General features: G+C 41.3%; 1 protein-coding gene and 1 long non-coding RNA gene across 2 annotated transcripts; both read right to left on the bottom strand.

Annotated features, from left to right (window-relative positions):
• Window positions 1-31,361: 31,361 nt before the first annotated feature.
• Window positions 31,362-34,132, bottom strand: LOC311097995 (uncharacterized protein). The gene is made up of 3 exons (XM_084137995.1): window positions 34,001-34,132; window positions 33,522-33,641; window positions 31,362-32,450 (listed from the first exon to the last, which is right to left on the bottom strand). The coding sequence occupies exons 2-3, from the start codon at window positions 33,577-33,579 to the stop codon at window positions 31,522-31,524; spliced, it is 987 nt and encodes a 328-aa protein (XP_083994121.1). The 5' UTR covers window positions 33,580-33,641; window positions 34,001-34,132; the 3' UTR covers window positions 31,362-31,521.
• Window positions 34,133-45,714: 11,582 nt separating this feature from the next.
• Window positions 45,715-47,828, bottom strand: LOC311098144. The gene is made up of 3 exons (XR_014609386.1): window positions 47,706-47,828; window positions 46,911-47,048; window positions 45,715-46,750 (listed from the first exon to the last, which is right to left on the bottom strand). It is a non-coding gene; the product is annotated as an uncharacterized lncRNA (long non-coding RNA).
• Window positions 47,829-72,089: the final 24,261 nt, after the last annotated feature.

The raw sequence follows: 72,089 nt of genomic DNA, 5'->3' as shown, positions 1-72,089 counted from the left end.
TGAGGGCGCTTCGCGCCCTCCACACCCTTCTAACCGTCAGAATGGGTGTGGCCAGCGTGTATATAACCAGCGCTCACAGGCTAAATATCTGATTTTCTTGTCTTCAGCGAAGCTCTTCGCATCGCTGGATCTTGAGAGCCGCCGCCGTTGAAACCAGCGACCAGCAAGCTTAGGACAGCGCCTGAAGAAGCCGGCCGTCTTCGCCGCCTTCAGCCATCCGTGCCTGCTACGCTATCCGGCGACATATCCTTTACATTATTACTGTTACTGTGTGTGTTCGCTCCGCGACACACTTTCTCTGTATTCTAAAGAGCACGAGGCGTTTTTGTAAACCCCCCCCGCTCAGCAATGGAGACCGCCACCTCTTCTGCGCTCTCTGCCTGGGCCGCGGGCACGCCGCCACCGCACTCTCTACGGGCGGCTGCCCCGAGTGCGAAGAGCTTTCAATGTCGACCCTGCGGGCTCGACTTGAAGCTTTCGACCAAGCTGTCGCTCCGCCTGTCCATGCCGGGCCGCGCAATAAGAAGCGCCGCTCGCAGAGACCACCGGAGACTGTTGTGACTGAGGAGCTCGCCGGAACCTCTCCCTCGAGCTCTCTCTCGCCCTCTCCCTCCCGGCCGCTCAACCGCCGGCTCTCGCCCGCGCCGCCGCCGCGTCAGGAGATGAGGCGAATGTGATAGATACCCGTACTCTCCCTCTGTTCGAGCCGTGCAACTGCGCCGCTCTCAAGGGATGGCAGAAGCGGACGGTCTCGGAGCGAGTTTCCTCTTCCTCTGTTCGAGCCGCGCAAACTGCGCCGCTCACAAGGGATGGCAGGAGCGGACGGTCTTGGAGCTCTCTTTACGTTACAAGAAAGCTACTCCGTCCTCGCGCGTCACTCACCGGTGAAAGGGGAACAGAGTGTTTTCGTCCCGCCGTGGCCGGACTATAACCTCCATTTCTCACACATTTCTCAGTCCCCTCTTAAGTTCAGGCGACTGGAATTGTTACTATCGCAGTATACGAGCCTGTTATAAATACACGCACGCCTGCAAGCAAACGCCGTCACAAGACATTATGACGCTAACCGAAAGCCAATGTATTCTCCCCTGTGGCTCAGTGGCGGAATCTTAGACTTTCACGCTTGAGACCCGAGTTCGATCCCGGCTCTCGCGGCAGTTAAAATTTATGCTGTTCGCTTCTCCGAGCTCGCGGCCAGTTTTTCTTATATACAGAAAGCAAGCCCGCTCTCTCCCTTGTTGGGCCGCGCAGATTGCGCCGTTCACAAGGGATGACAAAGCGGACGGTCACGAGCAACGTTCAGCGCGCGCGCCTCACTCACCGGCGAAAAGAGAAGAGAGTGTGTTAGTCCCGCTGCGGCCGGACAACCGCCAATTCTCACACATTTCTCAGTCCCCTCTTAAGTTCAGGCGGCTGGAAATATTACTATTGCAGTAAACGAGCCTGTTTTAAATACACGCACGCCTGCAAACAAACGCCGACGCGACACATGAGGTCGCTTTTTATATGCTCGCGCTAACCAAAAGCTAATGTGTTTTCCCCTGTGGCTCAGTGGCTAAATCATACGCTTTCGCGCGGGAGATCCGTGTTCGATCCCGGCTCTCGGGGCAGATAAAAATTTATACTGCTTGCTTCTCCAAGCTCGCGGCCAGTTTTTCTTACTTACAGAAAGCGAACCCGCCTCTCGCACCACACCTACTCATGGTGCTCGAGTATTTATGAGCATCTAAACACGAGAGAAGAAAAGACGGTTAAGTCCCGCAGCGCTGCGGCTGGACCACCGTCGAAGCTTCACGCTCTGTCAGTCCCCGTTGCCACGGCTACTGCAGCTGTTTACCTCGCAGTCAACGAGCCGGTATATCTACCCGCCCGCCTGCGCGCAACCACCGTTCTCACGGCAACCCAGAGACATTTCAAAAGAGCATAATGTCTGGTTGCACGGCTGACGCCGTATGTGTTTCAAGTGCAGTGAATGTGCCCACGTTTCTGTGCTCACCCCTGTACACAAGCACTATACATCCCGTGTCTCTCACAGAGCCCACTCTCATAAAGCAGGCAAAAGCCGCTTTAGTGTTAAAAGTAGGTCACGTGTCCACTTCTCCGTGCCCACACCTACTCTGCCCGCTCTGTCACACGGCCTCGCACGACCGGTCATGTTTTGAATGTCCTGTGCCCGCCCTCGAGCGCACACATACTAACGAACATTTTCACCCCCGACGCCGCCATCGCGCGTCGCGCCTCACACTATATGTTCCCCGTCCAAAGCCACCGGGACACTGTGTGTAAAAGGCCAGCTATCGCTGCGTGCGATCCGCCGTATCTAAGCACCAAGAGCGCGCGCCGCGCCCGCCCCTGAATGTAAGTCCTGTGCCCGCCCTCGAGCGCTCACACATACTAACGAACATTTTCGCCCCGACGCCGCCATCGCGCGTCGCGCCTCACACTATATGTTCCCCGTCCAAAGCCACCGGGACACTGTGTGTAAAACGGCCAGCTATCGCTGCGTGCGACCCGCCGTATCTAAGCACCAAGAGCGCGCGCGCCGCGCCCGCCCCTCCGTTTCGAGCTCTCGAGCCCGCGATGCGCGGCGATCGGAGCCTGGAGGCCATTCTGCCCCTGGCTGCACACGCAAAAGCGTGGGAAGCTATTCCAGGCGCATCAGAATGGGTGCTAAGCACAGTAAAAATGGGCTATACTCTGCAGTTCGCTCGCCGCCCTCCGCGCTTTCAGGCGCGTACCGAGATGAGAGTGAATGGAGAAGTAGCACATCTACTTCGAGCAGAAATAGCACACTTCTGTGCAAAGGGGCTATAGAACCGGTTCACCCTTCTATGAGCGAGTCAGGCTTTTTACAGCCGTTATTTCCTCGTTTCCAAGAAGGACGGAGCTCTCAGACCGATTTTGGATCTGAGATATTTGAACAAAGCTCTTATGAGAAGACCGTTCAAAATGCTCACAACCAGGCAGATCCTCGCGCAGATTCGCCCGAGGGACTGGTTCATCTCTCTCGATCTGAAAGACGCGTACATTCAGATCCAGATAATACCCCGTCACAGGCCATTCTTGAGATTCGCCTTCGACGGTCAGGTATATCAATACACCGTCCTGCCGTTTGGCCTGTCTTTAGCACCCCGTACATTCACGAAGTGCATGGACACGGCTCTCGCTCCCCTGAGAGGGCAGGGAGTGCGAATTCTAAACTATCTGGATGATTGGCTGATTTTAGCACAGTCAGAGACCGAACTCATCCGCCACAGAACAGTGCTTCTCAGCCATCTAGAAAGCCTGGGGCTTACGGTCAACTGGACCAAGAGCTCGCTAGTGCCCAGTCAATCAACCTCTTTTCTGGGTTTGGATCTGGACACTGTAGCAATGACGGCCCGCCTGTCGACACAGCGCGCGCGTTGCATTCGACGCCTGGCCGCATCCTTCCGGCCGGGCAGCACCGCACCTCTCAAAACATTTCAGAGGTTGCTGGGTTGTATGGCCTAAGCTGCAGCAGTGCTTCAGCTGGGTCTCTTACGAATGCGCCCGCTACAACGCTGGCTGAATGCCCGAGTGCCTCACAGAGCATGGGCTTCCGGCGGCATCCGAATCAGAGTGACTCAGAGCTGCGTTTCAGCACTGAAGCCCTGGTTAGCGGGCCGACTGGTACCAGCGGGGAGTGACAATGGGAGCTATCTCACACCGCAAAGTTATCTTGACGGACGCTTCCACCTCAGGTTGGGGCGCTCTTTTCGAGGGCAAACCGCTTTTTGGCCTGTGGTCAGACCAGGAAAAATGCCTCCACATAAACTGCTTGGAGATGATAGCGGTCGAGAACGCGCTCAAGCGCTTCCTCCCATTCATACAGGATCACCATGTGCTAGTCCGCTCGGACAACATGTCCGTGGTATCCTATGTGAACCGACAGGGCGGTGTCAGATCCAGGAATCTGTGCAAGCTGACAGAACGCCTTCTCGTGTGGGCTTACCGCTCGCTGCGAGCCGTGCACGTGCCGGGCCACCTGTATGTCGGTCCAGACAGACTGTCCAGGGACAACATTCCCCCGGGAGAATGGTCCCTGCACCCCCAGACAGTCCAGTTTCTCTGGCGCCTATTCGGCAGAGCGGAGATCGACCTCTTTGCGTCGAAAGACAACGCTCACTGCCCGAAATATTACTCGAAAAGCGAGGACGCGCTGTCCCAGACATGGTCCAGCCTCCCGCTGTATGCTTTTCCTCCGATCTCCCTGTTGCCACAGGTCATTTCGAGGATCAGAGAAACGCACCACTCAGTGCTTCTGATAGCCCCGCGCTGGGAGAACCAAACTTACCCCGAGCTAGTGAGGCTGTCGCACTCATCCCCATGGCCGATCCCGGTGAGAAAGGATCTCCTCTCCCAAGCCGGTGGATCGATCTGGCATCCCCATCCAGAGCGTTCGTCTCTGCATGCATGGGTGATCAACGGATACCCGTTGACCTGTCAGAAGGGGTCGTGAACACGATCACACAGTCTAGAGCCCCCTCTACGAGACGGCTCTACGCGTCTAAATGGTCGGTGTTTTCCAAATGGTGCGCTACTAAAGCTTGGATCCACGTGCATGCGGGGTCCCACGGGTGCTCTCCTTCCTACAAGAGCTGTTGGAAAAGAGTAGGCCCCCTTCCACGCTCAAAGTATATGTGGCGGCAAATTGCAGCGTTCGTGGAGACGACGCGCGGCCGGGCAATAGGAAGGAATGAGCTCATTATCCGCTTCCTCAGAGGAGCTAGACGGATGAACCCCCCGCGGCCCCCTTCGGTTCCTTTTTGGGATCTGTCCTTGGTCCTGGGGGCCCTGAAGGCTTTTCCCTTTGAACCGCTCGAATTCGTGGATTTAAAGTACCTGTCGCTTAAAACCGTTTTTCTGATAGCTCTGTCTTCAGTTAAACGTGTGGGGGATTTGCACGCGCTATCTGTTAGCCCTGCATGTCTTGAGTTCGGACCGAACGACTCGAAAGTCATTCTCAGACCGAGACACGGTTACATCCCCAAAGCGATTGGAACCCCTTTTAGGGCACAAGTCATTTCCCTTTCAGCTCTGCCAGCATCCGACAATGGGGACAGTTATAACCTCCTATGCCCTGTCCGGGCGCTGAGAGTTTACATCACGCGCTCCGCCGCTTTCAGGCGTTCAGAGCAGCTCTTTGTTTCCTTCGGCGGACGCACCAAGGGTCTCGCCGCCTCGAAACAGAGCCTGTCCAGGTGGATAGTGGACGCGATTGCAGCAGCTTATGCCTCCAAACACCTGCAGTGCCCTCTGGGTATCAGAGCCCACTCTACTAGAGGCATGGCCTCGTCGTGGGCCTGGTCCAGCGGAATTTCTATCCACGATATTTGTATGGCGGCGGGCTGGGCCTCCCCATCAACATTCGTGAGGTTTTATAACCTGGAAGTTCCCGCCTTACAGGCAAAATTATTGTCAGTATAAGTGACATGTATGCTCTGCCCAGTCTCTCATGTGCAGACTACGTTCACATGCTAACGATACTTCTGGTATATACTTAGGGTGAAGTGTTTTTATACTCAGACCGGCTGGGCCGCTCTGTTTCTCATTCCCCTCTACGCGCTGTTTTACCGGTGCTGGCCCGCGCTGCTGGCCGCCCGTATTCCACTATGTAGCGCGGGGGTTTATTCTCTTCATGAAAGACCGACTATGTCGCTCTTTTCTTACCCTAATGAGTGCTTATGTACTGTGTGGCCTCGCTCTGCCGGCCCTACTGTTTTGCACTATTATATGCTTATAGACCGGCCGCGCCGCTCTATTTTATAGACTGAGTGAAGTGCTTTGTGCTGTGCTGGCCCGTCTCTCCGACCGGCCACATATTCCAGCTGTATGTTTTCCCCGGTCTCCCTGGGATTCATGGGCTGGATGCTCGGCGCACACGGCGTTGACAAAGGGTTCCCGATGCGTAAGCAACTTACGCAATACGAGAGAACCTCTCGTAAGAGAACGTACTCGGTTACTAATGTAACCTCGGTTCTCTCTAGAAGAGGGAACGAGTATTGCGTAACCTGCCGTGTCGCGCCACGAGCTTTTGCGCTTCAGACTGCGAAAACCAGATATTTAGCCTGTGAGCGCTGGTTATATACACGCTGGCCACACCCATTCTGACGGTTAGAAGGGTGTGGAGGGCGCGAAGCGCCCTCATTGGAGGCCGCGTATCAGAGCGCTCACTGATAGGCTTAAGCAGTTGCCGCCGAGCAGCCAATGAGCACGCTTATACAGCCTGCCTAGGTCTGCCGGCTGCCGCACTGCGTTGACAATGAATACAAAATTAAGGATAATTTTTGGCTTCAGATCTCGAAGAAAGAAGACTTTCCGATGCGTAAGCAACTTACGCAATACTCGTTCCCTCTTCTAGAGAGAACCGAGGTTACATTAGTAACCGAGTACGTTCTCTCTGATGCAAGGTCCAGTCTATTGGCACTTAAGGAAAGCTGTATGCTGAATTATTTTTTCAGTTTCTCATAAAAAATTAAGACTAACCTATGTTTAAGTTTTTTAAGTTTAAACATTTACATATTTCGGGAGTTAAACTTGATCTCCATTTCTTGTTTTTACCCTTGATGCCAACCATACTGTAGACATTGTTGAAACTTTTTTTAAAAATGTCCCTAGCGACGTTTCAATGTTTCAATAGTTAATAAATAAAATAAAACCAAAAAAAAATGGTAAATATTTTTTATTAACTTCTGTGTGAGTTCACCATCACATAAAACCACAGGTGCAAGATGTACAAAGTGCAAATGTTAAGAGTAGATTAAGTGGGATGCAAGTGACAGGGCCCATTTTCCTCTCATAACACAGTGTAAAACAATGTGCATTATGATTTTGGAAATACAATTTGATTGCACCTTTTCTCATTTGTTGTGTGTTGTTTCCACCATTAGAGTTTGTAAAAAGGTTTTAATTTATTAACACTCAAACGCTATTCTTTGAATTAATGTAATTAAATCATGGAAATGATTTCCATGTGATTAAATGGCTTTCGTTCAGCATTAAGCACTTTTGTTAGGCTAACTTAAATAAATTAGTTGATCCAAAACATTGCAAATTAGTTGGGCTGACACTATTAAATTAAGCTGTGCCCAACCATAGTAAATAAGTTGAATCAACCTTAATAAATTAAGTTGACCCAACGTAAGTACATTAAATTGGAATAACATAATTGCATAATGCTGAAATAAAGCAAGTTAATCATGTGGAAATCATTTCCATGATTTTTTTATGTTCATTCAAAGAGTTATTTTTTTGAGTGTGTGTCTAAAGTGCTGGAAAATAGAGAGTCCACGTTTGTGCACAACAGGTTCCAGTTACACAAAATTAAGTATTATGGTGCATACAACCAAAAATGTGATGTCCACGTATGTGGACGCCAGGTCGTAGGAAAGAATTCAACTGGTAGCCCGTCTATTCCAGGTACTTTACCACCTTCCATACTTTGAAGTGCCTTTTCTAATTCTTCTAAAGTGACAGCTTTACTAAGTTCAACATTTACTACTTCAGAAACTTGAGGCAGATTTTCAAAAAAGCTCACATCCATTTCATCAAGTGTTAATTCACTGTCATATAATTTTCCATGAAAACTAACTGCCCTGTTTCTGATTTCAGAAGGATCTGACGACAAATATCCAGTCTCAGAACGTAAAGTGTGTATAAGCCTTTCTTGCCCATTTTTCTTTTCTAAATTAAAGGAGAATTTAGAAGGTGCATCCATCAACTGTATATTCTGAAATCTTGACCTGACAGGAGCTCCTTGTGCAGTTATATCTAACAGGTCAATAAAAAAAAATATTTTTCTCTTTAAAACTCTTGATAATAGTCAAATCTCCAGTGACATCAGCAATTTCTTGCAATTCTTTTAATTATTTTTCTAACATTTAAGATATAATGTTGACACAGCTGTCTAACTTGTGTTTTTTGCAAAATCCCACCACTGCTATACAGATTGAAAGGAATATTTTTTAGATCTAAAATCAATCCAAAACTCTTTAAAAACAGATTGTTATTTAAGTGCCAATAAGCACTTTTTGGCTTAATAGAACCCACTGTCACATCACATTTTAGACTATGGTCAGAAAAACCAACTGGGATAATAGAACATCCCCTAAAAAGATTAAGTTGATGTCTGTGTCCATAGAATCTTTCCAACCTCGCTAGAGATACCAGATTATCTTGAACGTGTCCAAGTATACTGCCTCTGAGTAAAATTATTTTTTTTCCACACATCAGCAATCTCATTAGACTTCATCAATTCAATGAGTCTCTTTCCTGATGGCATATGAGGCTCTACATGATTTCTGTCTGATAAGTGTCTGATCAGTACAATTAAAATCCCCTCCTAAAATTAAAACATCCTCTGTGTTACAATTTGCTAATACATGACTCAAAGTATCTAAAAAACATTCTTTCGATTGTTCTGGTAGGAACATATACAGAAATAAATACAAAAAAACAACAACAAAAAAACCTATTCTCAAACTGGGCTCTGACTTTTAGCAGTCTACCTTTTAAAATCTTTTCCACTTGATATGAACAAGGGATAAACTCTTGGAAAATAAAATAGCAACGCCTCCACTGGTGGAACTCAAATGACTTAAAATAGACAATCCATCAAACTCTCTAGCCCAATCACTGGCATTTATCTCATCACTATGAGTCTCTTGAGCAAATAAAAAAAAAAAAATTCGTTTAACTGTTTCAAAAAGATGAAACCACTTTTTCCCTTCTCTTGCCCCATTTATATTCAGAGAAGCAATACATATTTATCCACTTTTTTTTATCACTCCCAGAATTTATTTCACATGGCTTATCATGTGCATCATTGCCTAGGTATCTTAATTGATTTACCCTTCTATTCAGTTCCACATATGTAAACTGTTTCTCAACTCTGACCAGATGTTTAATGCACGGAGCCAAATCATAGGACACAACACCTTCAAAAAGATCATGTCCAATGCATGGAGGCAAGCCAGGCTGGCACACATGGTAATGTGATAAATCATTGAACAGTGAGTCAAATTTGACCGTTTTTTTAAGGTGCAAATCTTCTGCTTGGATATTACCTTTATATGAATGCACAGTCCTGCTTGGCCCCTTGGCCAGTGTGTCTGCCACAAATGTTGGTCGATCAATTTCACAAAATCTACAAAAGAAGGAACTGGTGCTGAAATTTTCAACAAAACCTCCTATAGCATGTGAGCCAAGATTATCTCCAGCAATGGCACACACAATTGCTTTCCTAATCTCACCACTGGGCATTGAGTGGCATCCACTCACCTCAAGGTCTTTAAGATCCTTTACCAACTGCCCCATCACCAAATCATCAAATCAAAACTTGAAATCTTGCTCTCTGCAAAGAAGAACAAGTTACATATGGTCAGTGTTTGACCGATTATAAGGCAAAATGCCTCCTAAAGTAAGATAGACTGCCAGCACTTTGTGTTTTTTCTTTCCTGAACCTAATGGATTAACTACTTCAAATGAATCCTGATAGAGAATCAAGCCCAAGGACATGGGATCTGACTTAAACAAAGCATTTTCTGCAACTACTTTTCCATCCCAAATGTCCTTAAAAATATTGCTGTTGTGAACTTGCAAATGGGTGTTGCTGTGTTGCTCCTGCATGGACTCGCTCTTGAGAAGACTAGCAAGTGTTTTTTTTTATTGGAATGTATTGGGCAAAACATTCATTTCCTGCTTCATTGTTCCCTAAACAAATGGGAACTGGCTCAATGTAGTTGAAGCTCTCTTTAAACACGGTTTTCCTCCTCTGATCTGTTTTCAATATCCGAGTGTTGCAAGTGTGGAGAAGATCATCCACTTTAATCTCATCTACCACTCTTTCTATGTCCATCTCAGGGACTCCAAGTAGAATCAGTTTTTCTTTTAGTTTATTCAGCAAATTTGACAGGCTCATGCCACGTATCTCCTGGAATCCTTCAATGACCGCTTGAATAACAGACGCAGGAAGCAACAACTTTGCCTGCAACTTAAGGTAAAATAGGGCCAGATTTTTTAGAAACATCTCATCATCTACATGTTCTGGGCAAATCTCATCTACAGTCATTTGATTTGAGTTAGCAGCCTCACACCTGTCCTCAGAATGGACCATAGACTCCAGAGAGCTTCCTTGGCTTGCACCTGTTACCTGTTAGACTGTGCGCTGTCTTTCCTTTATGACATCTTGATAAATGTGATGTGAACGTTGACAAGACAGTATATGTCTTTTTGCACTGTTTAAATGGACAAGTTACTGCTGTGCCCTCTTTCAAATGGGTTTTTAGATGTGAAAAAAAAGGGAAAAAAACAGTCAAATCCTCACAATGCACAGAACAGCATTCAATGTGACAAGTCAAATCAGTAACGTTACTGCAGAGTTGTGCCACAGCTACAGGTTGTCTCTCATTATGATACCGGTATGAGTGTGATTTAAATGCATTAAAGCTTTTGAACACCAAACTGCAGTTAGCTATTCCACACTTAAAAGTTGCATTTGGCAAATACAGTGCTATGCATAAGTTTAGACACCCATGCTAAAGCTGACTAAAAAGAGGAATAAAAAAATCATCTTTTGGAAATTGAACTTAATGCCTTAATTAAAAAAAATAGGAAAAATCCAACCTTTAAGGACACCAATTTTCTTTGTGAATGAATAATGTATCATAAATAAATAAATGTTCTTCCTTAAAATACAGGGTGCATAAGTCTGGACACCCCTATGTTAAATTCCCATAGAGGCAGGCAGATTTTTATTTTTAGGCCAGTTACTTCATGGATCCAGGATACTATGCATCCTGATAAAGTTCCCTTGGCCTTTGGAATTAAAATAGCCCCACATCATCACATAGCCTTCACCATTAAGTTCATTAAGTTCATTCAGTTCAATTTCCAAAAGATGATTTTTTTATTCCTCTTTTTAGTCAACTTTAGCATGGGTGTCTAAACTTATGCATAGCACTGTACCTGATATAATTTCCAACTGACGCACACACACACACACAAAAATCTCACACAAAGACTAAATTACTGTTTTAAGTCACTACTCTACAGCCAACAAATGCAACAGCCAACGAAATATTTAGAAAATTACCTCTTTTGCTAACTGGAACTCCTTGCACTGCCCTCTCAACTTCCCAACTCAACTGCACTAATGCAAATCGACAACTGAGACCAGATTAGAGCCAGATTCAGAAGCGCAATAAAAAAAAATAATGAAAAGAAAAAACATTCTACAACTCCAATAAGTCAACTCGATTGTTAATAGGTCAGCATCGCGCATGATCAGTTCATTTGTTCATGTGTCACCACACTGGTAAAATGCCTTGTGCACCCTGTGCAAAAAAAAACATTTGCCAGACAATAAAACAAACACAAATATCTGTAAATCTAAAAAGCATATTATATTATAAATGAACTAACGTTATACAATACACTAACATTACCTGGCTGAAGATAACAAAGGCACACAAATCCACACCTAGTTGGTTAAGTAAACCACTTGGAACAGCACCATTCTCCCATTCAGCGACGCTCCGTGAGCGGGCTGACAGCAAGGCCTTAGCAACGCGTTTTCATTTCTGCGCCCATGTTAACAGACGACTGTCTGCCATAAAATAATCACGACGAACTGTGCTAATCAACACGAAGTTCCCGTGAATACCCAATGGTGTCATTGAAGCATGATGTTCAAAATGTAGGCACTCAGGTTTTCTACCCATAGCGCCAGGGAATGTGTGAAATCCTACCGCGGGCGCGTGAATCCTGGATTACAAATAGTAACCGCTAATATATAGCCTACCTTCATATACTGCAACAGTTACAAAACATGAAAACTAAAAAAAACTAAGTCACTTACCACAGTTGTGTGTGAATCATTTGCCTTGCCGCTACCCGTATCACGACCGTTGAAAATCCCACGACGATGGCTCTGTAGATTTGAAATTTACAGCAATATTCTGTAAATTTGAGTCAAACCGCCACGCGACTCCAGACTGCATTGCAGTTTGCAGCAAAATGCTGTATTATTAAAAAACAGCCAGCTGCTGTAAAATAATGCTGTAATTTTTACAGCAATTCATTACAGTGTATCTACCTGCTCTACGTCCACTGCCTCTGCGACAGTCGCAGGAGTCCTGCACCTCATCATCAGTGACTATCGCGGTGACATTATGATTTTAAGTTTTCATTTACAATGTTTCCATCATTTAAAACTTGTAAAGGTCTCTCATTTGACTTATCCTGTCTACTTTGGACATGCACGGACCAAATCTGTTGGTTGTGTTTTTACACAAATTTACTGTGTTGTTGCCACGGTCAGAAACACAAAAATTCCCAAAACCAAGCCACGTATCATTATTAAGCGTGACACAAAACATTTTTCGGAACAAGGGTTTTTATATGACCTGTTTTATTTTGATTGGGATCAAATGTATCTTATTGCAGATGTCGAAAATGCTTGGAAATTTTTTTATGATGGTTTTAAAGAAATTGTTGACAAGCATGCTCCCCTCAGAAAATATAGAGTAAAAGGCCGAAACAATGCATGGCTCACTGTAGATTTAGCCAACTCTCTTCATGAGCGTGATAAGGCCTGGGCAAAAGCCAGGAAAACAAGCCTGGATTCTGATTGGCTGCTCTTCAGGAGACTGCGCAATTTGTGCACTGTGGCTATCAGAAAGGCCAAAGCTGACCACTTTCTTATAGAAACTTCAAATAATTGAAATAACCCCTTAAAATTCTGGAAGACGATTAAATCCTTGGCTGGAAACAAAACTGGCATCGAGCTGCCACCGTGTATTCTTAAGGACTCACATAAATTATCTGATAAGGCTGAAATGCTCGGCTGTTTTAATGAGCATTTTATTGCCTCTGGTTCATTGTTTGATTCCCTCAACACTTCACATCAGAATCATCCTAAAGCTAATTCTCATGGTCATACTGGAGTTAGTAATTCTTTTAGTTTTAAGCCATTTTCAGTTTCAGAAGTGCATAAAGCCCTCACACTTTTAGACATTAGAAAATCGGCTGGTCCTGATAACTTGGAGCCTTATTTTCTACAGTTAGCATCTGATTTTATTGCACCGCCTTTGACTTATCTTTTTAATCTTTCTCTGGACACGAATGAAATTCCACTTATATGGAAATCCGCATTTGTTCTTCCTCTGTTAAAAGGGGGCGACCCGACTGATTTAAATAATTACAGACCCATCTCGAAACTGTCCGTCCTGGCCAAGGTTATGGAAACTCTGGTAAACGAACAATTGAAAGAGTTTCTAACTATCAACAACATATTGTCTAATTTTCAATCAGGTTTTCGTAAAAAACACAGCACAACTACAGCAGCCCTAAAAGTAGTAAATGATTTTATTGACTCTTTAGATAAAAAACAACATTGTGCAGCTCTCTTCATTGACCTATCGAAGGCTTTTGATACTGTGGATCATGCAATATTAAAACAAAGACTTCTCAGTGTTGGGTTGTCAGAACAAACAGTTTGCTGGTTTGAAAACTATCTATCAGGTAGATCTCAGTGTGTACAGGCAGATGGTCTCACCTCCAGCCCTCTTAGTATATCCAAGGGTGTGCCCCAGGGGTCAGTGCTGGGACCACTTCTATTTATATTATATATCAACAATCTTGATCAAAATGTCTCCAACGCAAATTTTCATTTCTACGCCGATGATACTGTGATATACTGCTCTGCATCAACTCCAAACCAAGCTCTTTGTCAGCTTCAACTTGCTTTTGATACTGTACAACATACCTTGTTCGATGTAAAACTTGTTTTGAATGACGACAAAACAAAACTTATGTTGTTCTCCAGTGCAAAATCAAAGTCACGGAACCTTCTACCTATCACTACTTCTCAGGGCTCTGAGATTGAATCTGTATCTCAATACAAGTATCTTGGCATCCTCATTGATGATTCACTCTCTTTTAAACCTCACATTCAACAGTTGGTAACAAAACTAAAGCTGAAATTGGGTTTTTATTTTAGAAACAAGTCATGTTTTTCCTTTGAGGCCAAAAGGAGGCTTGTTGCTGCCACTTTCTTGTCAGTGCTGGACTATGGCGATGTTATATACATGCATGCGTCTATCACAAGCTTGAAACTGTTGGATACTGTTTATCATGGAGCTCTTAGGTTTATCACAAATTTTAAAGCGCTTACTCATCACTGTTCTTTGTATGATCGGGTTGGTTGGTCTGCATTGTCCACCCGTAGACTTAATCATTGGTACATTTTTATCTACAAGGCAATTCTTGGTCTTCTTCCCCCATACCTTCAATCTTACATCGAAAAGAAAAGTACAGGAAGATATTGTCTTCGTTCTGAGGACTTATTATTATTATCTGTCCCTCAAGTCCGGACCGAACTGGGAAAAGGGGCGTTCAAGTATGCGGCCCCCTGCGCTTGGAATCAGCTGCAAAATGTCCTGAATCTTAAGGAGCCAGTTTCATTGATTGATTTTAAATTACTTTTAAACAACATGGTAGCTACACAAACTGGCTGTAGATGTTATGACTGACTATTCGGATGATCCTTGCTGTTGTATATCGCTTGCGATAATATATATGAAACTTAGATTTTTTATGACTTTATAACTATTTATTACTGGTACAAATTGTTATATGTTGATGTTATATGTTTTTATGTCTGTAACCTTGTTAATTGTGCTGCTGCCTGTCTTGGCCAGGACGCTCTTGGAAAAGAGATTTTTAATCTCAATGAGTTTTTTCTGGTTAAATAAAGGTAATAATAAAAATGCCCCATTTCGCCACAGTTTGTAGTGGCAAAAATGACATAATTAAAATCCTCATGTCGAAAATTTAAGGACAAATCCTGTTCATCGAGGTTATCTTGCAGGATCATATAAACATAACGCCTAAAAGACACAACATGTTTCAAAAGAGAAGACTTGGTGCCAATCGGAATCATCTTTATAGGTGAAACTGTTTTACCATAACGGGGCAGGCAATCTGATCAACACTTCATTTGGGATAAATGGTGGCACATTTGACAGCGTCACCTTTTTAGAAGGTGTAGACAAGGGAAGCACTGGTGTAAAAAAATACCATTAATCACTATACCGCTTTGCACAAACTAATTTGCTCAACTGTTTTCACAAATACAACAACAGCGCTGTTCATACGGGACACCGACACAATATTCTCATGTCGCAAAAAATACGCTCAACTGGTGTCGATGATGGCAAAGCTGTGTTGTATCTCATGAAGAGTAGCTTGATCAGTGGATAGGAATCCAGTGAAGACAGGTCCTTCCTGGGATCCTCCAGAAAATGGAGGTCTCCAGCTCTGCTTTGCTGTGGCTTGGTAACCAACCTCGCTCCCATTTCCTGTTGTTAGGATTGGATTCAGTAGATGCAGACAGTGAAACAAGGTTGTTTTATTTATTTACATTCAAAACAGGAATTTTCCCTTTAAAACAAAAATGTAAAAACATGTCACATCGATGAATTTTCATTCATAATTAACTTCTGTTTATGCTACAGATATTCTGAAGTGGAAACAATTTAGCCTTACCCAGGTCTGAGAAGACGAAGAAGTCATCCTCATTCGCTTCAGTGGTTGTTGATGAAGCAGTGTCACTTTCTGACAGAATGAGATTATGTATATGCTTCTTCTCTGTAGATAGTTTGGGAGGCAACCACCTCATCTTAAAAAATGGGTGGGTTGCTGTAGCCAGGATGGCTTCATTGACATCACTCTTCAGCTGTAAAAAGCTATTGAACCTTTTCTCAAAGCCAGCTATGGTGGCTTGCAAAATATGTGAGCAGTATCGCAGGTTTAAGGCTTGCAGGTCATGTAGTTTAGGCATTGAGTAATTCAGCATATTTTGGTCTGCAAGAAGAATTCCAAATTGCTGAGCACTTTGCCATTGGTGAATGATTCAGCCTAGAGAGAGTTGGATTGTCTTTAATTGCCTTTTTGGCATCAGTGGTTGAAACCAAACTCAGTGTGTGTGTGGCACACCTGATTTGGGGTGGTAGAATGATGGCACACTCTGACACTTCTTCTCCCTCTGGATCTATTGTAATGTATGCAAGATCCGGATCCTGCACTTCTGTCTCATCTTGCTCCTCTGGAACAACTGTGATATTGAACTCTTCAAATACTTTTGCGAAGTTAGATGCGTTGTCAGTTACAGTAGCCACAATAGTGTCAGTTGTTAGTCCTTATTCTGTATGGATTTCCTCGAGAAGTTCTGCAATGCGATTGTAGGTATGTGGTGAAGGGGGTGGATTGGAATCCACTGCTGCTTCAATGTAATGAGTGATTATAATCAAGGTATTAATCAATATTTTTCCTTCTAAATATCAAATGAGTTGAATGACTTCCCTGGAGATTTTACTTTGTTAAAGAAGTGACCAGTATGATCACTGAAATATTCTTTTCAGGTATTCTTTAATGTAAGTATTTGATATCTGAATGTAGTAACAGTGCTTGCTTATTTAGCCTGGCTTCCAGAAATGAAATAGGGACATGTTTTGTGTTTGAGAAACATCTTCAACGTGTTAAAACTAGGGCTGTCAAACGATTAATCGCGATTAATCGCATCCAAAATAAAAGTTTGTGTTTACATAATATATGTGTGTGTACGGTATATAATTATTTTCTATATATAAATACACACACATCCATATATATATTTAAGAAAAATGTGTTATTTATATATAAAATATTTATATATAATATAAATTATATATAATATAAATATATACAGTATATACATGCAAATATTTCTTAAATATATACATGCATGTGTGTGTATTTATATATAGAAAATAATTATATACCGTACACACACATATATTATGTAAAAACAAACTTTTATTTTGGATGCGATTAATCACGATTAATCGTTTGACAGCCCTAGTTAAAACAAATAGGGGTCATTGAAGTCTATAGTTTAAGGGACCATTTCTCAGTTAAAGACTATATTTTCCATTTAGACTAAAGTGTCCTATTAGGCCGCTGTACATGAGCTGTATCGTTCAGTTTCGTTCCGACTAACGGGGCACTACTTTTTCTTTTGCTCAATATGTTCAACGTTAATAAAAGGTATCCAAGCAAAAAGTTCTCCACGCATTATCCTGCAGTTAATGAGAAAAGTGTAATTTATTGGCGCACTATATTGACTGCGTATTGAGACATATAAAACTGTTGAGCTAGATTTTCAACCAATCAGCATCGAAAATGTAAGTAGGTCAGAGCCGATTCAGCCGAAATCAAGCCAATATCACTACGCACATGTAAACATGGAGGAGGACGTAAGCAGTGCATCTTCATCTGATAGCGGCGATCAAGCTCGATTAACACCCGTAAAGTGTATTCTTCATGTCGGAAGAGATGGTGGGAAAGGTCCGCAGCCCTTTACTGAAGTCCGATGGGAAAAAATCAAGCAATGTGCGTAGGAATGGCTCAAAACGTCGGACACTACGGAGCTAACGTTAGCTATTGCTAATAAACATGTTGCCCTCCTGGACAAACCGGTCTCTGATGTCCCAACAACTACGGGTTTCACCCGGCCTGCTATCAGCGTTTTATAGACAAAAAACGCTTGACTTGTGTGTATGTGTGTGATGTGTAGGTTTAGGGGTCGGGTTAGTGTGTGTGTGTGTGTGTGTGTGTGTGTGTGTGTGTGTGTGAGAGAGAGAGAGATGGGTAGGTTTAGGGGTCGGGTTAGTGTTAGGCCGCTGTCGGTAGCCTAAAAGAGGCCTAGAAATAGGGTTTTGTTCCGCCAAGTGGGGCACTACCTACTTTTTTTATATTTAACATCAGAAATATATAGAGATTCCTTAGGAAAAAGTTCTCCACACACAACCTTGCAGTTTTTGAGAAAAATGATGCTAAAGGTGCCCATTTTGAAAAAAAGGGAAAACATAGGGAATTTTGCACTTTCAAACCTGTTTATCATATAAACCCAAAAATGCCGAATTACCACTTGAAGTACAAAATAAACCGGTTTGAAATGTGTGATATACCTGAAGTTGCTATCTAGGGACAGTAAACATGATAAGATTATCAAGAAAACTTCTACTGTAGCATTAACATCCCAATTACTTCTCATTATGTTGTTCCAATTCAAAGGTAATATTTGGTGGTAAAATCTGAATAACAAATAGAATGACCGTGAGACTCACGCAATTGACACTTTTCACACGCTTTCACGCCACACATCCATTTTCTCACGCACAGAAAAATCGCGAAGCAAAGAGGACATGGAGACCAACAGACTAGACAGAGCAGGTTAGTTCTCAGCTCTCAGATTCTGTCAATTTTATTACGAAATTCAAACAATAAATACCGTTTTGGCGTTTGTAATTGTGACGCGACAGATCCCTAGCAGCACGTGACCCGATCATCTCTACTAGCTAATAGTAAATAAACACGAATGAACAATGTTGAAAGAAACAGTACAGCTTACCGAAATGTATATTCTTCATACATAATATCGATCAATCAATCAAACAAAGGGGTCAATAAAACAGCTGGAGAACAATTATGTCACATAACATTTACCTCAGGAAAGCCATTTAATGACCATAATATAGGCACGTTAGTTGGCTAGAAAAAGAGCTATAGAGAGTATTTTGCTAAATATGTGTACTATATTACAGATTTATTATATTTGTACTTATATAATTAAATAAAGTTGTTATTATAATAAAAAACGCATTATATTTAATTTGAGTTATTTTTAACCTTAAATAATACTACCAGCTGAAAGGGCTGTCTGTATGTAGCCTATGTATTTTTTTTTCTTGAGAAAAATTAACGCCTATCTTGTGTACCTAATATTTATCCAAATGAGTCAATATTAAATCAAATCCCAAGAATTGAATTGAAATCATGAAATTTGTTTCAAGAAATTAGTTTAAAAAAAAAAAAAACGTAGCTTACCAGAAATTGTACCATATAAACATTGTAACATGTTGTCACTAAACCTAATAAAATTCAGTTTAGTTACTAAAATGTTTTGAAAATCACAATACACTTATTGTGATGCAAGTTTTTTTTTTGCAAACCCCCCCTAATCTCCCCAAATCTCACTCCACATATACAAAAGTATACTTTTGTATCACTTTTGTTCACTCCAAGTAAACTCAAAAGTATACAAAAAAAAAACACTTTTAAAAATAACACATTTAATGGTGAATTGTTAATTTGCATACACGAGCAGTAACTGCACTACATGTACATATTCACAGGAATGATTATTGTAAACAAGATTTAATTTTGATTTATTTATTTACCTACCCATCTCTCTCTCACACACACACACACACACACACACACTAACCCGACCCCTAAACCTACCCATCTCTCTCTCACACACACACACACACTAACCCGACCCCTAAACCTACCCATCTCTCTCACTCACTCACTCACACACACACACACACACACTAACCCGACCCCTAAACCTACCCATCTCTCTCTCTCACACACACACACACACTAACCCGACCCCTAAACCTACCCATCTCTCTCACACACACACACACACACACACACACACACTAACCCGACCCCTAAACCTACCCATCTCTCTCTCTCACACACACACGCACACACACACTAACCCGACCCCTAAACCTACCCATCTCTCTCTCTCACACACACACACACACACACACACACACACACACACACACACACTAACCCGACCCCTAAACCTACCCATCTCTCTCTCTCTCTCACACACACACACACACACAAACCCGACCCCTAAACCTACCCCTCTCTCTCTCACACACACACACACACACACACACTAACCCGACCCCTAAACCTACCCATCTCTCTCTCTCACACACACGCACACACACACACTAACCCGACCCCTAAACCTACCCATCTCTCTCTCTCACACACACACACACACACACACACACTAACCCGACCCCTAAACCTACCCATCTCTCTCTCTCACACACACACGCACACACACACTAACCCGACCCCTAAACCTACCCATCTCTCTCTCTCTCACACACACACACACACACACACACACACACTAACCCGACCCCTAAACCTACCCATCTCTCTCTCACACACACACACACACACACACACACACACACACACTAACCCGACCCCTAAACCTACCCATCTCTCTCTCTCACACACACACACACACACACAAACACACACACACACACACACACTAACCCGACCCCTAAACCTACCCATCTCTCTCTCACACACACACACACACACACACACACACACACACACACACACACACACACACTAACCCGACCCCTAAACCTACCCATCTCTCTCTCTCACACACACACACACACACACACACACACACACACACACACTAACCCGACCCCTAAACCTACCCATCTCTCTCTCTCACACACACACACACACACTAACCCGACCCCTAAACCTACCCATCTCTCTCTCTCACACACACACGCACACACACACTAACCAGACCCCTAAACCTACCCATCTCTCTCTCTCTCACACACACACACACACACACACACTAACCCGACCCCTAAACCTACCCATCTCTCTCTCTCTCTCACACACACACACACACACACACACTAACCCGACCCCTAAACCTACCCATCTCTCTCTCTCACACACACACACACACACACAAACCCGACCCCTAAACCTACCCCTCTCTCTCTCTCACACACACACACACACACACTAACCCGACCCCTAAACCTACCCATCTCTCTCTCTCACACACACACGCACACACACACTAACCCGACCCCTAAACCTACCCATCTCTCTCTCACACACACACACACACACACACACACTAACCCGACCCCTAAACCTACCCATCTCTCTCTCTTACACACACACGCACACACACACACACTAACCCGACCCCTAAACCTACCCATCTCTCTCTCTCTCTCTCACACACACACACACACACACTAACCCGACCCCTAAACCTACCCATCACACACATACACACAAGTCAAGCGTTTTTTGTCTATAAAACGCTGATAGCAGGCCGGGTGAAACCCATAGTTGTTGGGACATCAGAGACCGGTTTGTCCAGGAGGGCAACATGTTTATTAGCAATAGCTAACGTTAGCTCCGTAGTGTCCGACGTTTTGAGCCATTCCTACGCACATTGCTTGATTTTTTCCCATCGGACTTCAGTAAAGGGCTGCGGACCTTTCCCACCATCTTTTCCGACATGAAGAATACACTTTACGGGTGTTAATCGAGCTTGATCGCCGCTATCAGATGAAGATGCGCTGCTTACGTCCTCCTCCATGTTTACATGTGCGTAGTGATATTGGCTTGATTTCGGCTCTGACCTACTTACATTTTCGATGCTGATTGGTTGAAAATCTAGCTCATTATATGTCTCAATACGCAGTCAATATAGTGCGCCAATAAATTACACTTTTCTCATTAACTGCAGGATAATGCGTGGAGAACTTTTTGCTTGGATACCTTTTATTAACGTTGAACATATTGAGCAAAAGAAAAAGTAGTGCCCCGTTTGTCGGAACGAAACCCTATTTCTAGGCCTCTTTTAGGCTACCGACAGCGGCCTATATCCTTGAGAGAAAGAACTTGTTATCTTGATGTTTTGAGATGAGACTCCTGTTTATAGTTAGGGCCTGGCCAAATCCAATCTTGGAAAAGCTGTGTGTCAGTGTGTGTGTTAGTCTTCTTGGTTATAGGTTAAGGAACCACAGGCATTATAGGAGATTGACTGAGTTGTTGTTTTGGACATGCTGGCACCCAGCAAACCCAAATCTGCGACCTGGAAGGTCACGTCGTGCCTAACTTCAGTGTCCGAGTGTCAGCTGCATAATCAGATGGAGATATGCTTCCGTCTATCTGTATATTTGTGGAAAATTACTATGTTTATCTATTTCTCAGCCAGTGAGAATCATTCAACCTGAAGCAAGGACATAGCTTAGACCTTGGTGAAGGGTATAACTGCTGTGATCTTTGTAACTGTAACCAGGGCAGCCTATAAACTCCTGTGTGAGTCTTGAAGCTGATTTCTGCTGATGAAACTGCAAACTATCGTCAGTAAAACTTTTCTTCAATTTTTTATAATTCTGACTCCGGGTCTTTCAAACATCTGGGGCCTCATGTACAAAGACTTGCGTTGAATTCATACTAAAACATTGCGTACGGACAAAGCTGTAAATGTGCGTACGCACAAAAAAACCCAGATGTATGAATCTCTGCGTACGAAGGATCCCACGCATATTCTCTTTGTACATCCCAGTTAACGTAAAATTGAGCGCACATGCACGAGCACAACGCCCCACCCAGTCTCCTCCCTTAATTAAATTAATTTAAATATGGTAATGAGTCCACTTTGGCAAAAGAAAGCAGTAAGAAAATGGCGGCAAGAAACGAAACTTTACAGAAAGTGAATTGGAGGTGCTACTATCGGAGGTAGAAATGAAAAAATATATATATATATTTGGAACTTTGTCCTCCGGAATTAATAACAAAAGGAAAAAATATGAGTGGGAGAGTTTGGCTGATGCCGTCAATGCGGTGGGATCTGAAAGTCGCACTGTAGAGTAGACTGAGTACAGTTGAGACACTTTTTGCGTTTTGATTTTTCACACAAAAACATTTGATTAGCTTGTAGACTAAGATATTATAAATCAATAATACCCACAAGTAGTTTATATTTTCCACAATTAGCTCATAAAAATAAGGTGCTTTTTGTCTCAACTTTGTCTCAACTGTACCAATATGAGACACCCATTTCTAATGATGTGAAGGTAACTAACCATTCATTGTAAATATAAAAAATAAAGACAAATAAAGAAAATAACAATTGGGCAACATTTTTGTTTATTCATCCATTTATATTCATTCATTTTATTTAAATTAGCACTGGTTAAAATGTATAAAGCAGGAACAAGATATGTAACAATATTTATTAATAATACACAGTTTAAATATCACAAATTCTAATTTTATTTTCATTTGCGTCCTTTGCTGGCTAATTATGACGTTTAACCTTTTATCATAACACTGAACAACTAAACAGTGTGTTTCCTAATAGAGCTCTATCGGGGGTACAGTTGGTACACGTGTGTCTCAACTATCCCCCGCTGGCCACCTCGCACATTTCTCTAGATTTTGCAATTACCTTGCATGACACAATACCATGAAATATGCCAGTTTTTAGGGCACAGAATAACGTTTGTGGTGATACCAGTTACGTTTAACAGTCACATAAGGATAATAAGCTATTCATTGTGGAGAGTGCATGGTGAAGTGAACGTCATATCTTAGAAAAAAAATCTTTTCCCGATTTCTTCGGATCGGAGATGCGTCCGTTGTTCAAATTTCCCACGATCAAAGAGGACAAATACGCACGTGCACAGCAAAAATCACAACTTGTGCTTGCTGTGAACGCAAGTTATTTAAGGTGTCTCAATTGTCTACATGTCTCAACTGTACACAGTCTACCCTAAATTACCTTAAAAAGAAATGGTCTGATATAAAGGTGGACATTAAACCAAAGCTGTCATTGCCATAGACTAAGGATTGTATCAATTTGCATATGCTTTTATGTGTTCTTACTTAATTGCATAATTGATAGAATATTCCCATAAGGCTCGTGTGACAATATATGTCAATTATTTTATAAATTGCAAATTAATAGCAATGCTTCCCACAGGTGGTGGTGCGATAGACTTGTAGAACAATTTGTTGTGTAATGTTTGCAACTTCACTTCATTGCCTGTAAGAGTCGCCAACGGACAAAACAATGAGAAATGTACGTACGCCAGACATGAAATTGGCGTGGAGGAACGCACATTCTCGCGTTAATTTCACTGTTAGTACATACGACCGTGAACGTGAAAGCTGGCGTACGCAAAGTTTTCCCTGGTCCTTGGGTCCTAAACTGTTACCCCCTAACAGTGGACTGGGGAAATGCCTGCAAGCAAGAGCAGCTGATTCACATTCTAAAGTGTCTGTTTTTACCCAATGCACAGTAACCCCCAGGTAACTAGTTTTTTTGGTTGACCAGATAGCTGCAGTGGTGCATACATGTTGTATGTTCTTAATTCTCTCTTTTAAGTTTGCTGTTTTAGTAGTAAAATCTTTGTCGATTCTTCGTCTGAGTGTTCTTCTTGACATTACATTAGCACCCTGGCAAAGACCCTGTACTAATTCTATGAATTATTTTTGTTCTACAATGGCCAATTGGTACTGTCTGAAAGTGGTCCTGTGCTTCTTACAATCTTCAGTGAACTCCTTTTTGTATTCCTCGTATTCCTTTGGTTTTTCAGGGTACCATCGTTTCAAGTGGGTTTTAAAATTTGATGTTGCTGCAAGAGAGCAACACATAATGGCATAGAATAATATATTTTTTTGTGCACATCTGACACTCGGCCTCTATCTTTCCATTTGGATTCTGAGTCACTATTTTAAAGTATCGTCCATCCATCATTGCACATTTGAGTACTGGTGCAGCTTAGACTCCCAACTAAAGAAAAAAAAAACAGTTGCTATGTAGTATTCAAAGCATTCGAAAAGCACTAACAACTACTGTATTTAACAGTAGCATTCAAGTAAGAAATAATACAGAAATTGAATAATCAAATGTAAAAATACTGCACAGTCCTCACTGTATGAATTAAATATACAATAGATTATTAAATATAGATTGATGATACTTATACTAATGTTATTCAGTCCGGAGCAGCGAGTGATGTTCTCTTTTTCTTTTGTTGCTTCATTAACATTAATGACAGACAGCACTTTAAGAACAAACGCATGGACCAAAAAAACTGACACACATCCAGTTTTCACCCAAACGGTTAAGCCGTCTTTCCACTGCTCAAGATAACTGACAGCCGATGGTCCGGAAGTCATTTGTTTCCTATGGAGAGTCACATAAGGTCTACGGATGTGTAATTTGTTTATCCGATTCGAGCTTTGGAATGTGTTAATTTTTTTTAATTTGTGCGACTATATAGAAACTTTGTGTTTCTGGCAGTTCCCCAAACAACAGTTCATCAACTGCTCAGATTTCAGCAACACATTCGCATACATGTAGGCCTACACGTTGTTTTAATATTAACATCATTAATGATTTCTTAATGATGCCCGCGATCCACATGCAATTAATCAGAATGTTATTTTTTTTATTTTGCCTACTTAGCCCACCCGTTCGTGGATTATCCGCAGCACCAAAACCCACGGATATAACTGTGATCCGCGCATCACTAGACAGTGCACGTCACTCTTTAGCTAGCAAGTCAACGGACTAGTTACACGGGTTGGCGTGCCTCTATTTCCGCTTTATTGAGTGTACGCTTGTACACTTCCGGTCCCGAGATACAAGAGACGATACGAAGGATGGCGCTGTTTTACTCAAGATGCCTCCAAGCAGGGCCGTTTCTAGCCTTTTTGGCACCCTAGGCGAGATTCCTATTGAACCCTCTAGGGGTTCGGGGGCATGCTCCCCCGCAAGAAAATTTTGTACATTTTAAGGTTAAATGCATCAATCTGGTTCACTTTGAGAGCTCTAAATTAATAGCTTCAACCGGCTTCAACCCATGAACTGTGCACATTGAACAAAGTAAAGGCATTGACTTGTACCTGGACATTAAAGATGGCTCAAATATCTTTTTAGTTATAATATAGAGTCTCAAGTCTACATTACATTATCACTGGTGTTTATGATTTATATAAGTATTCCTATGACGTAAAATCCATATAGCCTATAAATATACTGTATAAATGAAAATGAATATTTCAAAAGTATATTATACATTACACTATAGTGTAGGAAAATTACAATATTTTTGTCCTAATTTTTTCACTTGCAAGAAATAAACCCTTGAGCTTTTATTTTGGAGAAAACACCAGATCACCATGCTGATCGCGTGAGCAAAGTGCGCACTTCTCTTTAAATCACACAGCAAAAACAGAATGCCTATCAGAGCATACAGCTGCATCTGAACCCCCTCTTGAAACAGCAGAAGACACCCAACTGACTCAAGGTGCCTCCAAGAGACCAAAGAAGACCCTTGGAAGCTTTTTCAAGGGCGCAGCAACAGAGAAGACAGCCGTGTCTGAGAGAGAGAAAATCATAGCTGAATTACACAGCTACTTGAACTGTCCACCAGCAGACAGTGAGTGTGATCCCCTCATGTGGTGGAAAACGCATGAGGTGAACTTTCCTCGGATCAGCCGTTCAGCCAAGAAATACCTATGCATCCCTGCCACCAGTGCTGCCTCCGAGAGGCTGTTCAGCACTGGCGGGAATGTAGTAACTTGTCAAAGATCAGCTCTTAAGCCAACGTCAGTGAATATGCTGGTGTTCTTGACAAAGAATCTAAAGCTCTGACTGTGATGTGTCTGCAGCGTGGATTGCTAGTTAACTCTTAAAGTGTTTACTTGTAGCTCGTCTTGTCTTCAACGAGCCCAAGAGGGCCCACGTCACTCCTCTGTTCATCTCTCTGCACTGGCTACCTCTCGGTGCTCGCATCAAGTTCAAGGCATTGACGCTTGCTTACAGATCTATCACAGGCTCAGCTCCCTCCTACTTTCACTCACTCCTACAAGTCTACATCCCTACCAGAAGCCTACAATCGGTCAAAGAGTGACGTCTCGTGGTTCCATCACAGAGAGCCACAAAATCACTTTCCAGAACATTCTCATTCACAGTTCCATGCTGGTGGAATGCGCTCCCCACCCTCATCCGGAATGCAGAATCCCTGACAACATTCAAAAGACAACTGAAAACCCATCTCTTCCGTGAGCACTTAACCTCATAAAAAAATAAAAAAAACTTTCCCTTTAAAACCTCACTTATCGGGCTTATGCTACTCTGAATAATGCCTGAACTTTGTATTTTGAGCACTTCTTGCATTGTTTTTGCCTCCTCATGATGACTCGCTTAATTTAGTCCTAATTTGTAAGTCGCTTTGGATAAAAGCGTCTGCTAAATGACTAAATGTAAATGTAAATGTACTTGTACAGTTCCAGCACTGACATTCTAACTTGACTCATTTCATGGTATATCCATTTTATGTTTGCACAAAGAATTAGAGGCAATGCAACAGTTTTAGCACTGATATACCTCATTTGATGCCAATCCAAAAAAGAAGCAAGGCAACTGTTACTTAAGTTTTGATAGTATTTTTACACACACACATATATATATAAATAAGCGAGCAGTGAGTGTTTTACATTTTGAAGGTTTATTTGGATTGCTGCTGTTTGTTTACCTTTGTACTTAAAATTGTAGGTCAATTTTATTAGGTGACAATATTGTGCAGGCTTCTGAAGAGTTACAAGGTTAAATTACTTTAGTTATTGTTAAACTAAAATGTTAAGGAGTTATGTTATACTTTTACTTAAGATTTCCAGGGAGAAAACTACAAACTGTACCAAGGCTACTTTTTACTTTGCTTACATTTGATTTGACTCGTGCTGTATGACTGGGTCACTACTATTGCACTATAATGCTGCTGCTGCCACCTTACGACAATAGATTTACACTTCAAATTAGGGAATTCTGTGTCATCAATGGCAGTAACTCACTGGAAAAGTATGGAAAATGCCCTTCATTTTGTTTGCGCTAATGATGCTGCCTGCCAGCTGCAATCACCAATAAAAAGTTGTTTCATATATTTTTTTCTATATCGTCATAAATATCATTATCGCAAATATTCTTAAAATATCGTGATATAATTTTGAGGCTATATCGCCAATCGTTGATAATCTTTCATTTGAAAGCCACATTTCTAGCATCTGTAAAACCGCATTCTTCCATCTTAAAAATATATCTAAATTACGACATATACTTTCAGTGAAAAATGCAGAACAATTAGTTCATGCGTTCATGACCTCAAGGCTAGATTATTGTAATGCTCTACTTGGTGGTTGCCCTGCACGCATAATGAACAAACTACAGCTGGTCCAAAACGCAGCAGCTCGAGTTCTTACCAGAACCAGGAAGTATGACCACATTAGTCCGGTTCTGTCAACACTGCATTGGCTCCCTATTAAACACTGTATACATTTTATTGCAGATATTGCTGATTACTTACAAAGCACTAAATGGTTTAGTTCCCAGGTACTTGAGCGAGCTCTTAACGCATTATAGTCCTCCACGTCTATTGCGATCTCAAAATTCTGTCCAGTTGATAATACCTAGAATATCAAAATCGACTGCTGGCGGTAGATCCTTTTCCTATTTAGCACCTAAACTCTGGAACAGTCTCCCTAACATTGTCCGGGAAGCAGACACACTCTGTCAGTTTAAATCTAGACTAAAAACACATCTCTTTAACCTGGCATACACATAGAAAATTATACATTCCTATTATTCAAACCTGTCCTGGAGTACCCCCAACACTGCACGTTTTCTTTGTCTCCCTAATCAAACACACCTGATTCAACTCATCAGCTCATTGTCACATGGGTTAATGAGCTGATGAGTTGAATCAGGTGTGTTTGATTAGGGAGACAAAGAAAACGTGCAGTGTTGGGGGGTACTCCAGGACAGGTTTGGGAACCACTGAGTTAAATAATTATTAGGCTGCATAAATTAGGTCAGCCAGAACCGGGAACACTTCCTATAACACCCAATGTACTCGTTACATCATAAGAAGAATGGCATCTACGCTAATGTTAGTCTTTCTGCTTATTCTGAGGTTACTGTAATCAGCCGGATCCGGGCCGTATCCAGATCAGATGGTGGACCTGCGCCTAGACACGGCCACAACACATGATGTCGTCAGCCGGATCCGGGCCGTATCCAGATCAGATGGTGGACCTGCGCCTAGACACGGCCACAACACATGATGTCGTCAGCCGGATCCGGGCCGTATCCAGATCAGATGGAGGACTGGCCCCCCAACTGAGCCTGGGTTCTCTCAAGGTTTTTTCTCCATTCTGCCACCTGATGGAGTTTTGGTTCCTTGCCACTGTCGACTTTTTCGCCTTTTTCACCTTTGTTGCCATTGGCTTTTGGCTTGCTTAGTTGGGGACATTAAATTTAATTTTAATTTAATATTCAACAATAATATTGATCTGCCTGCACTGACACCATTATATGAGAACTGAACTGAGCTGGACGATGACATCACGGTTTTCTCCAGAGCAGCTATATATATAAATTAACAAAATTAATAACTTTTTTACAACAAAAATGAAACATCACTGAACTTACTTAAGCTGGACTGTGACGCTATTTTCTTCTGGAAACAACCTTTGTTGCATTATTTTCCTGTTATCTCTGTAAAGCTGCTTTGAAACAATCTGTATTGTAAAAAGCGCTATATAAATAAATGTGACTTGACTTGACTGAGTTTAATTACTTCAAAACCAACAATGTTTTCCCCTTGTTGCTGAAAAATATAATGTGGCAAATCAGTAGCAAAGCTATTTTATGAATAAAGACACTGGTCAGAGTTGATAAAATGTTCTGTGCTTCTGAATGTTTCTGTGTGTTTGCAGAGCAAACTCTGATCTCTGTGTGCAAGTGACGTGTGTGTGTGCGCGCTTAAATGAAAACCACGCATTAGCAAAGAACAGTGATTAAACTGACTTGGAACTAACGGTGCATTAAACCGTTTTATTGCACATCTTCCAGCCAGTCAATCAGAATCAAATATTCAGACAGACCATGATACAATCATATTTAACGCATTATTTATTTTTTTCCAATACTAATGAAATTAACGCGTTAAATCAACAACCCTAATAAAATAATTTACACTTATTTCATGTCCAGTTTTTAAAAGATTATTCCACTGTAGTGTTATAATCTCCTTGCTATATTTCAGTGGTTAAAGAAGAGAAAATATAGCCTATGCTTGTTATTTATTAGATTTAGTTTTTTCAGTAGCTAATTCTTTTTGATACCGATAGCTATTTGTCATCTGTAAAAAAAAGAAATCACTGCAATTCCATAGACAAAGTCCAGTTATCATATCCAACTCGATAGTCTTAGTGGTGTGTTTTAGAGTCCTGCACGGGTGCGGGTACCCGCGGGTAGGCTACCCGACGGGTGACCCGCAAATTTTGCTCAAACGGGTGAAAAATATCCAACCGTGTCGGATACAGGTGCGGGTCGGGTCGGACACGGGGGAAACACGGGTCTAAACACGGGTTTAAAACAATCACATGCAAACGTAAAAATATATGCATATTTTTAGGAACACATCTACAACAATATGCCTGTATTTCAAGTTGATAAAATAATTTAAAATCCACATCAGTTTATTTGTGCCCACGCCCTCCCAGGATCTATAACGTTACCTAGGCTACTTTCAGTTTTAAAAATTCATCATAACCGCGCGCGCGCGATCTGCTTGCAGTCGTCGAGATGGATGCTGAGGAGTTGAAGAAGAGAATAGCTAGTGGAGATTGTAAAGTTGTCGACAGTACGTCATCAAAAATCAAGTCCAGTGTGTGGGAGAAATTTGGAGTTATCTGAAGAAATTATTGTGAAAGGCTTTGCTGCATTTTCGTGTTGGATAGCCGCAGATGTGGAACTTCATCGCTGAGGAAGCACGCAGATAACTGTGGTAACAAAGCAGTTCTATCGAACAGTATTTTCACATTTAACACTGTTAAGTATGTGTGGTGTGCAGGGCGTGTTTGAACCCAAAATTGTCTGATGTAGGCTAGACGAAATTGCGTGGCAGATATAGTGTTGTAGCCGCGTCTGTTCAATTGGTAAAATGTTATAGGCCTAAGGCTACTCAGTTTTGTGGTCATGTACCGGGCTTTTGACAGCTTCGGCAGTTGTCCTTGTGTTAATTGTCGTGTAATAACTTCTGTATGACCTGGCGACAAACATTTTTGTAAGTGTGTCTAATGTGATTGGCTAAACTGATTTTATTTCGGGTGCGGGTCGGGTCGGGTACGGATTTTAATTAGTGCTGCTGTCGGAAAACGGGTCGGATGCGGTTTTAAGCACTGCGGGTACGGGCGGTTGCGGATTTACAAAATCGGACCCGTGCAGGACTCTGGTGTGTTTATTTGTTCATATGGGTCCATATTTTAAAAGTGAATATAAATTTATGAAACAACTGCCATATTTTTTATTTTAAAATAATTACTTAATACTGCAAGCTTAATGTGAATACAATTCTGAAACCTTTTTTTCATGACTTTGTTCAAAAAGTTTTTTTCATTTATTCTTGTAACACATTCTACATGCAATGCATACTTGCACACTAATATATATATATATATATATATATATATATATATATATATAAAATGAATGACAACAACAGCCAGACTAACAAAATGAATTTGTAAAGAATATGTATGAAGATAATTTTGTTCACTATACTTACTCCCTAACATAAACAAAATGATTATTTCCATCTAAAATTGGAGCATTTCGACCTCCACCCAATTTCCAACAATCTTCACCAACCCTCTATGTAATTTAAAAAAAAATTCTCTCAGATGGAGTCGCAAGAAATCCCATCTTTTGATTTATCAGAATATCAAACTATTAATTTGAAAGTGATGGATCTGAACATGAACTTTGCTTATTTTAGGCAACTTTGGGCAACACTTTTTCTCATGAGTCCGTAGATTAGATAATTGGGTGAAACTCTTCCCACATGAAGAGCACTGGTGCGGCTTCTCTCCAGTATGAACTCTCTTGTGCCTTTTCAAGGATGTTGAGTAAGAGAAACTCTTTCCACAGTGTGAGCACTTGTACGGTTTCTCTCCAGTATGAATTATCTGGTGTGTTTTTAAGTTGCCTGATGTAGTAAAGCTCTTCCCACAGTCAAAGCACATATAAGGGCTCACACCAGTATGAATACGCTCATGCTGTTTTAAAGAGTGCAGATGTGTAAATCTCTTTCCACATGAAGAACAAAAGTGAGGCTTCACACCAGCATGAACTTTAAGGTGTTCTCTTAAGTTTGATGCTACAACAAATGTTTTAGCACACTGATCACAGCTGAATGATCTCACTCCAGAGTGACGACGCAGATGATTGTTGAGAGAGCTTTTGGAAGTGAAACTCTTTCCACACTGAGTGCATATGAACGGTTTTTCTCCATTGTGAATTCTCATATGATCTTTTAGGTGTCCTTTATGTATGAAACTCTTTCCACACTGAGTGCATATGAACGGTTTTTCTCCATTGTGAATTCTCATGTGATCCTTTAGGTGTCCTTTATGTCTGTAACTCTTTCCACACTCAGAGCAGGTGAAAGATCCTTTGACTCCAGATTGTCCAGCTTGTTGTTGTGTGAAATCCTCTTCGGTCTTTAAAACGGCTGTATTTCCATCTTCATTTTTGAAATGATGAGGTTTTTGAAACAGATGTTTTTTGTCTTCATTTTTATATGTCCGTTTTACATCTTCATTTGTGAAATGATGGTGTTTGTCTTCATTCACTTCCATCAGGTCTAAAATCAACATATTCAATTCCCAAAATTAAAATAAAAAAGAACAAATGAGAAACAAAGAAATAATGTTCATTCTAAATTTAGCACAATTCTAGTTTACAACTGAGTCTACTAGTATCTAGTTTTAGATGTATTGTTATATTCTCCTGAGAACCAGAACTTGTTTGTGTTTTATGTCATTACATTATTTGGAGCATAAGAAACAAAAAAAAAAAAAAATAATAATAATTATGCTACGTCCTCTGTAGAGGACACTAGGACTTAGTTATTAAGAAAAAAGAAATGGCACGAAAAGAGATTTCAAGTTATTTTAACCAAACTTTGTATAAAGATGATTCTCAACTATGTTGTGAAAGATATAGGCTAATAAAGTTATTTGATTTATTATTTTACTTCATGGATTGTGTATAAAATTGCCATAAATGCCCCATTCTAAACAAAAAAACAAATGAAAAAAAGTACTGGTGTCTTCTACAGAGGACATGTATAAAATCGATGCCCTGTTTCGTAACAGAACGTCATATTCTGATTTGAAACCCCATAATGTTTTCCTGAGATGTTTATGACAAACAATTTGAAAATTACTTAAATTGAAATTAGTTACAAAATATTATCAGATTTCCATAAGAGTGCAAAAATTGTGATCCCAGGAGAGGGAGTTGTCATGGCGAAACCTCCAAACGTTTGGTAGCCTATATCTCTGAAAAGCCCTGCATGTGCTCTTTACATTACATCCAGACTTTTAAAATGGCGACATGTATGGTCTCAGAGAAATTTGCTAAAATATCATGTCCTCTACAGAGAAAAAAGGCTATGTCTGGGTCTCAGGAGGATATGTCAGTTTTCATCTTAGGGTGTACTCACACTAGGCGACCTGAACAGTGCCTGGGCGCGTTTGACCCCCGAAGTCTGGTTCTTTTGACTAGTGTGATCGTTCCGTACCGTGCCCCAAACATTTTCTATTCGAACAGTACAATCGTGGGACAGGGACAATCTGTCTATTGTGCCCAGTGTGAGTACACTCTTAATATTCCCCATCAGTCATAAAACAAAATGAACGAAAACACCAACCTATTTGTTCCTCTGTATCTTCATCTTTTATTCTGCAAGGTTCTTCCTCAAACTCCATCTTTTCAATATTATGTCAGTAGTTTATCCTGGAGTAATTCCTCCTGCTTGCTTCTTCTTCTCCTGTGGGAAGATGGGAATATTTCCCAGCATTTAAACTCTCATGAAGAACTCTCATTGTTTAGAAACAATTCAACTCCTCAACTCATTTTTATGTTGCTCTTACATTAGATATGATTTACATGCATTAAAAACTGTTTACCACGTTTCATTTGTTCATTAAATAAAATGGAAACACAATTCATAATCTTAACAAATTTAATGTGAAAAACCAGTCAATAACGAGTTTACGTTTCACGAGCGTAATGTACAACATCAGTCGGTTAATTTCGATTCATTTCTGAGTGATTCACTAAATGAACTGACTCGTTTAGATTTAGATTTCTCCTAATAAATGATTTAAAAAAATTTAGCCTACTCACAGTCTGAAAAACACAGCTGATTATAGAGCAGGATGAAGGGCTGTGTTCCACTTCACATGTTTATGTTCCCTTTCCTCGATCACTTCTCTTCTTCTCCTACACTCGCATGTGTCATTGCTTGCACGAGCGCCCTCTACTGGCGGAAACCAATCCCATATACTAATCCCATAGATATAAGACAACCAATATAAGATCTGTATCTTGGTTGAGATTATACAAACTCTGTTTATCTTTCCATAAATGTTTGATTTCGGATAAAGATTGAAACTTAAAATATCTGCTAAAGAGTTTGCAATTGTATATTTACATTCTGAACTCCTCCAACTGTAGTGTTACTGTTGACTTCAGTATAAACTTTGACTTAATTTTAAAGTTAGATGGCAAGTATTATTATAATGCAAAAATGTTAGAGTTAGTTAATAGATATGAAGATTTACATTAAAAACTCCAGTCCAAGCAGCTCAATGCAAGTTGCCTGATTTAGATTTCTCCCAATAAAAATAGAATTACAGTCCTTACAGTCTGATAAACTCAGTGAATTGAAGGTACACTATGTAACTGTTGGCGCTTAATAAACAAAAAGTAATCCATCTTGTTGAAGAACATTGTAGCCGTCGAGAAATTGAGTCCCCCCCCCCCCCCCCCCCCCCCTTAATTAAATTAAGTGCACAAAACAAATGCTTTAAATATAAAATGAATGTATTGCATAACAAAACAAATGTTGTGCGTTATTGACTAGTTATTCACATGAAAACGCGTAAAGATAATGTGTTGAGTGATACCTATTTAATGTAAAATGTAAACAAAGGGTGTAGACCTAATAACCGAAGGATAGTTTATGTCAGACACATAGCTGCCAACTCTCACGCATTCACCGTGAGACACACGCAATTGACACTCTTCACACGCTCTCACGCCACACATCCATTTTCTCACGCACAGAAAAATCGCGGAGCAAAGAGGACACGGAGACCGACAGACTAGACAGAGCAGATTACTTATGATATAAAAAAAGTCTCAGCTCTCAGATTCTGTCACTTTTATTACGAAATTCAGACAATAAATACCGTTTTGGCGCTTGTAAATGTGACGCGACAGATCCCTAGCGGCACGTGAACCGATCATCTCTAGCTGATAGTAAATAACTTTAAACACGAATGAACACTGTTGAAAGATACAGTACAACTTACCGAAATGTATATTCCTCATACATAATATCGACCAATCAATCAAACAAAGGGGTCAATAAAACAGCTGGAGAACAATCATGTCACATAACATTTACCTCAGGAAAGCCATTTAATGACCATAATATAGGCTATAGCATGTTAGTTGGCTAGAAAAAAAGAGCTATAGAGAGTATTTGGCTAAATATGTGTACTATATTGCATATTTATTATATTTTTACTTATATCATTAAATAAAGTTGTTATTATAATAAAAAAACGCATTATATTTAATTTGTGTTATTTTTTTAACCTTAAATAATACTGCCAGCTGATAGGTCTCTCTGTATGTTTACAGCATTAGGTGAGTTGTTTTTTTCTTGAGAAAAATTAACCCTATCTTGTGTAGCCTACCTAATATTTATCCAAATGAGTCAATATTAAATCAAATCACAATAACTGAATTGAATTGAAATAATAAAAAAGCGTAGCTTACCAGAAATTGAACCATGTAAACATTGTAACATGTTGTCACTAAACCTAATAAAATTCAGTTTAGTTACTAAAATGTTTTGACAATCACAATACACTTATTGTGATGCAATAAAAAAATTGAACCCCCCCCCTCCCTCCCCCCAAAACATAAATCTCACTCCAAGCAAAACTCAAAAGTTGGCAGCTATGCAGACATGATATAACAACTAACTACGATATAAAAACTAACTTTCTAACTAACTATTTTAAAACATTTTCTGACATTTAACACATATTTAACTGCTGGAAATATAGAGTTAATTTCTGATAAAGATAAAAGACTAATATACCATACATAAATAACAGTTATAGTATAGTAGGCGAACACAACACTCATTTGTAGTCTGGATGATGTTCTGTTGCAAGAAAGTGTTTGAAAAGAAATCTCCCAACATCTTTCATTTAATCAGTCTGTGATAAATTATCACAAGTAATTATCAAGTAAGAGCATCATCATTTCATTATAGTTATTACACTCTAAAAACTGCAGGGTTAAAAAATAACCCAACCTTAACCACACCACTGGGTCACTATTGGACAGAACACATGCTGGGTTGATTTGACCAAAGTGCTGGGTTTTACCATTTAACACATATTTCTGGGTCATTCATTTGACACAACCAGTGGGTGAAATTAACCCTCTTGCTGGGTTAAGTCTTACTCATGTGCTGGGTTATTTCCTGTCTCATTGCCTTAATAAAATTAGTAACAAATATTTGTTATATTACGAATGTAAAATAATTATTGTCTCTGTAATACAATAAACCAGAGAGGCCACTGTATATGTGATTTCAATAAAAAAATTGTGTTTTTTACATTTTTAATACATTTCTTTAATACTTTTTTTTTTGTATACAAGTATTGAATACAAATGTTAACCCCCCTCATTTCAATGTAAGGGGACCCGTGGTGTATGTAGATAGAAATGGCTCATTCTAAGGTAATAAAAACATAACGGTTCATTAAGTAAGGTCATACACCACTGAAAACATAGTTATGTAAATGATATTGCATTCCTGTCAACAGTTCCTCCTAAACATTACTCAATGCACCTTTAAAAGTCATTGAGCAACTCATTTGAACTTTTATACGATTTCATTTATTAAGATGTGTTGATTTATTAAGAACATCAACAAACATTTAAAATGCGACTAAATATCACGTGGGCCTGAAACAACTGTTGTCCTCAAATTTTACAATGGAGGACTCTTTTCCATTAAAGGACAACTCCGGTGAAAAATGAACCTAGGGGTAATTAACACATGGTTACCGAGTCACGAACGCCGTGCTAAGTGAGCTTGTTGATAGGAATTACGTTTGTGAAATCTAACGTAGCACGGCGTTCGTGACTCGATTAGTTGAGACTGTTTTCCAAGATGGATCCTGTCTGTAAACGCGTAATGTACTGTCTTTATAAACTATCTTCTTATTAAACTGTCTGTACACTAACAAAGTTCTCAATGCTTCGGTTTGCATGTAGGGACCTTCATTATGCTACCGTGTTAGTGTGAGGCTATTTTGAGCCTTGTTAGTGGTATTAACTAGCGATTTACTTTTACTTACTCTGTGCCCCATATACTAGTGTTATGAGCTAATCTGTTTTTCTGTTTTCACTGGAGTTGTCCTTTAATTTGATACACGGCATGCTGGAGTCTGGAGAAACTCCCAGGCGGGGAGACACTGCTTTGTGTATTTAACATCAAATACAAAGAAAGCTTTGAAACAAAGATCAACAGCCTCCAGTCTCGATGGCGTGGCCTGGAACAATGGCAAAGGTCTGACATGTCCCCCTCGTCTCATCCTTGAGGCACAAAATGTGCAGCAATGCTCCAGTCATCTCATTTTGTAAATATTCAACTATGTTGGTTCCTACCTGTTGATTACACACAATCACTTTAGAGTGTTGCAATATAACTGACATGCAAGTTAAGCTTTTTTTGTGGAAGTATCAAAAAACAATTGATACATACTCAAAATTGCAAACATTACCAAAAATGACCAAATGTGAAAAACAAACAAAATGTCTTTTTGTCAGTAATGTCAATATTTGCTGTTAGGGGGTAACAGTTTACGACCCAATGACCAGATGTTTGAGAGAAGACCCGGAGTCAGAATTATAATAAATTGAAGAAAAGTTTTACTGAAGATAGTTTGCAGTTTCATCAGGCAGAAGTCAGCTTCAAGACTCACTCGGGAGTTCGTAGGCCGCCCCGCTTACAGTTACAAAGATCACAGCAGTTATACCCTACACCAAGGTCTAAGCTAGGTTGCAGTTTCTGATTGGCTAAGAAATAGATAAACATAGTAATTTTCCACACATATACAGATAGACGGAAGCATATCTCCATCGATTAGGCCAAGGTTGGATTTGGCCAGACTCTAACTATAAACAGGAGAGTCCTCTCAAAACATCAAGATAATGCGTTCTTTCTCTCAAGGAGAGCAACACTTTAGTCTAACTGGAAATTAAGGATTTAACAAAGAAATGGTCCCTTAAACTATTGGCTTCAATAAACCCCTATGTGTTTTAACACGTTAAAGACATTTCTTGAACAAGTCCCTATTTCATTTCTGGAAGCCGGGCTAAATATGCAAGCACTGTTACTGCATTCAGATATCAAATACAGACATTAAAGAATACATGAAAAGAACATTTCAGTAATCACACTGGTAACTTCTATAACAAAGTAAAATCTCCAGAGAAGTCATTCAACTCATTTGATATTTAGAAGGAAAAATATTAAGACCTTGATTTTAATCACTCATTCATATACATTGAAGCAGCAGTGGATTCCAATTCACCCCCTTCATTGCAAACTGAATTATAGTAATAAAAGAGTAATTTGGACTAATATTATCAACATTTAGGCAATAAAAGTAAAACTATTACTGTAATGTTGATATTGTCTTTAAAGCTGCAGTCGGCAAGATTTTTTTTATCATATTCACTGAAACCGACACTATGCTCTGACAGAACAACATTAATCAGCCAGTTTTAGAAAAAAACTGCGCTTCTACCTCCATCTAGACCCTGCTATTTGTTTTGCAAAAATCCACCGCACCGCTCTGGTCCAATCAGCGCAGGGCTGTGTGTGATCTGACTGTCAATCACAGTTCATGCACACACCACAGATCCCCCCTCTCGCGCACGTTACAATATCACATGCACACGCCTGAAGTTCGCAGGTGTGTTGGATTGTACAAAGTGTGATGGCGTAGAGAAAATCTACTAACAAGCTTCCAATTCCTAGGTTAACAACCAGAGCTAGGAGGTCCAAAACAACCAAGGAAAAGAAAATTATGCTTCGATGCTGAAGAGACAGGTGCGTTCACAGAAAATCTGGTGCACACACACTGATGAGGACGAACTCTGTGGTAGTGGGGGAGGGGCATGAGAGTTGTAAACATTCAAAAATTTGGCTAAGTCCCCTCAATCTGCCAGACTTGCCGTATGTAGCTTTAGCATTAAAACTCACAAACCCACAAAGCTGCTCGTTAATCTCCTGACTGGCAGCACCAGCAGTGCTGATGATCGCCTCGCTTAGATAATGTTACACAGTAAAATGAAAGATGACATGCATGGTAGGGTATCATGTAAGTCTAAATTTTTTAAGTTTTAAATATTCACGATCATTCTTAAGTTCAGCTAAACGGGTATAATTTTCTTCTAAAATCTGGCGCCTGTCCATTGACAATAATCCAGGCGGAAATTCCTTTACACTACTAATCAGAGCCGGATGTGACGACACGTACTGTGATAAAGGCCTATAGTTTTCTCATTTAAATGTTATTCTTCAGTTAAAATGTTTCTGTTCTTTGTTCATGGTTGTTTACTTACAGTACATTTTGTTGTCACATTTTCTCATTTACAGGTTTGGTTTCACATTTAAAATTTTATTTGATAATTTATGTGTGTTTTTTTTTTACTTTTGCCATCTCTGTTTAAAAACATAAAATTGCAGGATACTTGAAGCTATTTTGTTGATGTGAATGACAAGTTTAAATTCTAAATAACTGCTGTAAGAACAAGCTACAAATGCAGCACCCATCACCAGTACTCTGACATGCGATATAATAGCTGTAGTATATTCTTTGTATACAGACATTTCCAGTGAAATCGTACCCGACAGCTCAAATTATAAATCATTGTTATAAATGTACCTTTGCGAAACGGGGGAAAGTAAGGCGAATGGGACACTGGGAAAGGACACTGAGCTCTCATGTTCTTGCTCAATAACTGATTTTTGTACATTTTTATCCAAAAAAAGTTACAGATTGCAGCTTTCCTTAACTTTTGTTGGTTAAAGCTGCAGTCCATAAGTTTTGGTGCTCTAGCGGTTAATAAACAGAACTGCATGCGTCTTGCGGAATAACATTGTAACCAGGGGCCCGTTCTTTGTACGTTGCTTAAAACATCCGAGATCAAATTACACATCCAAGATGATATCATCGTGCTAATCGTGATCTGGCTAATTAGGTTCTTCGAACACACTTGCCGGATATGATAAGTATAGCTGGATTGTGTTATCTGAGATAATTGCGCGTTCATGCACTGGTTTAAAAGGGGATATGTATCGATAGTAGAAACATTGATCAGCAACGCTGCTATTGGCTGCTCAGCGTGGCCAAAGAGCGGGCTCAGTTTTTCTCCTCAGCAGAGCAAGAACTAATAGTCGAAGTTTATTTGGAATTTTAATGTTTAATCAAAACGCCAGGGAACACCTCAAAGTCTGCAAAAGCCAGGAGAGAGGGCTGGCAAAAAGTAGCAGACAATTTAAATCCGTTAGAAGTGGCCATGTTAGATGTTTTTATCACTTATAGCCTATATTTTAGTATTTTAATAATTGCATAATTACTTTGTTCATTGTAATGTCAGAGTCACCACACTAGAACATGGGAACAAATAAAAGTGAAGTAGAAAAATATTCTACATAATGGTAATTTTTATAGTAATTTTAATGGTTATATTATAGTCTCTTTTATAAAAGACACTGTTAAATAAATGGTTGTCTGTTTATAAAAGCAACCAAGAAAAAGGCACAAAAAAAAAAAAAAGAAAGTAGCCTTAGTAGCCTGTCAGGGTTTTGCAGGTTGAAGACAAGGAGACAGGATTTCCATACATCTGGTTTATTCACAAACGCAGATTACATGAACACTCAACACTACCTTGACACTACAACGACCGACAAAGACTGAAGGAACACACAGGACTTAAATACACAAGGAAACAGATCAGGGAAATTAGACACAGCTGGGGCAAAACAAACGAGATAACTAAACGAGGTGATTAACAAGGCACAGGTGAGACAGGTGAATTGAAGACAAAGACAACACAGTCCAAACATGAACGGAAACGTGACAGTACTCCCCCCCTCCCCAAAGGCGCGTCCTCGCGCCTTAACAACATCCAAAGGGGTGGGAGGGAGGGCGCCCCGGAGACAGATGAAGGCATGGTTGCCCAAGACAAGAAGCCTCCAGGGCGGAGCTGGCTGCTCGGGGAACCAGGGTAGAGCAGGCTGTGGGCGTGGCCACGGCGGAGCTGTCGGACCCTCGAGCGTCCATAGCAGAGAAGACCCTTCGGGCGGCCATGGCGGTGAAGACCCTTTGGGTGGCCTGGCTCTGGCTCTTGCTCGAAGACTGGCTCTGGCTCCTGCTCGACAGGGCAGCCAACCCCCCGACTCGGAACTGGACTCGGAACTGGACTCGGAATTGGACTCGGAACAGGATCTGGCCTCGGAACAGGATCTGGCCTCGCAACAGGATCTGGCCTCGGAACAGGATCTGGCCTCGGAACAGGATCTGGCCTCTCTGGGCCGACAATTGTCTCAAGCTCGGCGGGCATGACGCGAATTGCCTTGGCTTCGGCAGATCTGGCATGAAGTGCGGGCTCGGCTGGACTCGGAACTGGACTCGAAACTGGATCTGGCCTCTCTAGACCAACAACTGGCTCAGGCTCGGCGGGTATGACGCTCTCAATCTCAGGCGCGGCGGGCATGACGCGAACTGCCTTAGCTTCGGCAGATCTGGCGTGAAGTGCGGGCTCGGCTGGACTCGGAACTGGACTCGAAACTGGATCTGGCCTCTCTAGACCAACAACTGGCTCAGGCTCGGCGGGTATGACGCTCTCAATCTCAGGCGCGGCGGGCATGGCGCGAACTGCCTTAGCTTCGGCAGATCTGGCGTGAAGTGCAGGCTCGGCTGGACTGGCGTGAAGTGCAGGCTCGGCTGGACTGGCGTGAAGTGCAGGCTCGGCTGGACTGGCGTGAAGTGCAGGCTCGGCTGGACTGGCATGATGCAACAGATCGTCCAGTGAGCTCCCAGCTCATGATGTGGTCGGTCGTTCTGTCAGGGTTTTGCAGGTTGAAGACGAGGAGACAGGATTTCCATACATCTGGTTTATTCACAAACGCAGATTACATGAACACTCAACACTACCTTGACACTACAACGACCGACAAAGACTGAAGGAACACACAGGACTTAAATACACAAGGAAACAGGTCAGGGAAATTAGACACAGCTGGGGCAAAACAAACGAGATAACTAAACGAGGTGATTAACAAGGCACAGGTGAGACAGGTGAATTGAAGACAAAGACAACACAGTCCAAACACGAACGGAAACGTGACATAGCCTACACTGTAAAATAATTTTTGCTGAATTAAATTAAGGCCATATAGTCATTTCAACTGTTAAATCTTGAGTAATGATGAATTGCTTTGACTTGTGAAAGTGAAAACTGATAAACTTATGTTAATGTAAAAATATTTTGCCATGAGTTATTGATCACATTTTTCCCGAGTGTAGTTCATTGTAATGACAGATCGAAATATAAGATCGAAATTCTCTGCCTTCCTGCCCACACCACACACATCCTTCAGCCCCTGGATATTGCGGTCTTCAACCCGCTGAAGACTGTCTTCTCCATCATGGCTTCCAGGCTGGGTCTGGTACGAGGGCATCTTGTGGTGGGGAAGAAGCAGTTCTCACCTCTCCTCAAAAGTGTGTACCCCACTGCTGTCACAGCCCAAACCATCAAGGCTGGGTTCCACAAGGCTAGCATCTTTCCTTTGTCCAGGGATGCTGTGGACACAACCCAGGTAATTTTAACATTAATACAATGATAATCCATCCTCTAAGCTACTTGCATTTCTTTTTAAGTTTGCTAATGAGTTTTACAAATGTTTTACCTTCTTAGGTAGTGAGACTGCTCCCATCTGCAGATCCATCCAGCACTCACACCACTTCTTCAGCCAGACCATCCAGCACTCACACCACTCCTTCAGCCACACCATCTAGCACTCACGCCACTCTTATTCACACATCCAGCACTCCCGCCACTCCTTCAGCCACACCATCCAGCACTCACACCACTCCTTCAGTCACACCATCCAGCACTCACGCCACTCCTTCAGTCACACCATCCAGCACTCACGCCACTCCTTCAGTCACACCATCCAGCACTCACGCCACTCCTTCAGTCACACCATCCAGCACTCACACCACTCCTTCAGTCACACCATCCAGCACTCACACCACTCCTTCAGTCACACCATCCAGCACTCACACCACTCCTTCAGTCACACCATCCAGCACTCACACCACTCCTTCAGCCACACCATCTAGCACTCACGCCACTCTTACTCACATATCCTGCACTCACGCCACTCTTACTCACACATCCTGTACTCACGCCACTCCTTCAGCCACACCATCCAACACTCACGCCACTCCTCAGCCACACACCACTCCTTCAGCCAAACCATCCAGCACTCACACCACTCCTTTAGCCACACCATCCTGCACTCACACCACTTCTTCAGCCCCACCATCCTGCACTCACGCCACTTCTTGCACCTTGCCCCACCTGTAAAAGAGTGACTCCCAAAAATGACCTGGTGGCAGCAGGTGTAATCCCGAGAGTCTGGCCAACGTCCTCATGAATCCAGCCCTGGAGAGGAAGGAGAGGGAGAGGCGTCGCATTCCGTTGCCAACCCGTGTCATCAACAGCGACCAGTATTTTGATCTGCTGGTAGAAAAAGAAGCTGGGGAGAAAGAAAAGGAAGAAAAGAAAAGAAAAGAAAGCGCAAGGAAGAGATGGCAAAGAAGAAGGAGGACAAAAGACAAGCACAGGAGGCCAAAAGGCAAAAAAAGCAGGCACCTCCTCGGACTGAAAAGGTTGGAGAACACTGCGCTCTCTGCAGAAGAGTGGTTCTACCTGGCTCAGGAGATGACACCATCGACTAATGGGTCCAGTGTGATCTGTGCCATTTGTGGTTCCACTTGGAGTGTGCAGGGGTGGAGGAAGTGCCAGACACTGACTGGCTTTGCCATAAATGTTGTCTGTCCACATAAAAACACACGTTACACACACACAATGTAAATAGTGCACACAGAAAATGTTTACAGTTTACTGTCTAATATCTAGTTCAGGTATTTTTTTAATCGGTTTATTGTTAAATGTAAATAGTTCTAAACACACACATGCACCCTAATCATTTATGTTCTTAAGTTTTTTATTGGATAATCATAAACATTTTTTTAAATCAGTACAAATTGTTTGTCCTTCTCTGTCTTCAGAAAGATATGGTTATTCACTACCATTTCACATAGTTCATGCTTAACTCACATGCCATAATTAATATCACAACACAAGCATGCCTAACTTGCATGGCCCTCTAGCTTATTAAAGCAGCAATTAACTTCCATTTTAACCAAATAAAAAGGTACTCACCTTTCTTGTTCATTTAAATGATGTTTTCTTTGATCAGTTAAATTTCCATTTTCGCCGTTGAAATCAAGTTATGCACTCTGTACGGAAGACCATTGTAAGCCTGTACAAAACATCATTAACCCTTATCATCTTCCGTACACAGGCGGAGGAGGTAATTTTCCCCACTTTTCTAAAAAACGATTGGTCCAAAAGACATCAGTCAAAGTGTGGACCATACAATGGGTATTCACCCAGGGAATGATCACACAAACATGCTTGTCTTGCTCTCAGCAACAGAAGAGTGGTCGCTGGCGTGCTTTGAAAGGCAAAAAGTGTACATGGAACATGGTTAGTCTACGTTACAGTCAGTAAGAGAAGTCACCTTTAATCAATGCATTGGATATGAATTTACCCTTTTCCTCCTTTTGTATAGTCCAAATTCAAATTTGTCAAATGTAAAATGAGAACCTACAACACATCAGGCTATAGTCATAAATGTCAATTTATAATCTGGCTATTTGTGCCATGACAACAAATCAGCAGTCAATGAGAGAAAAACTTCAATTTTACCATCACTCCCATAGACGCTGAATTTGAAACACCCTCTCAGCAGCGGTAACTACTTTTTTTGTAATTTAATGAAAAGGTAATATAATACAAAGTATAATGTTATAAATGTACATAAATTCTTTTTAAAATGAAAATATAAAAAACTTTACAGAATTTACGATGTTGATGACCGTTAAAACGCATCATCAGTCTGTGAAAAGGGTCTATTCAACGAACTGAATACTGACAGCCTATCATGTTGGATATTTCTTCATTATTAGTTTTACTTTTTTACAATTTTACATTTATCTGTGCATGCTACCCCTGTACATGGTCACATTAGTGTTGCACAATATACTGGAACTGGAAAGCCGTCAAACTGACATTTACCACAAGATCAAACCCAACAGCTCTAATTATAAATCATTATCATAAACTTATTATTGCAAAATCAGGGTAAAGTAATGAGACAGTTTTTCAAGGGTGAGGTTTGTTCTCAATCAGTGTACAGAGTATTAACTTCAACTCATATGGTCCCACCCAACAAGTCATGCATGATATCTGCAACCTGGTTGTGTCACATTGAAGTAGTTATGCAGCTGCTTGCCAGTAACTTACTGTAGATTTAAATTGATGTTATTTACTGGCAACAGTTTGTTCAAAGTTAAATGAACATTAAACATTAACAAGTCTTTGTTAAATTCCTTGAAATGTTAAATTTCCTGAAATAAATGTTATAAAACAGCAGATTTAAAGATGTTTGTTCCTTTTTATTTCTCGTAGAAATCAGTACATTACATACAACATTATTGGCCATATACAGTATAGTAATAAAAACCCATTCAACCATAAACTACCCCATGACCAAACTTGACGGATTTAAATTTATTTACATCTACACTTCAAGAGTGAGTTTCTAACACCGTTGAACAACTCATTAACATTCACAGAGTTTTAATGGACTGACGCCACCGTTATTTCACAAGTGCTTTTGCTCACTTAGACAACAACGCTTCTTCTTATGAGTCAGTAGATTAGAGGAACAGGTGAAACTCTTCCCACATGAAGAGCACTGGTGCGGCTTCTCTCCAGTATGAACACTCTCGTGAGCTTTCAAGGATGATGAATGAGAGAAACTCTTTCCACAGTGTGAACACTTGAACGGTTTCTCTCCAGTGTGAATTCTCCGATGTCTTTTTAAGTTGCTTAATGTATTAAAGCTCTTCCCACAGTCAAAGCACATATACGGTCTCACACCAGTATGAATACTCTGGTGAACTTGTAAATTTTTCAGTAGTGAAAAACTCTTTCCACAAAAAGAGCAAACATGAGCCTTCACACCAGCATGAACTTTAAGGTGTTCTCTTAAGTTTTGGTCAAAAACAAATGTTTTATCACACTGATCACAGCTGAATGATCTCACTCCAGTGTGAGAGTGCAGATGAGTGGTGAGAGAGCTTTTGGATGCGAAACTCTTTCCACACTGAGTGCATGTGAACGGTTTTTCTCCAGTGTGAACTAGTAGGTGCCTCTTCAAGTGTCCTTTCAGAACGAAACTCTTTCCACACTCAGTGCATGTATAAGGTCTTTCTCCAGTGTGAAATCTCATGTGTCTCTTTAGGTTTGATTTATTGTTTAAACTCTTTCCACACTCAGAGCAGGTGAAAGAATCTTTTTCACCAGTTTTTTGAGCACTTTTCGGTGTCAATTTTTTTTCAGTCTGTGAAATGATGTTTTCATCTTCATTTGCCATATGATGCTGTTTGTCTTCATTCACTTCCATTGGGTCTAAAATCAACATATTAAATTTCCATAATTTAAATAAAGGAGGACAAACGAGAAACATAAAAAAAAAAAACATTTTCAATTCAGCATTGTATTGTTATATGTCAGTTTTTATCTTATTGTTTCTCATCAGTCATTAAAGAAAACGAAGGAAAACACCAACCTATTTGTTCCTCTGTATCTTCATCTTTTATTCTGCAGGGTTCTTCTTTAAACTCCATCTTTACAATAGTAAACTCCATCTTTACAATAGTACGCCAGTAGTTTCTCCTGAAGTAATTCCTCCTGCTTGCTTCTTCTCCTGTGGGAAGATGGGAATATTCCCCCAGCATTTAAACTCTCATGAACAGCTGTGGGAGCGGCTTCACTGACTGAAGGTGTGAATTGTGGTCGCTGTTGCTCATTTAGCAGGTGATCATCACACTAATCACTTTCAATTATACAGGTGTAAGTGTTTGGCTCAAATAATTCTTTAGAAACAATTCAGTTATATCAGTTTCAAACTCATCTAGCTGCTTTTTGTGTAGCTTTTACATTATAGGCTATTTATCATTGACTGATTCAGTTAAATAATTCGTGAGTATTAAAACAAACAAACACTCTTGAACTCAAAATTTCTTTGATGGTATGTCTGAAATAATGTAGCCTATTCTTCGGTTGCTCATATAGTGTTACACCTTGTAATGTTACCAGGATTCATTCAAACATTACATAAAACATCGCTCAACATAATACATAACCTTCACAAATTGTCATGTGAACAATACGATCATTAGTCAGTATGAGTTTAAGAAACCAACGAACCATTGGTTCATTTTAAATCGGACAAAGTAATTTAAAAGTAATAATTTAGGATTCAAACTCTGAATCAAATTAATTCAGAAAACATTCAAGTTTTGATTCACCAAACATTTGGGTTTATATTTTACCTGATAAATAATACAATGAATGTACTTACAGTTTGAAAAACACACCAGATTTACTGCAGCATGAACAGCTTTTAATCCCCTCACAGATCATGAACGTGGGCTTTTTTCTTTTTTTCGTGTTCGGTAGTTTTTTTATTGTTGTTTTTGTCCTCGTGTCACGGGCCAGTGTTTCCACCTTGTGGACAAACTAATTATTTCAAAACAATTCAATGCGCAGAGATACCCCTTGCTGCAGACTTTAGCGCGGTGACGTCACGTATTTGCTTCACGTATGTGTTATCACGCAATGCGCAAAGAATGACGTATCGTCTGTTTATAATACGCACGTGCGCCGTACTGACTGCTGTTAATTGAGCATGTACAAGTTCATTTAAATCACTTTCGGATGTTGTTGTGTGTTCGAAGGTGATGGATTAGATGGCAGTAAGTCAATAATCATTATTTATAATTATAATTATTATAGCATTATAATGCTGTTTAAACAATTATGCATTTTAATTGTAAGAGATGCCAGATTAAAAAAAAGTTAAAGTTATGACGTTTTATGATATGTATTATCATTCGAAATGACAGGGTTTCTGCAGGTCTTAAAAAGATCTGTAAAAATCTTAAATAGCCTTTAAACAAATTAAGGCTTGGAAGATATCTTAAAATAGAGAAGAAAGACTTTAATTAATAAAGTCATGTTGATTGTTGCATGCATTGCAAAAAATAAAATAAAAAAATTTGCTCCTCAGTATCAGATTGGATCTTTTATCTTTTATCAGTAACTTTTATTTATTTATTTATTTATTGCGTTTAAAACATTTCACAGACAACTAGCAAAACATGTCAATCCTGGGCCATGGATACGACATAACAAGCAGCAACCACTCTAAGCATAACAGGCCTACCAGCTTTTGATGCATTAACTTCATCATCATCATTATTATTATTATTATTAATTCTCAGGGCATTCCCAGACAACAAAATTCAAATAACTGCAGAGTGTTTGTGTTAAAGGTAAGTCCGTGTTGTAACTAAGTCACACCAGAAAGTATTATAAATGCCCTACATCTGAAAGATTGTGTGTGTTTTTTGTTGATTGTATTAATCAATACTAAACAGACTATTGTTTAGTTTACTATTGTACATTTCTTTAATGTCTGCTCTAATGTGCTTTAATTCATATTGTAGTGTGCACCCTACACCGCCTACACCCTACATCTTCAATAAGAAGATGGTGGTGCATCCTTCTGCTGAGCAACTATCCTTTTAAGTTAAGTCAAGTCAAGTCAAGTCATCTTAAAGGTACGTTCACACTACACGCGACCAAGCGACGCGATACCATTCATTTTCAATGGGGAGCGGGCGACTTCCGGCGACACGCACGGTCGCGACCGTTGGCGACTGGATGGGGCGTGTCTGGCGACGCGACAAAGTTGAGAAATGTTTAACTTTATGCAAATGAAGAGCGACTTTCGCGAGCGACAACCAATAGGAGTGAAGTCAGTGGAGCACACGTGATCCGTCACTCTTCAGTGCAACGTCTGACCGAGGCAAGATGAATGAGAAGTTTATTTTAGCAGTCAGAAACTGTCCAATAATTTATGATATGTCTCTGTGTACATACAGTGGTACTCGCCGTGCTGACTCCGAGCCCGAATGGTTTCGTGAACTCAGAAAGACCAGTATTTGCCCATTTTCTGCAGTTAAATAGCCGCGATAGCACAGGGCACTCGCTGTTTCTCATTCATCTTTAATATTATGCATTTTATGTACTGATTCCATTTATATTTAGACTTTTCCTTCCAAAATGTTAGCTTGTAGCGGCAAGAAAACAGATTTGTTGTCTACAACACGTAACATCCGTGAATGTCACTCACAAACATTACTAGCCAACCAGAAGTGAGAACGCCCACTAACGACCTCACCGCCAGCCACTGGTGACATGCAGCGATAAAGTCGCTTGTAGTGTGAACGGGGCTTAATTTATATAGCGCTTTTAACAATGTAAATTATTCCAAAGTGGCTTTACAGTGATAATAGGAAATTAAAGTAACAGAGATTGTTTTGGCTTTATAGCAGCTCTAGAATAAAGTTATTGTCCAGCTAAAGTTAGTTTTGATTGATTCACTTCCGTCGCAACAATCAACTTAGGGGCCACTAACACAACACCGTTTTAACAGAAAACTCTTAAGTTCTCTCTGCACAAACTTTAAAAATGCGAATCTGTGAGATTGTATTATGTATGCACATGCATATTACGAGTTCAGTCTATAGGTTTGCGCGGTTGAATATATGTGCGCCGCAGGCGTGTAGTCCTTCCCTACAAACCAACCCTCAACAAACTACTTGTCTGGCCTTAAAATTTATAGTACAGAATTTGTATCGCTTCCGTGGCCTGCATAGCTTAACGTTATAGGCTAGTGTACAGAAAACTGTTCATGCAATCCAGGCTTTCAAGTTTAATCTAACAGAAAGGGATGATAAAGGATGACATTACCTGGTATGAAGGGAGCACTACAAACACAAGCCTCTTTGATCGTAGCATTGTCCCAGTCTACCCGTTTATAAAAAATAAAACGTTAAGCTATGCAGGTTAATAGTTTTGTAAATGTCATGGACCTGTGTCATGCTACAGACGTAGCCAGCTGCTAGTAGTTAGCTGCAGGCTAGCGCCAACATTGTGACAACAACAGTAGTTGAGAGCCAACTCAACTCTGCTTAACAACAGTTAAGCCATGGTAAGTAAACAAATGTTTTCTGTAAACTGTATACTGATTTAATAGTTAAGTGAAGTTTGATATCTGGCATTAATTGTGACCTGTGTCATGCTACAGACTTAGCAGATAGCAGTATCTATCTGAATAGATAGCAGTACCAGTGAATATCTGGCCACTTTGCTAACGTTGTCTACCCATTCTGTTTGGAGCTCGGGCAGACAGTCGCCATTAGCTAAAACAAGTTTATTATGGTACTGTTCCCGTTCCTATGGTGGCAAAGACAGTGCATACCTTGACACAATATGCCGGTCTATTAGCCGTGCCATTTTTCTGACCCCATCCTGCACGCACCCAACCTAGGCTTTCGATGTTTACAAACATTGAAGGGGTCTATTGGTTCCCACTTTAATTCTTGAACAGCACAAATAACAGGGTTTTAAAATCATGCTACTCTTATTCTTACTCTCCAATTTAGAGGTGATGGAAACCCCCCTGCCTGTTGATTATTTGACCAAGGTAAGCACAGTATAAACTCCTGTCAATCTATCAGTTTCCCTTTTTAATAAGTCTTATGTAAAGTTACATTTTGGACTGACTGTTGGCTACTTTGGACATATGCCACCTGACATCCTGACAACAGTGATGTGACTTTCAAGATTTTCAGGGACATTGTCAGTGAGCCAAAATTCCAAGAACAGACCCACTTTGTATGGCTGGGCAGTTCGTTCTTTAAATCCTTAATGGTCTTTGATGCTTTACCTTCTTTTCTGGACTCATTTCATTGTTGCTTGTTGCCAATATTGTTTATTTGAATATAAATTGGCATCAACTTAGATGGTACAAGTAGCCTATTATTGATTTTAAAAATGCAAAAATAGTTTCTGACAAATGGAGAAAGCATTTTTGGTTTCCGAGATATAAACAAAGGAATAGTTTGCCAGAGATATATAAGGGGCTTTCGCACTGGAGGAACCAAACTATTGGCGGAAGTTCACATTTTTGGCATGTTCGCACTGCAGGAACTAGGAACGGTTTTGGTTCTAGGAACTCCTTTTGGAGGAACTAATTTAGCTCCTACTCCAGAGTCGGGTCTAAACCAGCACTAAAGGAACTATGCGTGACGTTAGTATACGCTGATTGGCCGAACGCACGCGAAACATCAGCAACCGGCATTTAAAAAAAAGGCTGTGTAAACACAGATTATAGTCTATATATTTACTCCAGAAACTAACTTTATGAACATGGAAAACAGTGATGGATGGGCCTCTTAACCTTTACGCTGAGGAGAAAATCCAACGTGACTGTGATGGGACCAAGCAAAACATGATTATGCATTTCTGCTCAGCTAGCAACACTGGACATCAACCACATGGCAAATGCTAATAACTTCTCAGTACTGTCTACTTTCTATAACAGTTCAATTTAATAACGTATTAGACAAGACTGTTAGACAGATCGTTAACTAATGAACACGGAGAATGTGAGCACTGTTTGTTTTCTCAGGCTCTGGCTGGCATTCTCAGCGCGTACCCATCAAAATAAAAGTAATAACAACAATCGCGGCTTACGTCACTTCAGAATTCCTATAGGCGATGCGAATGCAACCAGGAAAATGTTCCTATTGGAACCATTAGTTCTTGGGGAACCACCCTGGTGGTTAGTTCCTAGAACTAAGTTCCTAGAACTATCCGGTGCGAAAGCCCCTGTAGATTTAACACCTTGTCAAAAAATCCTATTGGAATTTCAGTTTATCCTGTAGGATCTTATTGGATTCTTATAGGATCGTATTAGGGCCCAAGCACCGATGGTGTGAGGCCTTAATCATATAAGGCCTTTGCGGTGCAACACTGAGAAATCTTACGTTTTCGTCAAAGGGCGTGTCCCTGGCGGCCTGACAAATTTCAATGTTTCACCTTGAAACAGGAAGTTCCAGGCAAACAATGTCCAATCTGCCACAAACATCACACGTTTGATAAGAGTTCTGTCCTGAACACATGTCCATGCTCTTATAGACTATTTCAAGGACGTTAACAATAACAAACGCGTTGGAATGCTACTGCGCATGTCTGGTCCTGAAGCATTTCGGGTGGCACCATTTTTAAATCTCAGATCTGTGAAAACAAGCACGTACCTTTTAAGTCTAGCGAAAAGGCAACAGTTAAGGTATTTCCAATGAAAATAAACGATGATTGGAATTATCTGATCCTTTAAATAAGACTTTAATGCGTAAACTTTTTATACAGAACATTAAACGTTTGCCTGAATAGTCTGACGGCTCATTAGCTGATTACGCGTTGCGGCTGCTTGCGTGTTCTTAGTGGAAAGGTTGGGAACATTTATTCGTACAATGTGGATGACATCTGTCTTGTGTTTGGTGCAGATGAAGTCAAACAGCGTCAAAAACGTACTTATCATGGTTTGTCCAGGGAGGTTACGAGTGGGCATTTCAGTTTCATTGCTGGATCAGTCTGTATATTTATGCAAATAGTTATATTTATTTGTACAGCACTATTCAAAATACATATCGTATCAAGGTGAATGCAATTTAATGCTGGCTGTCTTGCTTTTTCTAATGCATAAACCTATATTAGTCATTTAAAATAAACGTAGATACGTGCAGGTTAATAATTGTGCAATTAAGAATAAAACATACAGAATACACTTTTTAGGTCCTTGAAGGTAAAATGTTCTTTTATGGTTTTCAAGTATAGTCACGATTTGCTAGCTATGTGTGTGTATATATATATATATATATATATATATATATATATATATATATATATATATATATATATATATATATATATATATAGTAGTCAACATTTGAAGTGGATCAAAAAAGTTCATCAAAGTTGTCCTAAGACAAGAACGGGTATTGTTCAAAATTCATGTATAACTTTGGTGAAAGGTTTTGATCCACTTCAAAAGTTGAATACTGTATTTATAAACAAAAGAAACATCTTCCTCTCAATTTTCCCAACAGCTTTTATTTCCAGCTAATTTCATAATATGTGTAAATACTTGTATGAACATAAATGCTTCAACAACTGAGACAACAACATAAACATGTTTCACAGACTTTTTTGACTAACATAAATGGAGTTATGAGTCCCTGAACAGAGATGGAGTCAATATCAAAACAGCAGTCAGTATCTGGTCCGGCCATCAGCTGCTTTAAAGGCACAATATGTAACTTTTTTGCTTTAAAAATAGCAAAAATCACTATATCTATGTTATATATTTTTTTTAGTTGGGTACTTACATTATTCCGACTTTATCCAACAACTTTTAAACCAGGAGAAATTTTAATTTAATTCGAAGACACGGCACGTTTCTTTATTTCTGTTTTGTCGCAGTCAATGGCGTCATATCCGCGTTGTCCCTGGTTTCCGCTCGTGCTGCCATGGTAACCAGAGCTATGAACCAGAGCCGTCTGATAGTAACCAAGACGACAGACGTGGACCACTGTAGTTCGCAATGTCTATTTGCACGCTGTTGTTGTTTCGTTCAAACATTATGGACCATGGCAAGCAGACTTTGGATAAAAAAGGAGAACTAAAACGAGAATCAATATCAGCGCGGTGTTTTCGAGATGCCGAGAGCTCCACGTCCGAGACTTCGACCGCTCCTACATGTACTTTATTAAACAGGTGAGCACATTTACATACAACTAATCAATGTTATATAGTTCAACAATGATAAAATGTTAGAATATGATCTGTATGTTATTCTAATGTTGATCTAGCTTACTGCTAGACACTAACTAACACATACATTTCAACACATTCAAATGCAGTTTAGTGTGCTAGTGTTGTCACGGTTGTTGAATGCATTGTTTCCTTCTTGTCTCGTGTCTATGTTGGTTTATGTGTGAGTGGGCGTTGTCCCGCTCACGTGTCTGTCAGCGCTCCAGCTGATTATCATCATCATCACAATCACTGTTCACAGCTGCGATTCATTTCCGTTCCCTATATATACTCACACCATTCTCTGTTCCAGTGTCGGATTGTTTGTTGAGGTCCTGTGATTTGCCGTGTCTGTATTCCCGTGGAGTTGCCGTGTCTGTGTTCGCCTTGCCTTGTCTTCCTGCCGTTCGTGTTCATCGTCATTGGGTTCACCGCACTCCAGCACCGGGATTGGGATTCTTCACCATCACTGCACCAGCGCACCACAGACCATCAAGTCCCTGCACGAGCCTGAGTCGCCGCCCTCCCTGAACAGAACTGTTTTGTGTGACCATTTGAGCCTAATAAACGCTTTGAGTACCTGCTATTGCTTCCTGTTTTGTTCGACCATGACAGAACAATCCGACCATTCCATGGAAGCAGCAGGTGGCGCCGCAGCGACGATGGATGACTTTGTTCGTGCAAGTATTCAAAGGATGGACGCTCAGGACCGCCATCAAGGAGAAGCGGCGCGCGCGATTCAGGCTCTCGTCACGCAGGTGTCCGAGCTGACCCAGCGATTTCAACAGCTGCAACCTCCCGCTGCGCCAGCCGCATCGCCCGTCCCTCCCACACCACCGATGCCTGCCTCCCAGTCGGAACCTCGCCTTCCGACTCCTGAGCCATACTCTGGTGAGCCTAACTTTTGCCGGCCGTTTTTGACTCGATGCGGCATGCATTTTGCACTCCAGCCCCGGACCTTCGAGAGAGAGGAGACTAAAGTGGCGTTTGTACTCACTTTACTGACTGGGAGAGCGGCACTATGGGGGACGGCGGTGTGGGAGAACCGAGAACCATGCTGTTCCTCGTTCCAGGAGCTCTCCTCGGAAATGAGACGAGTTTTCGACCGCGCGGTCGCGGGGAGAGAGGCTGCCAGGGTCTTGTCTGAACTACGCCAGCGGGAACGATCTGTTTCGGATTATGCCATCGAGTTCAAGACCCTGGCGGCCGAGTGTCGCTGGAACGAGGAAGCGCAGTGGGATAGGTTCCTGCATGGGCTGGCCGACCGCGTCCAGAGGGAGATCTACGCAGGTGAGATCTACGCTCTGGACCTACCCCCCTCACTGAACGGACTGATCGACCTGGCTCTGAGGGTGGACGCCCGACTAGCCCGGGTCGGACCACGCGCTCCACCCAGCCTGCCTCGTGGGGGGGTGGAACATCAGTGGTCCAGCGGCATGGACGCGGCCGGTCCCTCCGATCCCGAGCCCATGCAGGTGGGTCAAGCTCGGCTTTCCCGGGAGGAGAGGGAGAGGCGGAGATCCCTTGGCCTTTGCCTGTACTGCGGGGGAGCGGGACATTTTGCTAACAACTGCCCGGTAAAAGGCCAAGCCCGATAGTAAGCATGAGGCTACTATCGGGTGGGATCTCCGCCGAAAAGTCCTCATCTACATCCACCATCCTCCCGGTAAGACTTAGATGGTCTGTCCACGATCACCACTGCACCGCACTGGTGGACTCCGGGGCTGAAGGTAATTTCATGGATCGCACCTTTGCACTACAGTTTCAAGTCCCACTCAGAACACTTCCCCAGAGAATCACCGTACATGCACTCAATGGACAGTCACTACCAACCATCTCCCAGACCACCGAGAACATCACGCTCATCACCTCAGGGAATCACGCAGAGACAATATCATTTTTCATCATGGACTCACATCACACACCCATTGTCTTGGGTCACCCCTGGCTTAATCAACACAACCCCCGCATTGACTGGAAACAAAGAACCATATCAGCCTGGAGCACTGAATGTCATAGTTCTTGTCTTGTGTCTGCCTGTTCTGTTGTCTCTGTTCCTGTGTTGCAGGAGGAAGCAGTGGATTTATCAAACGTGCCCGCGGAGTACCGTGACCTGAGGGAAGTGTTCAGTAAGTCAAGGGCTGCTTCTCTCCCTCCGCACCGTCCCTACGACTGTGCTATAGATTTACTGTCAGGTAAGTCTCCGCCTAAAGGCAAGATTTATTCACTCTCGGTTCCGGAGAGGGAGGCTATGGAGAAATATATTTCTGATTCTCTAGCATCCGGGTTCATCCAACCTTCCTCATCTCCAGCGGGGGCGGGGTTCTTTTTTGTGGGGAAGAAGGATGGATCGCTGCGACCTTGTATTGATTACCGGGGGCTGAACAACATCACGGTAAAGAATACTTATCCTTTGCCGCTGATGTCTTCAGCCTTCGAGAGGTTGCAGGGAGCATCCATCTTCACAAAACTGGACTTACGTAATGCTTATCATTTGGTCCGTATCAGGAAGGGGGATGAATGGAAGACTGCCTTCAACACCCCTAGGGGGCACTTTGAATACTTGGTCATGCCTTTCGGTTTGTCCAACAGTCCCGCAGTCTTCCAAGCGCTCGTCAATGACGTGCTGCGAGACATGATCGATCAGTTTATTTATGTTTACCTGGATGACATTCTGATTTTTTCCTCGTCTCTCCAGGAACACGTGCAGCACGTCCGACGGGTACTCCAAAGGTTGCTAGAGAATGGGCTTTTTGTCAAGGCGGAGAAATGCGCTTTTCATGCACAGTCGGTCCCTTTCTTAGGACACATCGTGTCGGCTGAGGGTATGCGTATGGATCCTGACAAAGTTAAGGCTGTGGTAGAGTGGCCAAACCCAGATTCCCGTAAGGCCCTACAGAGGTTTCTGGGGTTCGCCAATTTCTACCGGCGTTTTATTCGCAACTTTAGCCAACTAGCCGCACCTCTGACTGCCTTGACCTCTCCCAGAACTGCGTTCAGGTGGTCGGAAGCAGCCGAAACTGCTTTTTCCAACCTCAAGAGCCGCTTTGTTTCGGCTCCCATCTTAATCGCCCCTGATTCCTCACGTCAGTTTGTGGTGGAGGTCGACGCGTCAGAGGTGGGGGTAGGCGCAGTTCTTTCACAACACTCACCTTCAGACAACAAGATGCATCCATGCGCGTTTTTATCTCATCGCTTATCACCAGCTGAACGAAATTACGACATTGGCAACAGGGAGTTGTTGGCGGTCAAGTTAGCCTTGGAAGAATGGCGTCATTGGTTAGAGGGGTCCGGGGTACCCTTTATCGTCTGGACGGATCATAAGAATCTGGAGTACATTAGATCCGCCAAAAGGTTGAACTCCAGGCAGGCTCGGTGGGCACTTTTTTTCGGCCGTTTTGATTTTACCCTCTCGTATCGTCCGGGTTCCAAAAACATCAAACCCGATTCTTTGTCGCGTATTTTTGATCGATCCGAACACGCACCTACTCCCGAGCGTATTTTTCCTGAGACCCTAATTATCTCTACGCTCACATGGGAGGTCGAATCGAGAGTCAAGAAGGCTCTAGAAGGGGTAACACCTCCAATCCGGTGCCCACCGAACCGCTTATTTGTGCCGGAGGAACTACGTCCAGACGTTATTCGGTGGGGCCATTGTTCTAGTCTAGCCTGTCATCCAGGAGTTAGTCGCACCCTCTATTTGGTCAAACAACGATTCTGGTGGCCGCTTATGGCTCGCGATGTTCACGATTTTGTTTTGGCTTGCTCAGTTTGTGCTATTGGCAAGTCGTCCAATCGACCCCCAGATGGGTTACTCCAACCGCTGTCGGTGCCTTCGAGACCCTGGTCCCATATCGCACTAGATTTTGTTACCGCCCTCCCACCCTCCCAGGGTAACACGGTAGTTTTAACCGTGGTGGACCGATTCTCGAAGGCAGCCCACTTTGTTCCCTTGCCCAAATTACCCTCAGCCAAGGAGACAGCGGTTGCAGTCGTTAATCACGTCTTTCGGTTACATGGCCTCCCGACAGACGTGGTTTCCGACAGGGGTCCCCAATTTGTGTCCAAATTTTGGCGAGAGTTTTGTAGGTTGCTGGGGGCGACGGTCAGTCTGTCTTCCGGGTTTCACCCCCAGAGCAATGGTCAAACTGAGAGAGCCAACCAAGACCTGGAGAGAACCTTGCGATGTACGGCTGCCAGGAATCCTTCCTCCTGGAGTCAACAACTGCCTATGGTGGAGTACGCCCACAATTCGTTGCCAGTGTCAGCTACGGGCCTATCTCCTTTTGAGTGTAGTATAGGATACCAGCCACCGGTTTTTCCCAGTCTGGAATCCGAAGTCGCGGTCCCCTCCGCTCACGCCTTCGTCCAGAGGTGTCACCACACATGGACAAGAGCCCGTGAGACTCTCCTCCGTGTGCGGGCGCGCACCAAGGCCAAAGCCGATCGCCACCGGTCTAGGCCTCCCGTATACGTCGTCGGTTCCAAATTGTGGCTTTCTACTAAGAACATTCCGCTCCGCTCCGTATCCAATAAATTGGCTCCTAAATTCATTGGCCCGTTTTCTGTCACCAAAATTGTTAGTCCGGTGGCAGTCCGCCTCAACCTTCCTCCAGTGTACAGGAGAATTCATCCGGTATTCCACGTGTCCAAAATTAAACCCGTTTTTTTTCCCCGCATTAATCCGCCTGCCCCGGTTCCCCCACCGCCGCGTCTCGTAGATGGGGAACCATCCTATTCGGTCCGTCGCATTCTGGACTCTAGGCGGTGGGGACGCGGATTCCAGTACCTGGTGGACTGGGAAGGTTACGGTCCGGAGGAGAGAAGTTGGGTTCCGGCTCGTGACATCCTGGATCACTCTCTTATCGATGATTACAATCGACAGGTAAGGGAGTCTGGGAACGCCGTGAGGCGTTCCTAGAGGAGGGGGTACTGTCACGGTTGTTGAATGCATTGTTTCCTTCTTGTCTCGTGTCTATGTTTGTTTATGTGTGAGTGGGCGTTGTCCCGCTCACGTGTCTGTCAGCGCTCCAGCTGATTATCATCATCATCACAATCACTGTTCACAGCTGCGATTCATTTCCGTTCCCTATATATACTCACACCATTCTCTGTTCCAGTGTCGGATTGTTTGTTGAGGTCCTGTGATTTGCCGTGTCTGTATTCCCGTGGAGTTGCCGTGTCTGTGTTCGCCTTGCCTTGTCTTCCTGCCGTTCGTGTTCATCGTCATTGGGTTCACCGCACTCCAGCACCGGGATTGGGATTCTTCACCATCACTGCACCAGCGCACCACAGACCATCAAGTCCCTGCACGAGCCTGAGTCGCTGCCCTCCCTGAACAGAACTGTTTTGTGTGACCATTTGAGCCTAATAAACGCTTTGAGTACCTGCTATTGCTTCCTGTTTTGTTCGACCATGACAAGTGTAATGTTAGACCAAGTGAAACAGCGCTGCGTTACCTCACAAGTTTAATTTGTCTAATAAACTGACCTGTGAGTAGTAATTCTGCACTCGTGTGTAGTTCGGTAGAATGAAATGTCCATATTCCTTTTATATCCGCGGGACTCGCGTCGCATTTGGAGCTGATAGCTGTCTCTTAGCAATCCCGAACTGCTTCATATCACAGTCATGATAAAAGCATCGATGTATTCAGTCATCCATAAACATTATTAGATCGGTCGGCTTGACGTTGACGACAAGATCCATAATTCTTAGCAAATGTTGCGTCATCCATCTACGCCTTTATTATTGTAAATAGGTTAGCGACCCCTAGTGGAGAAAAAATTCCATACTGTACGTTTAAGTGCTTCATTGCATCTCATCCTCAAGTTCTCGAACACATATGGGGGTTCATTCAGTGCGTGCAGAATTATTAGGCATGTCGATTTTCATTTTTTTTTTTCTTCAGGCACATTTATCTTAATAACTACTATTCATTTTGTATGTAATCTTTTATAAGTGATTAAATGGAAATGAAAAATGCCTTATGTTCAGGTGTGCATAATTATTATGCACGTTTTCTTTTACAGATAAGATAAGCTGAAGTGTATTAAAATACATGAAGAATTCATCTTCCAGAATCTGGCAGTGGGGTTTTGGGAGTTCATTTTTAGTCCATCTCTGCCGAACAGACTTCAGGGTATGAGATGGACTAAAAATGAACTCCCAAAACTTATTATTAAGTGTTCAGTTTTAGTTTATTTATCCCTTAGGAAATTAGTTTTGCACAGGTGCCACACATCACATAAACACAAGGGGCCCTATCTTGCACCCAGCGCAATTGACTTTGTACACCGACGCATGTATCATTCCTATTTTGCACCCGCGCACAGCGGACTTTTCCCTCCACAGATGCACGTCGGTTAACTAAGAAATACACTTGCGCTCCCGGGGGCGGTTCAGCGCAAAGAGGAGGCGTGTTCCGGCGCAAACGTTCCCTCATGCTATTTTGCAGGTTTAGAAAACAATTCCGCCACTAACCGAAAAAAACTAGTTTAAAGTCAGTGGCGCATTGCGCGTGTTATTCATATGCTATTTTAAGGGCGCATGCTTGGCCATAATCAATGTAGCGTGTGCACAACGCGCATACACTTTGATTCTCTCATCTACACAGAAGCAGCAGTTTTCATTTTTGCAAATCATACATTATTACGATAGATAGATAGATAGATAGATAGATAGATAGATAGATAGATAGTTTATTATAAAAGCATACATCTAGCTTATACATTTACCCAAATTATCATACGCCTGTTTAACCGAAGCTAATTTGGGTGTGTTTCTCCATCCCCAACGTCACTTCTCTGTGTTTTACGGCCCTGACGAGAATGTCGGTCTCCTCGGCTGTGAACCGCTCCTGGCGCGCGCCTGGCAAATCCGCCGTTATAATAGGAATCCGCTTTAGAACAAGCGTGCCTGCTCTTAAAGGGAATGTGAGATGACGCTCTGATTGGTTTATTTTACGTTACGCCCAAACCACACCTATGAATAATGAAGCTACTTCAGACCAACCCATTTTAGATTTGCGTCGGGCGCAAGAGTCATTTATCCCGCCGGTATAATAGCAACAGCGCCCAAGACCCGCCCACAAAGTTACTTGCGTTTCGCGCTTGATACTTGCGTTTCAGACCGTTAAAATAGGGCCCAAGAACACACAAGTAGACAAGTTAAAAAAGGCAAATGGTTACAGACTATTCAACATTAAAATAGCAGTTGGTATAAATGAATTTTTGAACCTCTTAGTTTTTCCCCCCATTGTTCTATATCTACGGCCTGATGGGAGCATAGCAAACTCTTTGTGTAATGGGTGTGATGGACAGTTGATTATCGAATAGGCTTTTTTAACAACCCGTTCTTTAACAATGTCCTGGAGAAATATCTGCTGAACTCCAATTACTTTAGAAGCAGTCTTAATCAGCTTAGTCGTTCTGTTTCTATTGGACAGGCTAATACAATCAAACCATACAATGGCGCAGTAAGTAATGACGGATTCGATAAAACTTAAAATAGTGTCATCAACACTGAACATACTTTAAAAGAGTTCATTTTTCTTAAGAAAAACATACGCTGTTGAACCTTTTTACAAATGGCATCAGTATTGGCATTCATATTTAATTTGTTATCAATCACTATACCAAGATAACAATATTCGTCCACAAGCTCAATGTCCCTTCCATTTATAACAGTAGGAGAGACTGAAATGGCCGATTTTCCAAAGTCTATAATCATGTCTTTGGTCTTTGATATATTTAAATTTAGATTACAGTTTGCACACCAAGAGACAAAATCCTCCACCACAGGTCCATGAGATGTCTCTTCATTTGCTAGGAGACTCACAATCACAGTATCATCTGCAAACTTTAACATATACCTATTGTCACATGTGCTCCTACAATCATTTGTGTACAAAATAAAAAGCAAAGGGGAAAGAACACACCCTTGAGGGGAACCAGTAGAAGAAGTGTGGGGCATTTTTTAGGATTTTTTACCTAACCTAAGTCTCTGAGATCTTGACACCTTGCACTTCTGTAGACTACAGGTGGTTGCAGTTCTGGAAAAAGGTGGCGCTGGAGACTAAAGGGTTCCTGATGGTTTCACACTTAATTCTTCACCTTAATTCTTCATTCTTTTGAAGTAAAAACAGTGTATTTTCTTCTTCACCTGTATTTGTCTGACCCTGCTGACTCATTGAGCATTTCACTCTCCAATGGTAATGCCTTAACTGCAATTTCTAGTATTGCATTAGTATTGCATCCTTCTCATGAGCATTTAATCATTTTTGACTTTTCAGTCTGAGTTACATCTCTTTTTTGGCTTAAGAAAAGAAAAAGAAAGAAAACGTGCCTAATAGTTATGCACACCTCAATATAAGGCGTTTTCATTTCCAGCCTTCATAAACAATTATATCTCACTTACAGTATAAATGATTAAATACAAAATGAATAGTAGTTATTAAGATTAATGTGGTTTGAAATTGGTTAAAATGTGTCTTAAAAAAAATGATTAGAAAATCAATATGCCTAACAATTCTGCACGCACTGTTATGTCACATGTGTTTTGGCACTGCAGGATGATCAGCTGTCGATCTTGTCTCCCTGTAGCAGTCTTAGGCGTATTAAATTACAGATGATGGCTTTCCTATAAAAGACAAGTAGAAAAACAAATATTTAACTTAATATGGTTAATGCACAATATTTAAAAAATAATGCTATTATTGTGTAATACATAAGTAAATGTTGGAATTAACATTAGCCAAGCTTAGTAAGTGATGGAAAAATGTTAACTATAAAACTAATGTTAACTCCTACTTAATTATATCCCACAGAACATTAAAAAAAAAAAAAAAAAAAAAAAAAAACGTAAATAAAAACTTGGCCTTTTTTCACTACACACACATCAAAACTCTGGGTGCATATGTAAACAACAACAAACCCACAATGCTAGCTACAATTATGCTGCCTCATACTTAAACAGTTAACATAAAGAAATGCAAATAATCCAATGGAAAAAAAAGTATTTTAATTACCAGAATGGAAATGTGTGCTGTATATTGCTAGTTGCTTAGTATCCAGCCTTCTCACTTCACTGCTGCAATCCAGACGCGTTTTTCGGAAATCTAAACACTTTCATTTCCGAAAGGTTAGTTTCGGGCCAGAAGGAGGACCCAACTAACGAGCAACAAGGACCTCATTTTAATTTTGATATTTTAAATTAAGTCACAGGAAGTGACATATTTAACACTGTTGTGGACTCCTAATAACATATAAAGGCTGGATCCCAAATGGCACACTCTGGCTTTGTGGACTTCTTTCGAGTTCACACTTGGTGACGTCAGGAAGTGCAGACCTAAGGGGCGCTGGCCTCGAGTCAACGAGGGCACACGAGAGTGTATTTTGGGACAGGCTTGATGACATCATGCCACCGAAAGTCAAACAGTCACAAAACTCCTCCCCTTATTTATCTGATTGGGCGTTCACAATGATTCCTGGGTAGATAACTCGTGTGGAGGGTGCAAAAGTGCGGGCTTCGCCGAAGTTCGCATCGAGGGCACAAAGGCGGCGCTCGCGAGCACACTTCTGAGCGCTGAAATGGTGAAAGGGATACTCGTACATTTGGTGAGCACGCGCAATTTAAGGCCATGAGACCACGAGTCCACATGAAGTGTGCCATTTGGGATCCAGACAAAAAAGTGCCAGCAAGTGTCAAACATACTAGAAACATGCTAAAACATGCTAGCAAACACATAGCTGAGTGCTAAAGCATGTTATTAATGCAATGAAACAGGAAGTTGACATCTTGTTCAGATACATGGTATTATGGATTCTAGCAAATACCAACAGATAAAAAATCTAAACCTGACTGCCTCTGCTAGAAATCTTATAATGGGCCGTGGTTGTATCTTCCATCAGGACAACGGTCCAAAACAAAGATCTAAATCAACACAAAAACAGGTAACTGAGCACAAAATGAAGCTTCTGCCATGACCGTCCCAGTCCCCTAAACTGAACCCTTATAGAAAATAAGTAGGGTGAACTGAAGAGAAGAAGCACCAACATGAACTTGTGAATCAGAAGGATCTGGAGAGATTCTGTATGGAGGAATGGTCTCTGTTCTTTTGTCAGGTGTTCTCCAAACTCAGGCATTATAGGTGAAAACTCAGAGCTGTTATCTTGGCAAAAGGAGATTGCAAAAAGTATTTAATAAAAGGGTGCCAATATTTGTGACCAACGTGTTTTGGAGAAAAACATGTATTTCATAATGTGATTTCCCCCACACTTTCAATTATTTTACTTCAATGAAAGGTTAGATTTTGGGAAAAAAATTGAATGAAAAGAATGAAAGATCAAAAGGATAAACAATGCAGATTTATTTTTTACAGCCATTTTTTATCATGTTGTAGAAAAATTTATATTTTACTTTTTTTTCATTAACTTTCTTAGACATTGTGTGGTTTTAAGCATTCGTTTCTCTTCTGGAATTTATGTACTGTATGTTTGTGCACCTGGCGTAAGCAAGACACACACAGTAAGAACCTTTAACTCTTTAGGTATGGAAGATAATTTAGCCAGGGGGGGTTAGAGGGGTCATTCTATTCTAAATCAGCTAGATGTGGCCATGCTGGGTGAGTGGAAAACTACAGAGGAAAGACCTTGAAGAAGGAGTATAAGAAGGGAATTTCCTGGGCTGGGTGTCAGGTCTTGCTCACGTCACGGGGTAGCTGCTGTGATTTTGTGACTAAGCCTCTTGCAAGAGAATAAATATCTTTTAAAATACAATTTGATTCTTGGTGTCTCTTATGCAGTGATGATGATTGCGCTGGAAAGTGCTCACGAAAAGATTTTGAGTAAGCCGTAATTACAGGGCACTGGAAAGTGCAGACCTGGCCGATTTTGGGTTAAAAAATCGGATCTGTCTGAGACGTCTGACAGATTGGTAGACGCGTGTTGGAGGAAAATCCAAGGGAAATAGAAATCAGCCAATATGGGGTCATCTCACGGTAAGCTCGATCATTTTTATACACCAGTTTTCTGTCAAATGAAAGAATTAAGGGCAAAATGCATGCAAGAAGTTTATCAAGTACCATGGTTTTCCCAGGGAGGGAATGTTAAGTGTCACTAGGCTGACAGCGGTGAGAGACTCGATGGAAGAGGGAAGGAAAAAAACAAAACAAAAAGGTTGTTGTGTGAGAGACGTGTGTGTGGATTGTAAGCAAACAATTGTGTACTGGTTAGATGAGGCAGAGCGAAAAGAAAGGAAAAGGATGCAGAAGGAACTAGCATGTAGGGAAAGAGGGAAAGATGAGAAGAAATGTAGTAGGAAGAAGTATGTTATGAAAATAAAATTTCTGATAGAATTTATGGAACTATTTATGAACGCCTGTTAAGTCAACTTAAGTGATATAAAGATGAGGAATGAACAAAAGTTTTATTAAGCAGAATGGGGAACAATTATATATTTAAGTGGTAAAATAATGATGTCTAGAGAATTTTCCTAACGAGAGTTGAAGGAGCAAGCAGCTATAATGGCTGTCTGTGCACTTTAGGGATTGAGATATGAGTAATATAATATTTTGGGGTTTTGTAAAACAGCAGAGATAAGTGGGACTGAGAAAATAATGATAACATTAAGTTGAATCTGCAGACCAGAACAAACAAACCAGTTTTAATGAAATTGATGACATATAGTACAAATTTTATACTTTATGAAGAGTCCTGAAACAAACAGTGAGACAGAAGAGAGCAAACGCTGTAAGCAGCTATGCTCTGAAGCTCTGACTTCAAAGAAATGTGAAATTAAAAAGAAAATGATACAAATTTCAACTAGAGGTGAAAGTAACAGAAATTTCTGGTATTTTGAAAGTAGATCAGTGTTTAAATGACGATATCAAAGTTTTCGTCTAAGAAAGAATAAGAGATAAAAACAAGGTCAAAAGATTGAATTCTTAAGGGAAAATGGAAGAAGCTAAACATGACTGTCAATCTCCCTCGGACTGGGGCTCCATGCAAGATCTCACCTCGTGGGGTCTCAATGATCCTAAGAAAGGTGAGAAATCAGCCCAGAACTACACGGGAGGAGCTGGTCAATGACCTGAAAAGAGCTGGGACCACCGTTTCCAAGGTTACTGTTGGTAATACACTAAGACGTCATGGTTTGAAATCATGCATGGCACGGAAGGTTCCCCTGCTTAAACCAGCACATGTCAAGGCCCGTCGTAAGTTTGCCAATGACCATTTGGATGATCCAGAGGAGTCATGGGAGAAAGTCATGTGGACCTAAACCCAATAGAGAATCTTTGGAGGGAGCTCAAACTCCGTGTTTCTCAGCGACAGCCCAGAAACCTGACTGATCTAGAGAAGATCTGTGTGGAGGAGTGGGCCAAAATCCCTCCTGCAGTGTGTGCAAACCTGGTGAAAAACTACAGGAAACGTTTGACCTCTGTAATTGCAAACAAAGGCTACTGTACCAAATATTAACATTGATTTTCTCAGGTGTTCAAATACTTATTTGCAGCTGTATCATACAAATAAATAGTTAAAAAAATCATACATTGTGATTTCTGGATTTTTTTTTTTTAGATTGTCTCTCACAGTGGACATGCACCTACGATGACAATTTCAGACCCCTCCATGATTTCTAAGTGGGAGAACTTGCAAAATAGCAGGGTGTTCAAATACTTATTTTCCTCACTGTAAATGTAAAATGTGTAGAAAGGCATCTGATTAAACAAACAGCTTGTTAGTGTTTTGAACGTGGAGGAATAGTGTTGACCATGAAAGAACTACTAGGAGCTGATGTTTTGCTTTCAAAAGATAAGCTTGTGATTGGCTGAAACAGTTTGCTTGTCTGAATCTGGTGTGTGCTGTGGCTGAAACAGCCAGTGCGACAGAGACACGATCTGAGTGGAAATATGTAATGTCTAAATTCCCTGATGTGGGCAAAAGACAAATATAAAATGTGGTTGTTTGAAAATACATGTCAATTCTGGCAAATGTATTAAGTTGGGCTAGAGTCAAAAGAAAGTAAAATGAAACTATGATAAAAGTTGATGAGAGTGCAGTGTACCAGTCCTGAATGCCTCAGAGTATCTCTCTCATTCAATGTCAACTAAAAGGTGTTATCTGAGCCTGTGTCATAAGTGTTAAGCTATTTATAATAATGCAGAGTGTTTTAGTTGAAAACCATAGACATGGAGATGTTAAAAGAAATCATGCTACAGGCAGTTCAGATTTCATACATTTAAAGGGAAAATTGTAAATGTTTTAAAAGTAAAACTGAATGACTTTAAAGAAGTCTTAAACAATAGAAGTGACGTTTTTAACTAGTTTATTTTAGGACCAGTAACTTCTCTGTATAATCTTAGTCTCCACCAGCATACAGGGCCGATGGCTCCGGCTACAGACGTAGATGTACACTGAATGGACGGTTGATCTAAATTCACTGAGTATAATCTCAGTATTGCGATTTTGCTGATTTGAAGATATTTAAAAGATTTAAGTGATTAAATACGGCTTTTAGTAACCTGTCTCCCTGTGTTAACACTATTAGGCAACCTGATGGCTCTGGTGACTCTTGAATGTGCCTTCCCTAAGCTCCAGAAAACAACTGAGTCTGTTGAAGAAAACAGTCAAAGATTCTGTTATGGGGAAGAGCGGTTACCAGTGTGCATGAAGTGATTACTCAACGACGGGTAAGATCTTCTTTGGCCAAACGAGGGCAACCTAAGGCAGGGGGTCACGCCGACACTGGGCATCTCCTGAATGGAGGTGTTTTATGTGAGATGGATATGAGAGTGGAACAGATGCCTGTGAGGCCAGTAGCATCATTATCATTAAAGGAGAACTCCGGGCAATTTTTAAGTTAATCTTGATCGTTATACCTTTGTGAGTACTGTCTATAGAAAAAAAAACGAACCGTTTTGGTGCTTGCAACACGGAGCTGCTACAGCTAATGCCCAGAGCTCCCACTCAGCTTAAACGGCAGTTATGGGGCATATACATAAAGAGTGTCTTTGTGCCTCTTAACAGACACAAAATGCAATTAAAATGTCTGTCCAACATGTACAGGGCCCTTACATGACAACAAGATGCGTTTAGCAACTTAGCCATTGTTTAAATTCACCTAAATAGTGTTTTAGACGGCTAGCTGTAGTCTCGCGCTGAAGTCCCGTGGAAACCCAGTTGTAGCCGGAAAAAGGTAAATAGCAGTGTGCAGGTGGGAGGAGCGTAGTGTGTGAAGAGTGAAGATCGGAGTTGCTCACAAGTGAAGAAGAAATGGTTCGCGTTTGTGCCGTTCCGAATTGTGGCAACAGAATGCGAAAATACAAGAACTTAAATTTTCATCGTCTTCCTTTCCATGACCTCGAGATTCTGCAGTTGTGGCTAGTTGTACTTCAACTTGATGTGCAAACACCCATACAAGTACTACGCGCTAAAGATTACCGCATTTGCAGCGAACACTTTGACAAGGATGACTACACAGACACAACACAGCGGGGCCGGTTGAAGAAAAATCCCATTCCGTGGACGAAGACGGGTGCAACCACTGTGGAGGTAATGTAAACTTTATTTATCCTTCCATTTGGGCACACACGGCTTGAGGAGAGATGTGCAGTAATACATGTTTTTGTAGTCTTATTTGCAAAACTTTAATTATTTCACTAGCTTCTATGTCTTCAATTATATTTGTGTTGTGCTAATTTCTATGAGAATACAATGGACTTGCTAGAGAGAATAAAGTGTGTGGGAGGGTGCAGTATGGGGGAGGGGGAGGTGTGTGATGATCACACAGGCTACGACCTCTCTGGGAAAATACTGCCTGAATGACCACACTAAATGATAGATATACATACAAATAGCAAATGTTACTGTGTTATGCAGTTGAATAAAGCTATTATTTTCTTTATTATTACTTCCTACTTATTCAGGAGACTGATGCCCCTGAACAAATCACAATTAGCTGTTAGCAATTAACTCTCCAAAGAGGAAGTGAATCCAGATCAAGCCGGTCTGGTCTGTCCTCCTGCTTGACCCTACTTCTCTCTAGTCCAGAGACATCATCTGTAAGACCTCGCACAACTGGGACATATATAGCACAACCTCTTTCATGGGAACAATCAGTGGTAAGCCTCGCAATGATCAAAGCTTTTCATAAATTTCCAAACACATTTGCCATCACTAGAGTGTAATATAATACATTTCTAATATCAAGGACCAGGGTGCCATGGCATCATATTTGTCTGTCCCCAACACAGCCAGTGGAGATGTGGCACAAGTGAGTTGAATGGCTTTTCTTTTGAGCCTGTACTACTGTTATTTTTTGTGTGATAATGCTTATTGTTTACTAAAGAAATAAATGTAAATGTATTTACACAACAACTACATTATAAATTTCATAAACAGGACGATAAAGAACATTCGGCAACGTTGGATATGAGCAGAAGCTTTGGGGAAATGCTTTTATACAACACAAGTTTTTCGCCATCTAGCGATGTTCCGAGTTCTTTGGACATGCTTGAATGATCACCCTGGAAGTTGGGCTTCATGTCCTGACATTAGAGGGATGGCAGAAAATAACCTGCTCATCAGCGCATCCACTTTTTTCACAGGAACCACCCATACCACCATTTCTGACTGGGCTGAGCTTCTTCATACCCCAATTCCGAAGAAAACTCAATATTATTCAATGCAATCTGTCTACCTCATACCAGTCATCCAACAAGCGTACAGAGATCAACACGAGAAAATAATGGAACGTCTCGTGCAACTTTGTGCCTCAGGACAGAAAGTTGAGCTCTGTGGTGATGCTAGAAGTGACAGTCCATGTAAGCATTTTGCTGGAAATGTAAATCATAACTCCAGGAGTTATAATAGAAATGATTCTGATTATTCTGATTATACTGTATGACACATTTACAACTATATCTACAACATAGTTACCAATTCATCTCTGCTTTTTTCTCACAACAGGTTTCAGTAGCAAATACTGTACATATTCTTTTCAAGATGATGCCATAAAAGAGATCATTCATTTTGAATTGGTTCAGGTAAATTATCTACTATGTTTTGTAACACCAAATTATGTAAGTGTTTTCAAATGTAGACATGCTTTGTCTGATCAGTCAATATTATTATCTAGGTTACAGAAACAACCAGCTCGGTTGCTATGGAGATGTTGGGATTTCAGAGGGGTCTGGATTATTTGCTTGACAGGGGAGTGGTTGTTGGTGTTGTGACCACTGACAGATCGCCATGCGTCCGCAAACTCATGAAGGACAACTACACTAGCATCCAACATGAATATGATCCCTGGCATGTGAGCAAAAGTAAGTAAATTTAGTGGAAAAGACACTCAATTGTTTGTACCTCACAAGATAAGTGTGTTCTCTTTCATTTTATCACTAACTTTTTAGACGTAATTTTTGGCTGTTTTGTACAGGTGTGAAGAAACTTGTACTTATATCCAATAAGAAGAACAACAAAGACTTGCAGCCATGGATAAAGTCAATCACTAACCATCTGTACTGGTCATGCAGCACAAGCAAAGGTGACAAAGAGGTAAGAATATAAAGTAGTACATAACATAGATACAGTATTTTTGGTATAGAATATATACTGTTATATCAACGATAACAAAACATGTTCCTGTTGGTGTAATAACAGTGGTAGTAAATCTTTTTAATAGTATTTACCTGGCACATAACGTAATATTTGCACCAGGAAAGTATTTCACCAACTATGACTTCAATCTAATTTTTATAGGACTGTGTACGAAGATGGAAGTCGCTTCTGCACCACATATGTGGCATTCACCGGTGGGAGGAGGATGGTGCTCAGTACACCTGCCATCACACAACCCTGACAGAGGATGAACAGAGGCGCAAAAGGTGGCTGAGACCAGATTCATCAGCTTTTGTGGCACTGAAGGGAGTGGTGTTGGACAAAAATCTCCTTAGAGACTTGAGGCAGATGTCACTCTTCAAGCATACTGGTATCTATTTACATTGATTCAAATATTTTTCCAGTCATGATGATTATTGTCGCAACATCTATACATTTTTTTGAGAGGAGCAGTTTTGTTTCATTACTGCCTACAACGCAATAATACCAGTTACACTGGGTCATTGAGTGTGTGATATTACATTTATACAGGATCTTTGGAGGTGTACCATCAGGTCATGCTGAAGTATGCTGAGAAGCGACTTCACTTCAGTTACGATAGCATGAGGGCTCGTACCCAACTTGCAATAGTTGACCATAATAGCAACGTTGGGAGACCACAGGCGAAGACAAAAGAAGGTATCATATAATATATGCTCATTTATATCAATATGTTTTACATGACAACATCACATTCATTGTATACTACCTAGTCTCTTCAGGTTTTCCATGGAGATGCTGTATTTAATTTGTAATTTCATGTATTTTAGGACAACCACGGTACAAAGCTGTATACTCAAGACAGAGTCAGCAATGGGTTGCAAAACCCATGTTTGACAACACCACACAGGCCTTTCGTCATGATCTTGTTGAGCGTGTGCTGAGGAGGAGAGAGGACAGTACTGTCGTCTTCTCCGACACTTTACCCCCTCGTAAACCAGGACAAAGGAAATTGCTCCAAGAACATCGCTCCAATTCCAAGGCCGGACAAGGGTGATCTGGTCGCAAATACCAAATCTCGCTTTTGAGCTAATCTCGCTTTTTAACACCACTGTTATCTGACCATGTTGACATTTTTTATATAAAGCTTACACTGTTCTGTAATTTATTGTTGTAAAATAAAGTTTTGTTTGTAACTGTAATACTGTGTTCTTATAGTTCGAGTAAAAACACAGGAGCACAAGAACTTTGATTTACTATCTTTATTATAATGAATGACATCATGCAATCTTTTTGAACATGCACAATGTGCAATTCAGACTAAACATTTAGAATATCTCCTCTACCTCCTGAAATCCAATGTAAGTACCAGTGGGGGAGGGATACTTTCTTCTGATCACTGATACAACACAGCTTGGTAATGGTCT

This window comes from Abramis brama, assembly GCF_963993115.1.
Source record: "Abramis brama genome assembly, chromosome: 15".
Taxonomy (NCBI): Eukaryota; Metazoa; Chordata; class Actinopteri; order Cypriniformes; family Leuciscidae; genus Abramis; species Abramis brama.
This window is presented reverse-complemented; position numbering and strand designations above follow the sequence as displayed.

Excerpts from the sequence above, each read along its gene's own strand:
- LOC311097995 (XM_084137995.1), bottom strand. The coding sequence starts at position 33,579 with ATGGAGTTTGAGGAAGAACCTTGCAGAATAAAAGATGAAGATACAGAG. Across the intron at positions 32,451-33,521 it reads AGATACAGAGGAACAAATAG|ACCTGATGGAAGTGAATGAA; the intron begins GTTGGTGTTTTC and ends TGTTGATTTTAG.